At 43.4% G+C, this 72089-nt stretch overlaps 1 non-coding gene across 1 annotated transcript; it reads left to right on the top strand.

Moving 5' to 3' along the window:
- Positions 1 to 43683: 43683 nt before the first annotated feature.
- Positions 43684 to 43818, top strand: LOC142437776 (small nucleolar RNA SNORA21). The gene has a single exon (XR_012782297.1). It is a non-coding gene; the product is annotated as a small nucleolar RNA SNORA21 (small nucleolar RNA).
- Positions 43819 to 72089: the final 28271 nt, after the last annotated feature.

Raw genomic sequence — 72089 nt, 5'->3', positions numbered from 1 at the left:
GCTTGAGATAGTAGCTTTGTCTAGGAAGGTAAACCAAAATCAAACTCACTGCCACTGAGTGGATGCGGACTCGTGACTACTCTATAGGAAAGGGTAGAACTGCTCCTGGGAGTTTCCAAGGCGTAACTCTTTATGGGGATAGAAAAACCCGTCTTTCTTCCAAAGAATGGCTGGTGGCTTCAAACTACCGACCTTGAAGTTAGCAACCACTATGCCATTCCAGGGCTCCAGTGGATTTATGCATTGAAAACAGATGACAGGATGTGGAGTATGAGGAGAAGCAATCCAAAGGATTCCCAAGATTTTGGCCTGAGCAATGGTGTGAGTGTTTCGCGTTGATGGGGAAACAGGGACTTGTGTGACGGTGGTTCTGTTGTCTGGCTTAGGTTGTCTTCTGAAGAATGGGGGTTATGAGACTGGAGTTTATGGTGTAGGTTAGGGCTGGAGATGTCATGCTGAATGTCATTAGATGATTTTTCAAGTTGGCCTGGATGACCCCCAGGGATTGAATGGTGATAGAGAAGATCAGAGACTGATTCTTGTATTTCTCTAATACTTCAAGGTTGGGAATAGGAACAAGGGCCAGCCAAGGGGACAGCCAGAAGGGAGGAAAAAGACTTGAGAATGTGGCATTCTGGCAGTCCAGTGTAGGAATTGTTGCATAATTCCCTCCATTCATTTTCTTGTCTGCATGTTATTCCATTGTTCAGACATGACATGGCTTACTGAAGTAAGCCACTAGCTACTCTTTGGCCTTTGGTCTATTACTGGTCTTTTGCATTACTTAGAGTGCCACTGCCAATGTTGTTGTCTCTAGCCGTGGGTCTGAATGAGGCAATCATGGGGAGCTGTTTAGAGAACTATTTTCCCTTGAAGCAGAAAGAGTTGATGATGCTTGTAATTTAGATGCTGCATAGCTAACAGCCCCGGTTTGCCAAGAGCACCGTTTTGCAGATGTAAAGGCGTACTAAAGAAACCATGGTGGTGCGGTGAAGCACTCAACTGCTAACTGAAAGGTGGGCGGTTTGAGCCCACCAGTCATTCCATAGGAGAAGGAGATGGCTGTGTGCTTCCTAAAAGAGCTATGGGTTTGGAAACCTGTGGGCAGTTCTACCCTGTCCAGCAGAGTTGTGATGAATCAGAATTGATTCCATCACAACGGATTTGGTTTCTTTCTTTCAATGAATATTGAGGACGTCAGACATTTAGACTGAGAAAGTCCTTTTGAAGTCACCCACTGCCAGCCACTGTTTCGATGCAATGAACATGTCCACAGACATCTGGTGCTGGGGACACGTGCTCAGAACGTGAGGCTCTTGACTCTCAGTCTACTCTTGGCAGCACTCCACCTTGTCTGCAGAGACCTAACCATTGATTGGCTCTCTCCAGTTTGCTGAGCTGTGGGATATGGATATATCTTGACCAAAGACAGTAGGGCATAGTTGAAGGAGCAAAGATTTGGGACCAAAGACATTCAGCATGATTCTTGCCGAACATCAGGCTTGACTCTGAGCCGTGCTTTTTGTGTGGTTGATAATGCCACCTCTCACAGGTGATGTGATGCTTTAAAATCCCTGGCTGAGCTCTCTCCTACCCACACCCAGCCCTTTCTCTGCCTTCCAGTGACCATTAAATTGATAGTCAAATCAGTGTCTTCCTAGGTAGGCTCTCCAGAAGAGAGAAATTGGAAATGACACAGAAAGTGAAACGACAGTGTTGTTTGCATCTGTCCATAATTTAAAGCTTCTCCTGCAAACAGTGTCCTAACAAATGTTTCTAAGCAAACAAGGAGTTCAGGAGGCCTTCAGAAAGTTCATGGGAAGATTCTAGGATCTTTTAATTGCAATTCCCACCCCTCCCCCACGAAATCTATCACCCTAAAAAAATGTGCAGCAATGGGAGCAAGAGAAGTAAAGTTAAAGTCCTCATATGAAAACAAAAGGCCCGCTGTTCTGAGCCCAGCTATTTTGTGCTGTACAGAAGCTTGGACTCTAAGGCCATGGGCTTGGGGGCTTGACTCTCATGGTCTAACTACCTCCTGGAACCCCCAGCCTCTGGCACACGTGTAATTCTGTAACATATGGGTACATACAACCTCATCTTTCAGCCTTCAACTGGTTAGCTGCCCACGCCATGTGTGTATAGAGGAGCTCTAGTGACACAATGGTTAAGCGCTCAGCTGCCAACGGAAAGGAGCTAACTATGAGTCAAAATCCACTCAATGGCACCTCTCAATACTCACGTACACACCCATACATATGAAGGGGCATTAAGAAAAATGGACTTGAAAGAAAAAGGATTATGTACATGTATATTTTCTTTTTTATTAAATGTTTTGTATATATTATTATTTAATTATTTGGATATACTAAAATGTTGAATTGGCACATTCCTACAGTTTAAATAGTATTAATGATTATGGATATATATGCACATAGCTATAAGACCCTCAAGGAGTAGCTGCAAGAATGGGTTGAACCATAGCAACAATTGGGAGGATAGCCCAGGACTAGGTGGTGTTTTGTTCTGTCGAAAGTTGGGTTGTTATGAGTCGGAACTGACTAGACGGCGTCTAATAACAACAAAAACGTTTGAGAGTGTCTCTGATGACATAATCGGCTGTATTTCCAGAGTGGAATTAGTGGGTCCACGTGCCTGAATATTTTTGCATTTGTTGGTAGGTAGTTCTCAATTGCTCTAGAAAGGTTATATCAGTGTACACTTGGGTCTGTGGGTTCTGTTCCCCACACTATCACCTGCAGGTGTGCTGCCATTACAGTTTAATTGATAATTAAGAAGACTTTCTCTCTCTCTTCTTCTTCCTCTTTTGTGTGGCATGTCTTTGATTGCTACTAGCATTGAACCTTAAAAAAATATTTATTAGCTAATTGTACTTAGCTTTCGACATAGTGTCTGCTTTTTAAGGGGAATTTAAAATATATTTGTTGACAGTTATAGATAGTGAGAACACAGTTATTTCTGAGGCAATTTGTTCCTCAGATTTCTATTTGCTTTTCATTTGGTTTATGATGTCTCTGAACATAGACAAGTTCAAAAATTTTTGTGTCCATGGATCGATTGCATCCCTTTTGGAAAAAAATGGGGCACAGTTTCCTTGTAGTGCTTTTAAACTGAGAAAATTGTTTTTTACTCTGAGCTCAAACCTTCAGCCACATCTTTTGTGAATGCCCTAGATCCCTGGAACTCAACCGCATCAGTACCCAACATAATCGGATTTCAACGTGAAATGTCGAGAAAATTTTGCATTGGAGCTTGAACAAAATATCGGAATCCGATCCAACACACCTGATTTTTGTAAACAAAAGCAATTCATGTTTATGTCACTTGGTGTTACTTGGCATTATAAGTACATGTTTAAACCGTTTGCGTCTGTGTTCCAAGTGTTTTGCTATAAATTCTGAGGTTTTGTGGTTTACTGTATTGTTTTTAGATAAGAAAAACATGGGTCCTAAGAAAGAGTTTTTTTGAAAAGAATCATATGATAAGGAATTGGTTAACTGTGTTATTGATATTTTTTGGAGGGGGGGCTAGTTTAAAAATCATTTTATAGGGGCTCATAAAACTCTTATCACAATCCAAGCACCCTTATACATTTGTTGCCCTCGTCATTCTCAAAATTCGCCTTCTGCTTGGGTTCCTGGAATCAGCTCATTTTCCTTTTTCCCCTCCCCCCTCCCCGCTGCCTCCCTCCCTCCCTCCCTCATTATTGATATTCTTGATGATAATTTAGTAAACAGCAGACCACATTAGACAGATTTTTTAAAAAGAGAAAGCCAGCCAGATCGTAGTGAAAAAAGGCAAAGAGGGGGAAAAAGACTCCTGAAAAGCAGCTACCAATTGATTTTTATGGAAGGGGATTCCCCTTCCAAACCATGACTCTCTCTCCTACCTCCTCTCCACATCCGTGTCCACAGATCCAGCTCCTCATCATTCTCAAGGTATGGGCATACTGTCATTGTTACAAATTTTTAAAATGTTGTGTTTCTTATTTAAATTATATTCTTTAACGCTGAACTTATTTACTTTGAAATTTATGTGTCACATTTTATATAAAAAGGTAAGGTCAGGATAAACACTTGGTGGTTGAGAACGGAGTGATCTGTTTTCAGTTATTTTTTATGGGAAAAATTGATTGGGAGCGCGACTGCATCACATCTCGACGCTCCTTCTAGAACTGATCAGCGTCCAGCTCCAGGCGTCTACTGTAGTTTCATTTCTAGGTTGTACTCTTATAACCATCTGAGACCTAATTTGTTTTATGGTGTCAAGTGAAAGATCCAAATGCAATTATTTCCAGATTGTTTTCTGGGCACCATTTATTGCTTGACCAAAGGTGCATTATTTAATCTTTAATTTCTACTTCTGGATGAAGAGGATAATGTCAATGCTACCTTACATTGAAGGGGAACAAAATGAACAGATGATAGAATATAGCAGAATGTTTGTTTTCATAAATGTTATCATCAACATGGCCTATGTAAGAAAACAACGGGTGGATGAAGGCTTGCTTGATCCTAGTTTGCTCAAGGAAATAACCCCAGACAAGACTTGCTGCCTAGATCCTAGGAAACCCCAAGCTCGTTTGGACTGACAGAGACATTCTCTGACTCAGTGGACGAGTGAAATGTAGGACATTTGTAGGAAGAACAGTTTGAGAGCACAGCACATTCAGGAGTAAGGCACCAAGGAGCATGAGGAACTTGTGTTGGAACTGGGAAAGTGACCCAAATCCTCTCATGAGGAGGCAGTATTGGTGAAGGGAAACTCTTTTAATCTGAATTCAAAAGGGACTCAAGGACAGGGTGAGATTTGGGAATTATTTAAATGAGAGGGGGCATGTGGCTTGGCATACTGGCATATTGACTTGTTTGGGAGATGATTCAGCATCTAGACAAGACAAGCTGATAAAGGTTATATAGTTATCAAGGGTTCATGGGGGAGGGGCCAGCGGAGAGGGAGGAGAAAAATGAGAAGCTGATACCAAGGGCTCAAGTAGAAAGCAAATGTTTTGAGAATGCTGATGGCAATAAATGTACAAATGTGTTTGACACATAGATGTATATATGGATTGTGATAAGAGTTCTATGAGCCCCCAATAAAATGATTAGTATTAAGGTAGCAGATGGACATTGGGCCTCCACTCAAGTACTCCCTCAATGCAAGAACACTTTGTTCTATTAAATTGGCATTCCATGATGCTCACCTTCCCAACACGATCGCTGAGGACAAATGGGTGCATAAGTAAATGTAGTGAAGAAAGCTGATGGTGCCCGGCTAGCAAAAGATAATAGCATCTGGGATCTTAAAGGCTTGAAGATAAACAGGTGGCCACCTAGCTCAGAAGCAACAAAGCCCACATGGCAGAAGCACACAAGTCTGTGTGATCATGAGGTGTCGAAAGGATCAGGTACCAGGCATCAAAGACCAAAAAATCATATCAATGAGAATGAGGGGCAGTACAGAGTGGGGACCCCAAACCCATCTGTAGACAAATGTACATCCCCTTACAGAAGGGTTATGGGGAGGAGACAAACCATTCAGGGTGCAGTGTAGCAACGATGAAACATACCGCTTTCCTTTAGTTCTTTAGTGCATCACACTCCCCCGCCACCCCCAGGCTGTTATGATCCCAATTCTACCTTACAAATCTGGCTATACCAGAGGATGTACACTGGTACAGATAGGAACTGGAAACACAGGGAATACAGAGCGGATGATCCCTTCAGGACCAGTGCCAAGAGTGGCGATACCAGCAGGATGGAGGGAGGGTGGGGGGACAGATTACAAGGATCTACATATAACCTCCTCCCTGGGGGACGAACAACAGAACAGTGGGTGAAGGGAGACATTACACAATGTAAGATATAACAAAATAATAATAATTTATAAATTATTGAGGGTTCATAAGGAAGTGGTAGGGCTTAATTGGAGAGCAAATATTTTGAGAATGATGATAGCAACAAATGTACAAATGTGCCTGACACAATGGATGCATGTATGGATTGTGATAAGAGTTGTATGAGTCCCCCAATAAAATGATTTTAAAAAGAAAGAGTACTGTCCTCTAGAAATAGAACTGCATAGAAGTGTGGAAGAATAAAAATAGGAGGGGAAAAATACCTTGAAGTTAAGGTTTTGTTTTGGAAGTACAGAGATGAGTACCAAGTGAGTACTTAATTCATCCAGACTGGCTTAAATCAAACCAATGGGTAGACCAGAGCAGCTGCCTTTGTGCACCTATAGAGCCATTGTTGGTGGCTGGTAATTCACCCCATTAAAGCATGCATGTTAGGTGCAGAACATGGATTTGGCGGAACCTATTAAAAGCAGGTGACTTGGTTAATTATTTTTATGAGGGGAAAATGAGAATAATTTTGTTTGGCTTCGGAACCAAGTTTCTTATTATTCTTCATCAGAGCACATCTGCCCTAGTCAGACAAGTCTCCTCCTTGTTCCCTGAATATAAATAAACTGTGCTGATCCCACTTTTCTGCCTTTGTTGATGTTGCTCCCCTGGAGGGCCACAGTCCTTCCCCGTTCCTCTCCTTTCTACTGAGTTCCTGCTCTCCTCTAAGGCTTCCTTTGCATAGCTGCCGGGACAACACCGCTGATTTCCATTCCTTTGCAGCCATAGCTCCCAGTCTGAATTCCTTCTCTCGCTATCATTGTGAATGCCATTTATTTGGCAATTAGTATAAGTGGTGCAATGTTTATGCACACACTCACACATATCACCAAATTAAATATATACATTTGAATCTCCAATGCTTAACCATTAGATAGTATATGTCTTATGGCCTGAGACCGTGTTTTATAGTTCCTAATACCTGATATCCCCATATGAGAGGACTTCAACAAGTTCTTGGAAACATTCCAAAAATGAAAAAAATTAAAAACAAAACAAAGACACTGCCAAAGTCAATTTGGACACATCTCCAAACCAAACTCACAGCCATTGAGTCGATTCTGACTCATACAGGGCAGTTCTAGAACTGCCCGGGTGGGTTTCAGAGACAGACTATTTACAGATTTACAGGAGTAGAAAGCCTGGTCTTTCCCCTGAGAAAGACAAGGTAGTTTTTAACTGATTACCTTGTGGGTAGTAGTCCAACGAGTAAGCAAGACACTGCAAAGGCTCATATTCAGACTTGCAGCAACCAGGCATAGGGCTTCTCAGTTCATAAATCATTACAGGAATAGATTGCCTCAACTTAATTCTGAGGAGTGCTGGTGGGTTTGAACCACCAACCTTGTGGTTAGCTGTCCAACATTTACCCAACAGTGCCACCAGGACTCCTCTACTGTCTTTTAATGCCATCTTTCCAAAAACATTTAATTCCATTTCCCACAAGCCCCCTTATAGCACTCAGTAGGAGCCCTGGTGGTGTGGTTATACACGCGTCTGCAATCCACATGGTCAACTGTTCAAAACCACCAGCAGCTCCTGGGAGGAAGACTGGGCTTTGTATTCCCGTAAACCATCACAGTCTCAGAAAACCATGAGGGAGTTGCTTTGAGCTGGCATTGACTTGATGGCAGTGAGTTATAGCACTCAGTATAAATTTGGTCCTATACCAAGTACTGAAAGATTATTTGATAGATTATATGAAGATTCTACAAGATTTAAAACACCAGTAACAACCCCCCACCACCAAACAACCTCCCCTCCCCCGCTAAAAACAAACCAGCCACCATGGAGTCAATTTGACACATAGCAAGTATACTTGTGTCTGAGTACAACTGTGTTCTATATTGTTTTCAAGGGCTGATTTTCTGGAAGTACTTTGCCAGGTTGTTTTTTTGGTCTTTTTTCTGAGGCATGTCTTAGTTGTCTTGAACCTCCAACCTTTGTAGGAGCAGCTGAGCAGTGAACCCATTTTCATCATCCAGGTTCTCCATGAAGCTCCTTTCCATTTAATCAAGGCATCTTGTTCTCTTTGTAATGCTAATGAGGCACAAACAAAGGCAATACTGGATCTAGGTGTAGTACATTGAGAGCCCTCTTGAGTCTCTTCAAGAGTCAAAGATTTTGCTGTGAAGGTGGCTAAGGCACTGTCAGTCTCTCCACTCTGGTATCCCACTGGCAACACCGGCTCCGTGGACGCAAAGTTGACAGAGGCACGCCCCATCTTCTGCAAGGAGTCTACTTACGGGACACAATACGGACACTGATGATTACAAGACAGAATGGGACATATTCTGGTAGGCAGATATACAGGGGGGCCACAGAAGCCTAGAGAAAGCACATCAAATGTGACTGGGAGAGGCAGTCAGGGAAGACTTTCTGGAGGAGAGAGTGAGTTGAGTTAGCCATAGAAGGAGGGAGAGGAAAGGATGATGGGTCATTACAGCCGGAATCAAGAAATGGTACTTGGCAAAATTTCGAAAGGTAACTTTTCTTAGATGAAGTTATCTTACAAAGAAAAAATTGGGGGAAATCAAGGGGATTTAATTACAATTGCCGCACGAGCAGAATTTGAAAAGGAGTGGGAGGCTCATGCACACCTTAATTGCTGAGAAGAGTTAAAAGGAGAACTGTGACAGAACTAATGGGTCTGTATGGATGTCATGTCTGTGACTTGTCATTTTTCTAGACAGGTACTCTGTCTCTCCTGACTGCTGCTTCTAGGGGAGAGGGGGTGGGGAGGGAGGGAGGGAGGGAGGGAGAGAGAGAGAGAGAGAGAGAGAGAGAGAGAGAGAGAGAGAGAGAGAGAGAGAGAGAGAGAGAGAGAGAATCTTTCAGTTGCTAATGTGAAGATACCACTTAGGACCACAGAATGGGACCTGGAAATATACCTTTTTCCTTTCATGGAAGAAAAGGTCCAACCTGGGTCAGACTCACAGATAAGAATAATAATAAGTAGTAGTTCTTCAGTGCTGGTAATGTGTGAAGTGCCTAAACGAGCCCCGGGTGATGTGAAATGATTCCCCCCCTTTTTTCCATAGAAAATAAAAAACAGCTGGCCTGGTTTCTCTTCCAATTTGTTCTGTGGATTTCCTTTCTTTGGAAGTCTAGGAGGATGCGTATTTTATGAGCTTTTGTGAGACTAGCCCTCCTCTGTTCAGACAGAGTGTATTTGTATGCATTAAGTGGATCTTTAAGATGAATGTAATATGCAGCAACGTGTGATAAATGATGCAGCATTAGTAGCTTTTAGCTTGTCAAAGTGGCTGTTTGCTGAAGGCATCTGGAAACATTGTAAATCATGGCACGCTACCAGCACAGCCAACAGATGCTGAGACACAGAAATGGCCAAGTGAGGAGGATGGAACAAGACCCCTAGCATGTTATCCACATAGGATTGTTAGAGAAAAGGCAGGATTTGAGGATGAAGCCTTATAGGTGTTAGAGGGAACAAGTCCCTTGGTAGAGACAAAAACAACAACAACAACAAAAAAGATTTAGGATGGGCTGAGAAAAGACTTCACACCCAGGTGACAAACAGACCAGGCCATCTCCGAGGTTCTATCTACCTCAGACTTGCATTGATTCCACGATTCTCTGACTCAAGATTAATAATCTTTTTATAGACTCTCATACCTTATTAGGAGCCTGGTGGCACTCTCAGGTAAGCGCTGGACTGCTACCCACAGGTTGGGTGTTCAGCCTCTCCAGGGAGTCTGCTCTCATGAAGATCCACAGTATTAGAAATCCTCTGGAGCAGCTCTTCTTGGTCCCGTAGGGTGTCTGTGAGTCAGACCAGATTTGATGGCAATGTAACCTTCCCCACGGAATTCTGTGCTCTTTAAACGGGCAGTTGGGACACCAATGGAGGACTTAACTTACGTTCTTTTAAAGGACTCTAAACTGAGCCTTTGGCCTTGGCTTAGAATTGTCAGTCCGAAGGAGGAAGGTGAGGGCAGTAGGATGCATGTGATCAAGTTGTGCAATGAAGTGCCCCGAGGACTGCCCTGGCTACATTTGAGCCAAGAGAAGGTGCGCTGACTTACTCTACTTATGTGTGATTGTGTATGTGTGTGCATGTGCATACTAGGATGCTTCAAAAAGTTCATGGAAAAATGAAATGAAAAAAGTTGGAACTTTTCCATCTTTTGAAGCCTCTGTGTGTGTGTGTGTGTGCATACATTATACCTATACCTTTACTTATACCTATTCCATGTTCTTTAATAGATTATCTTTGTACAGCATGGTGTTAGTCTGGGTTGACTAAAGAACCAAATCCAGAGACACTCGTATGTGTATAAGACAGAGCTTTATATCAAAGAGTAATTATATATTAAGATAACATCCAAGCCCAGTCCAGCTCAAGTCCAGAAGTCTGAATTAGCCCATATCTCTGATCCTGGCCTATAAATTCCTCTTCAGACTCATGCAACACATGCAATGGTGCCAAATGCACCATTGCCACAGGCCCGTGGTTAGAACAGGTCTTGTGGATCCAATGGCAGTAGTGGCATCTCTAGGCTGCCATCAGTGTGGCTCCATGTTGCTTGTCAATAGGAAGGTGCAGCAGAGAGAGAGTGAGTCCCGCCACCAGGGAGGAAGAAGTTCCCAGAATCCTCAGATGGCTACGTCCACAAAGAGGGATCAGATCAGGCTGTGACTGGATTGACAGGCTGGACTCTACCCCTTCATTCTTTTATCAAGTTGGCATAACTTGTAACTACCACAAGCACTTTGTAATTTGGGGGAGTCTGATCTTACAGACTCGATCAGTTGTCTGTGGCCACAATAATTCTGTGGCCATAAAACCTTGCTGTCATGCAACCCTAGGAATGTATTGCTAATGCTTCGGCAAGTTGGCTGGGAAGTTCAGCTGATTTTGGCATGGCTTGCTCACATGTTTGGAGCTGATCAGCAATGGTCTTGGCTGAGCTGACTGAGGTGACTCAGCTCATCTTCATGTGTCTCTCATTGTGCATTAAGCCAGCCCAAGTGGGTCTTCATGGTGATGGAAGAGGTGAAAGAAGAGGCACAAGGAGGCCTGCCATATCCTACAAGGCCCCATTTTTAGTGAAAGCAAGCTGCATGGCTGACCCCGTGTCAAGATGTAGGAGGATGTGCTCTACCCTTTTTGAAGAAATCGAGAAACCACCTGGCAAAAGATCTGGATACTTGGAAAAGAGTAGAATAGGTGGCCTGACAGCAATGTATCACACAGGTACTGCCTCAGGGAACCCCCATGCGTACTCCTTTACCCTTTAGGGTTGGCATGAGGAAGAGTCCCCGGTGGTTTAACAAATGTTTAAAGTCTCAACTACTAACCAAAGGTCAGTGGTTCAAACCCACCTGCAGGTAAAAGATGAAGCTGTCCCAGCAGAGGTTTATAGTCTCAGAAACCTTAGGATGTAGTTCTACAGTGTCATACAGGGTCACCATGAGTTGGAATTGACTTGATGGCAGTGGGTTTGGTTTTACTTAAGATATAGCTCAGAGACGCCAGATAGGGCAAGATATGACAAAATAATAATTTATAAATTATCGAGGGCTCATGGGGGAGGGGGGAGCGGGGAGGAAGGGGAAAAAAGAGGACCTGATGCAAAGGGCTTAAGTGGAGAGCAAATGCTTTGAAAACGATGAGGCCAAAGAATGTACAGATGTGCTTTATGCAATTGATGTATGTATGGATTGTGATAAGAGTTGTATGAGCCCCGAATAAAATGTTTGAAAAAAAAAAGATATAGCTCAGAATTATTCCCAGTCTTAGGTAAGAGCAGCACCCAGTGAGATCTATGAGGAACCCTGTGGCGTAGTGATTTCCACATCGGGCTGCGAATCACAGGGTCAGCAATTCAAAACCAGCAGCGGTTCTGAGGGGGAAAGGTGAGGCTGCCTACTCTCCTGAAGAGTTAAGTCCCAGAAACCCATACGGGCAGTTCTACCCTGTCTTGTAGGACTGCTCTGACTTGGAATCCACTCGGTGCCGTGAATTTGGTTTTGGTTTTGGTACTGCCTTCTGTGGAGACCAGCCTGGGAAAAGCCCCGATGGGGCTTCTATATGCTCTTACCAGCTTACTGAGCCTTTGGCTTTGGTTAGAATTGTCAGTTGCGTTATTCTCATGAGTCCTGGAGCTGCTGCCTCAGGGGCAGAAATGCTCACACCTGCCTCTTGTTGGAGTTCCTTTGTGTTTCCTGAGAGCGGATTCCTAGGTCTGCAGCCTCGGTTCTCGCATGGTTATCAGAAAGAAAAGTTGTGAACTTGTGTTTCGTCCAACTTTTTGTTTTGTTTTTCGATGTGTTATCTCTTTCTGCATCCAAAGTAGAAGCTAGCACATAGATTTGAAAAGACTGTTGATCTGCTTTCCCAGTTTTTCAAGTGCTCGGCACAGAGTCTTTTGTGGTGGGGTTTCCGGACCATCCGCACCAGAGTCATTTGGCGGGCATACTCCACAGGCTGATTCTGAAGCCCCATGCTAGACTTACAGATCTGAAACTCTAAGGGATGCTTATTTCATAAATTGCTACAGGTGATTCTTGGGCAATTAAAGTTTGAGAATAGCTGGGAGCTAACAGCAAACATTCATTAGCATTTAGGATGTACCCACATGTTTACAGAAAAGCTCATATGTAGATTTTGCCATTCTTAGCCTCTCTGCCAATGGGGCAAGTGAACCTAAGGGAGGTTAACTGACATGCTTAAGGTTGTCTGACTACAATGTGGCAGGGCCAGGATTTGAACGCAGGCGGCTGATTCTTTTCTTTTAAAATCTGAGATGGAATTTGCATCACACCCTAAGAGCCACCTTTTAGAGTATACAATTCAGTGGATTTTAACATAGTCACAGACTGCAACTATCATCCCTATTGGATTCTAGAACATTTTCATCACCCACCCCCCTCCAAAGAATCCTGTACTCATTAGCATTCACTCTCCCATCTCCTGTTCCCCCAATTCCTGGCAGCAGTTTACTACTTAGTCAAGCCAGGGACCTTGACTACTGTGCTAGTGAATTGAAAATGGGGTTGTAGCTGCCTAGACAAAGGACCAACAGCTGCCAGCTTGCTGTGAAGGAGGAGACAGAATAACCATAATAAGAAAATACAGCAATTTTGTTCCATTTAATGAAGACATGCTGATTGTCTCTTTGGAACGAGGCTCGGTGCTGGCTGCTCTGCTCGCTTGGGTGCAAATCAGCATCACCTACAGAGTGTGATGAAGCTGGATGTCTGGGTTTCACTCCCCGGAGAATCTGATTCCCAGACCTGAACAGTGCCCCACATTCTGTGTTGCTAAGGGTGCGCTGACGTCATTGGTCAGAGTGTTGGCAAAGCCTGTCACAGGGTAGCACTTTTACTGTGTATATGAATCACCTGAGGATCTCCTTCATATGCAGAGTCGGCCTTATTCAGGAGGTCTGGGCTGGGGCCCCAGTCCCTGTTTCAAAGTTCCCAGATGGTGCTGATATACTTTTCTGGGGACACCCCCCGCCCTTTGGGTGGCCAGGCGGCAAGGGATTCAAGGACAGAGATCAAGACTCCTCAGCTCCCACTTAAGGAGCTTACTGTCAAGTGCAGACAGATCTGCACACAGCTGACTCTAAATCAAGGGGAAGTGAGCTAACTGGCCTGATACAGAGCCAAATATGTTAAGGAAGCAACGCAAAGTGAAGAGAGAGGCTTCAGATAGGAGCTTTCTGAGAGGGGACATTTCAAGTCTGGCGTGGATGGCACTTCAACACGCAGAGGTGGAGGAAAAGAACCTGCTAGGCCGAAGGAAAATGTAAATAAAATCGGAGGCCGTAAACAACTGTGACTTCCCAGTTGATGCCGACACATACAGAGGTAGCTAGGCTGCGGGACAGAGCAGAACTCTCCTGCGGGGTGTTGGAGGCTGTCACCGCCACAGGAGCAGACTGCCCGATCTTCCTCCAGCAGAGCAGTGGGTGGTTTCAAACCACCAACCTTTTGATTAAGCAGTGGCGGTCTGAAATGGCACCGCCTCCCTTTCCGCCCTACCACCCCTGACCCTGTGTTTCATTACAAGACAATATTGAGACCATGGTTCATAAGGAGGGTGCTAGGGGAGGGAAGTAGAATCTGTAGTCGGCAAACTGTTTAGCAAGGCAGGGAAAGCATGTTGTATATATTTGACACGCGTTTCCATCCCAAATAGTTACTATCTTCAGAAAAAAAAAGAATTGAAGCTAAAGAAGTAAGCCCTAATTTTCCAGAAGATTCACTGATGTGGAAAGCTCCATTTCCTGATAACGTTGGGCAAATCTGTGTTTTGCAGGGTGCTCCATATGTTGTCGGCGTTCATGAATTGTTCGGTTTTATTAGCCTCATTCCCAGGGATAGTGGTGGCTTTTTAACAGCCATGATCACCATCTGGTGCCGGGAAAATCATAGCAAGGGCTCAGGTAGAGAGGAAGCCACCCTGACTGAGTCCCAGCCCAGTTCTCTCCCCCCTGCCCGGCTCGGGGTCGCCCAAGTACCTGGCTGCAGGCACCCAAGAACCACAGGGAGAGATGTGATGCTAGTTCTCGTTGGAGAGAGGAGAGAAAGGGCCTAACAGGAAAATGGAGAGCTCGGGGCACACTGGCTCCAGCTTCATTCTTTTCTCTCTCATTCCTCATAACAGATGTTCCTAACGTGCTTTGCCAGTGTGCTCCCCTCATGGCCCTGGCGAACCCCAACGTGGCGTTGGCATCGTGGTAAGCAGGCAGGCCAATGCGACTGACTGTCACTGCTGTCTGGCTGCTGGAGGTGAGCTGGGTTTGAGCACCTCAGTGTGTTTTCTCCTGTGGTTTGTTTGTTGGAAGAAAGTGACGACACAGCCAAGCTCCTGGTACCATAGTAACCGTGCACACGCGTCTGTGTGGGCTCTTCACGGCTCCCCTCTGGACCTTTCCAGACCTACTTTTTCCAAGCACTCTCAGTCTGCGAGAAAGCAGCAGGCACGCTGAGACCAAGTCAACCTTCATGGGCGGGGGCAGTTAACAAGCGCTGGCCTGGCCCCCTTTTCCTGGTACCTAAGCAATTAACAGGAGGCCCCCGGTGGCAGCTACTAACTAACCGGAGGTTGGTGATCCAAACCTTTTAGCAGCTGCTCAGAAACATCACGTGGCAGCCTCCCGCCATGGTACTAGAGCCTTGGAAATGCTCTGGGGGCAGTTCTGATCTGTCCCTATAGGGTGCCAAGCAGTGGATTCAAGCAATTAACACGCCCAAAGAGTGTCAATGGTGGGGGGCATGATGAGGATAAGGGAATAAAATGTCCACCTGAGGCTCTTTCGCTCACCTGCTAACAATAGGAAGGGTTAAAATTCACATCCCAGAGTGAAGTCATCTCATCCTTTCAGGGACTGCGCCTTAAAATGTGGGGGAGGGGCAGTGGGTCGGAGATGTTTCCCAGGGAAGTTGCTTGCCTGGCAGGATTTGGGGTCTGGAAAGGGACAACGCTTGATGGAGAAGCCCTGGGGCTGCTAGTGCCTGGCCCCGTGCACGGGAAACGTGCTTCACGGCAGAACGGATGCAAGAAGGTATTGGAGGCCATCTGATTGAGGTTTGCAACTCCAAGCCTTCATCACAAACTCAGCCCATCGCAGAGTGTGGGGACAGTGAAACTGTAGAATCCAGTTCCCCTAGATTCTGTTCTCTCAGAATTTTCTAGCTTTTCTTACCCTCTCACCACCCCCCTCTGCCTCACCCCGGCTCCGCCTGTCCTGGCATACTACTACTACATTTCCCCTCCTGCTCCCACCCAATGGCAATGCGCGGGAAAGCCAATGTTGACATTGCATTGATGCTGAAGACGCTGTTGAGGGTCAGCCAAACCAACTGTTTGTGGCTTCTTGACCACTTCTCTGATGGTGCATAAACAGTGAATGTTTACGTGGGGGATGTGGGAGGATGGGTCTTTGCGCTGACCTTCACTTCACCTCTTTCACCCCCAATCAGCAAGGGGAACACAGCATTGGTGGGCCCTAAGCATAAGGAACATTTCGCCAGAGAAGGTGTGAATGCTGCTCCTTACCACCTCCAATTTTTTTTAACAACTGAAATAGGTGTCATTGTACATTAAGAAAATTATTCTAGTGAAACAGGGTTTTAATCATCAGTGCTTTGTATGTCTCATCATGGATCTTTGAATAAATTGGCGTAGTACACAGGTCCCCAAACTCATTTGAGCTAATGCCCCCTTCTCAAAACAGTTACCCCGTACCCCCTGGCAATGAAAAACTTTTGTACTATAATCCATAATCCAGGATAAAGTGTAGGTATCTGCTTTTCAGCCTCCCCCACCCCCAACCCCAGGTGATTTCAGTGCCTCTAGGGTGCGGTATTGGGAAACACTGGCCTAACACGTAAAGAACGTGGGCTGTTAACCACAAGGTCAGCAGTTCGAATCCACCAGCACTTAGAGGGTGAACGATGAGGATTTTTGCTCCTGTAAAGATTCCAAACTCACTGCCATCAAGTCAAGGCTGACTCATAACGATCCTATACAGCCTTGGAAGTACCCAGGAACAGTTCTGCTCTGTTCTACAGTGTCACTATGAGTTGGAATTGATTTGATGGCAGTAAGTTTGGAGGGCCAGGCTAAGAGTTAGTCCTGTAACTAAAAACATTGAGAAATTATGGTTCTAATGATTTTGTTCTTATAGAATTTTAAAACCAGCTTTCTTCTTAAAAAAATCAAACTGTTATATAGACAGACATATAGTTAACATACTATACAATTCAGTGGTTTAAAGATATTAAAAAGAGTTATGCAATCAATTTTAAAACACTTTCTTCATTTTTGTACCCATTATTATTAGCTCTCCATTATCCCCCAATCCTTACCATAACCCTAAGGAACTACTAATATAGTTACTATCATTATAGAGTTACCTATCCTGTATTTCATGTAAAGAATTGCCCTGTGGGCTTCTAAGACTGTAATTCTTTATGGGAGTAGAAAGCCTCATCTTTCTCCCCCAGAGCACCTGGTGGTTTTGAACTGCTGACCTAGTGATTAGCAGCTCAGGGTGTAACCATTAAGCCACCAAGGTTTCTAAGACTCAGTAAGATATTAAAGAAAAAGAACTCAGAATAGGCGATAGGGTTGCAATCTAATCTGAGTAGATGCCCACCATTAAAGTCTCTACTGCGGGGCAGTGTTGGGCTGCTAACTGCAATTTTGATGGCAAAATTAAACCAGTTGCTCCATGGGAGAATTAAAAGGATGTTTGTTTCAAAACAGATTTACAATCTTGGAACCTCCTTGTAGGGTTGATATGAAGCAGTGGGTTTGGTTAGGTTTCGCCTGTGCACTTAGAGGGCCTTCTGCTTCCCATAGTGTGGCAACAGTTCCTGCTGGTTTTCTGCCACCCATACATTTAAAGTATAAAGATCACCACTCTCATCAATCTCCATTTACATACTGGGGCCGGAGTCTGTGCGGGCTTCTGTTTGTCTTACTGGCATAGCTTTTTATAAAGATCATTTTACTGGGGGCTCTTACAGCTCTTACAATCCACACATCCATTGTATCAAGCATATTTGTACATAGGTTGCCGTCATTATTTTTTAACATTTACATTTTATTTGAGCCCTTTTATATCAGCTCCTCTTTTTACCCTCCCGCCCATTTCCCCCCTCATAACCCCCTCATAAATGATAAATTATAATGAATTTTATATCTTATATGGACCGCTCTCTCCCTCTGTAGTTTCTTCCCCCTCCTCTCCCCAACCCCCTCTACCTTCCTGGTATTTCTACTCCCTTTTCTATTCCTGAGGGGTTTATCTGACCTGGATTCCATTTGTCCTGAGCTCTTATCTGTACCTGTGTACATGCTGCAGCCTAGCCTGCAGTGAAAGACAGGACTGGGGTCATGATTGTGGGGGATGAGGAGGCCTCAAGGAACCAAAGGATATTGTGTGTTTCATCGGGCTATACTTATTTCTGGTTTACTCATCCCTTCTTGCGACTCCTCTGTGAGGGGATGTCCCATTGTCTGCAGATGGGCTTTGGGTGTCTGCTCTGACCCCCCCCCTTTGTTTTCAACAACATTTTGTTTGTTTGTTTGCTTTGGGTCTTCTGATGCGTGTTACTCCATTCTGTTGACACCTCATGATCGCACAGGCTGGTGTGATTCTTCAGTGTAGGCTTGTTGCTTCTTTCCTAGATGGCTGCTTGTGCAACTTCAAGCCTTTAAGACCCCAAATGCTATATATTTTGATAGCCGGGCACCATCAGATTTCTTCTCCACATTTGCTTGCTCATCCATTTTGTCTTCAGCGATCATGTCAGAAGGGTGAGCATCACAAATGCCAGGTTGTTAGAATAAAGTATTCTTGGGTTGAGGGAGGGCTTGAGCAGAGTTTCCAAGTCCATCCACTTCCTCAATGTATTGCCATATAAATATATGTATATAGGCCAATACCTCTATTTTTATGAATTAATGTATTTACATATGTGTACACCTGTACCTCTATCCATAGCTTTGCTTCCTACATCTTTCCTCTGTTTCCTTTTACCTTCCTCCTTTCTCACCATCACACTCACCTTTCTTCTGCCTCTTAATAATTCATCTCAACTAGATTATTGTTGCTCCAACACTCCCAGGATCTCTACGTCCTCCTCATTGTTGATTTTAATTCCCTAGTTGTTCCCTGACTGTGGTATTGTTAGTGGCATAGCTTTTTTGACAGGTATAAAAACCACATTGCAAAACCATTGTGTGTGTGTGTGTGTGTGTGTGTGTCCCAAACTGATTGATTTCCCCTCAAATTTCCTAGTCTTGGTAGCTCTAAGATAGAATGGGTAGAAACCTGCCGTCTGATTTGTCTGAGGAGGGCACACATCATGGTAACCTTACCTCATGCTGACATTAGGTCCCAGTTGGGTTAGTGCATGCCCCTCTCTTGTCCTTTACTGATGACCATTCATTTTCAATCTCACTGCCATTGAGTTGATTCCAACTCATAGGGACCTTATATAGAGTTTCTGAGACTATAACTCTTTATGGGCATTGATAGTTTAATTTTTCTCCTTAAGGTTTGAACCACTGACCTTGTGGTTAGCAGTCCTTCTCTTAGAGTCTACATATAAGTCTCAGGGTTGCTATGAGTTTGAATTGACTCAGTGGCAGTGAGCTTTGAGATAGCATATTGGGTGACCTTGGACACTTCATTTAACTTCTCTGAACTCTATTTCCGCACCTCTAAGATGGGGGAGGTGCAGGGTGGAGGGAATTAGGCTAGATAATATTTTCCAGTTTTAATCTTCAATGACTCTTCCAGATACAGGGCAAGGCTGACGTTTTAGCTCTAAATTGCCCGTGAGTCCCTTTTCTCACAGTTGTAGCTTGATCCTCCATGGTTCTGTCTGACAAGTGATGAACCTGTGGTATGGACCATGGGCTTATGTCCACTTTCCTACCTGGTGAAGTGTCACAGAGCACCCCGGACACAGCTTAAGAAGCAAGAATCAGGAATTGCCTGGAGAAGACAAGCTTCAATATGTTGTTGGGTACCTTGGAGTCTTTTCAGACTCATAATGATCCCATAGGGTTTCCTAAGCTGTAATCTTCATGGGAAGGAACTCTGCTGGCACCATAGGTTAAGTGATTAACTGCTGATGGAAAGACTGGTGGTTCAAACCCACCAGCCACAACTTGGGAGAAAGACGAGGCTGACTGCTCTCATAAAGATTTATAATAGTTTTGGAAATCCTGTATATGGTAACTATGAGTCAAAGTTCACCTGATGGCAGTGGGTTAAACTCTTTAATTTAGATGCAAAACGATTCAGCCATTTACTCATTATTCACTCATCTAACATATTTATTAATTTCCCCTTATTTTTAAATATTTATTAAAAATATTATTAATTGGGAGTCAGTGCTTATATCATATCATTTCATAATTCAGTCACATCAAGCGGTATTATCCAACTGCTACCACAATCAGTTTCCAAATATTCACCCTGAGAAAGGGAACAGAAGATATGAGTGCTACAGCAAAATGTGGTGGAGAAGTTCGATGGAGCCCAGATAACAGATAGAATAGCATCTGGGGTCTTAAAATCTTGTTTCCAAACCAGCAGCCATCTAAGTGAGATGTCAACTAAGTCCACATGGAAGAAACACACCCTCATCAGTCACTAAAGGGCTGTAAATCATGGAATCTGACGTCGACGGAGGGAATAGTATCAGAGCCTAAATTGTGAGAATCGGTTTGCAGAAGGCTGTGGACGACAGTGGGATTTGTGGGAACTATATCGGAAATAAGCCTCTGGTGATCTCCCTCTATCCATACACTCTTAATAGGAGCAGATTGTGTGGCACTGCTGGGATTGCTCAGGGTTTTACACTGGCTCATTCCAGTTCAACCTCATAATGAGAAGCCACCTCCCCTCGCCAGGTCAATTGAGGTGGAAAGGCAAATTCCTAGCAGGGGGGTGAACCAGAATGAACTGGTTTGAAGCGCTGGCAGGTTTGAATCACCAAGCTTTCAGCTAGCGGCCATGAGCTTAACCATTGCAATAGCTCATGGAAAACCCAAGACAATTGTTTTAAAAAGTGCTTCTCTACATGGTTCTCAGGACAGCGGCAGCGGCAGCACCTGGGAGCTTGTTAGAAATACAAATGCTGAGGCCTTGCTCTAGCCATCAAGTGAGTCTGATGTGTCCTAACATTTGAGATCCATCAGACTAAATACACACAGGATATTTTGCCCTGGACGAGGTCTGAAGGGAGGTCATCCTGGGTTGACAATGTCACCAGACTTGACTCTAAATGTTTTTTATCTTTCCCCAAATAAATTCCACCCTCAGAGCAAAAACTCCTAATAACCATTGGAGGTGTTTAATAGAATTTGCTTTACCCAGTGAAAATAATTCTTAAACATGAATTATAAAAATATGTTGAGTAATGACAGCATTGTTGGGCCAAATGTTCCCTGGAGGTTTCCCTCACACGCATCTATCATCTTTGGCGTGCGTGTTTAAAAATGAGCCTCATTAATTTATGGTCCTGTGTTTTAGCAAGGCAACGTCATTGTGTCTGGTCCTTTGGAGAGTGCTGAGTCCTAGCCACTAGATCACTAGGGATGGCATCTGGTACCTCTGTCCCTCAGTACATTATGCTCACTGGACTCATTTCAGTAAATTATGATTGAACTAAACTGACTTCAGAGAGATTTTGGGAGTCACAGCCAGAGCAAGATGAAATCAAGAATCAAACACTCATCCGGTTAACTCAGTCAACATAGGCAGTGACACAAAATGGTTGGAATCTCAAACATTTTGTTCTTAATGGAAGATAAATTTAAATATACATATAGTTTGGGATGTGTTCATTTCAGTTGTGGACTGGGAGCTGAAATACAAATTTTAGTCTACCCCATTTTGCAGCTCATTTTTCTTAATGGTAAAATAAGGGAATTGGAAGAGAGTTATTTCGGGAACCAATCTTTCTGCTCCCAAGAGCTTGACTTGGTAGCATGGTGAGGGCACATCAGGGACCTGCCCTCTACCTCACACTCCTCCACATAACATGACTTTTCCTGGGTCTGTGTGAATCTGTGGGGAGGAGAATCGTGGGGTGAGTCGGAGGACAGACTCACTTGAGCATTCATTTCCAATTGGAGAAGTCTTGGTGGTATAGAAAATTGAAGTAACGTCTTTTCAGATTCATGTAATTTTCAATCTTCAAAGAGAAAATATACAATTTTGGACCAATTCCTATTACACACAAACAAAAGAATCCTTTCTTTTGGCCTAGCACCTGTACTGAGGGCCCGATAAGAAGATGTCTGCTTATGCAGACAGGAAGCAAAGCTACCTCTAGATTAGATTGTTGGCCTGTTGGCAATCGTGGAAAATAAACAGGGGGCAGAGCAAGGTCTTCCAGGATATACAATGCCATTGCCTTCCAAAAGTTCATGGAAAATGGAATTTCCCAACTAACTTTTTAAAGTCTCTTTGTACATGAGCTGTTATGGCTGAAACTGTAGTCCAGCAAACTGGTGTTCCTTCGTGTTTCATTCTTGACCAACTGATTATATTATTCGAGGCAACAATATGCCCAGTTCCCAGTAAAACTGCATTTCCCAGGTTCCCTTTCCCCTATGAGTAGCCTTGTGAAATCCGAATGTAGCCACATGCTGCAGATCTCCAGGCAGGTGTTTAAGAGGAGCAAGGTAAGTAGTTAAAAGGGAGCCCTGGTGGTGTAGAGGTTATTCAATGGGCTTTGATTGGCAAGGTCAGCAGTTTGAAGTGACCAGCTGCTGAGAGAGTAAATTGTTCCTGTTTTCACCCCCTGTCCTTTTTCTTTCCTGCAGCTTGGAACTTGGCTGTGGCATATGGAGCTTAGGTGGTCATCTTGGGCTATAAGGTGATATTAAGATGGAAGCTAAGCACTGAGTATAGGGGAGCAGAAAGTTTAAATGGCCCTTTGACTTCATTTCAATCATAAACTGCCTCCCACATGCATTGTTGCATGGTAGAAAGTGTTTTCTTATGTTTAAGACTCCGTTGGTTTGATCCCTGGCCCTCCTCCCCTCATCCACCCCCACTCCCCATATATATACTGCTAAACCCAGCCCAGCCATGCAATTGGCCCCTGCACGCAGGGAGCTTCAGGCCTCGAGGTCCTGTGGAGCTTCACACATTCCAGGTCCATGTGTGCAGGGGTTTCAAAAAGTTCATGGAAAAATGAGATGGAAAGAAGGGGATTTTCCCCCCCAAGAACTTTTGGAAGCTGCTTGAAAGTTGTCCCTATCACAGAGTCTCTTCTTACACAGAGTCGGGAAGGATGACAATAAAGCCTGGGACTGAATGGGCTCAGGGATATTTTCATGATCAGGCCTCTAGGCTTCCTCAACACCTGAGAGGGGATCACTAGAGCTAATGCTAGAAGACATGCTAGTTGTCATCCAGAGCCCCTGTGGCACAATGGTTAGGTCTTTTTCTGGTAACTGAAAGATCAGTGGTTCTAGCCCACTAGCCACTTGCTCCCCAGGGATGACCTGGCAATCTACTTCTGTAGAGATAACAGCTAGGAACCCTACAGGCAGGTCTCTCTCCTACAGGGTCTCCGGAATCAGAAATGACTCAAATGCACTCAAGGCCATAGGCCCATCTTAGAGATAAGAAACCAAGATGTAGAGATTCTAAGTAAAGTTCCAGATAGACTCGAATTTTGAAAATTTTAGCTTTGAAATGTCAGGTCGGCTTATGCTCAAGTCCATATGTATCCAAGATCACACAATAAGTCACAGGAGGCTCATATAGGCATTATCATTACCTTCTATTTGGGAAAAGACAGTGATGTGACCTCTTAATCAGTACTGAATCATAACGTAAGAGCTCGTGTGTTGAAAGGGTGATTTTAAGCTATCTCTGTAAGCAGTTCAGATGAAAGGCCCCAACAAGTTCTAATTGCCAAGACCGGCTGATGTTTATTCAGCCGCATTTCCCTCCATTCTTAAGAAGGCAGAAAATAATGCAGTAAGAGGAAATTTTGACTGACACATCTAGAGTCACGTAAAAATTTCACAGGATTAATATTAAAATCAACTTCTGGGAATCTAATTTTTTCAAATTAGTCTCCAAAGTGAATGCAGATGTGGGACAGATTCAGATATACTTATTCCTCCTGGGAGAAAGGGTGTCTATCAAATGAGCCAAAATAGGTCGACAGGAAATACACCTCAGAGGTCAAGTGAATGGGGAGTTCGGAGCTCTGGGGCTAGTGGCTATGGTAGATTAATGATGGTTCTAAGGTAGGTAGATCCAGGAAAATAGAGAACTGAGCATCCTGTCTGGGGCAAGAGTGACCTTTGTTGAGGAGCTTCTCTGAAAGATCGTGAACTCAAGAGAAAGCACTGTTCCTAGCTTGGCAGTCCAGGTTTTATTTTTTGACATTTTTAACTCTAAATCCTATTCAGTACAGTACAACTTGCTGAATAGTGAGCCCATCCCACTGGGGCCACGCTTTTTGCATGCATTCTGAGTAACCATGATTTAGAAACACTTTAATTACAAACGACCTCAACACGCATAACTTCTGTGTGTACATGGCAATTGGTGACACTAAAATTCTCTGGCCGCCTGTGCTTGAACCCAAGAAGCTTCTTCTTTCTCTGGCTTCTTGTCTTGGTGATCTAGTGCAGAAATACCACAAGTGGGTGGCTTTAACAAACAGAAATTTATATCCTCACAGTTTCAGAGTCTAGAAGTCCAAATTCAACGTGCTAGCTTTAGGGGAAGACTTTCTGTGCCGACTCTGGAGGAAGTCCTGGCCTCTTCAGAGCTTCAATGTCACTAACGCTGCCTTATTAAATACCAAAGACAAGTCATTCCCAAATAGATTATAAGCAAGCACAAGCATGGAGGGCAAGGCGTACAATATATATTTGGGGTCTGGGGGTGTGCAGTAGTTACATAATTGCATGCCAACTTGATATATTGAAATGCAGAAGTAGAGTCCAGACCAGCGGTCTCAACCTGTGGGTCGCGACCCCTTTGGGGGTCCAATGACCGTTTCACAAGGATCACCCAATTCATAACAGTAGCAAAATGTCAGTTATGAAGTAGCAATGAAAATAATTTTATGGTTGGGGGGGGTCACCACAACCTGATCCGCTGTATTAAAGGGCGTGGCATTAGGAAAGTTGAGAACCACTGGTCTTGATCGTCAATCAGGTCACATCCTGATGGTACCTCCTTGTGGGTGTGGCTTCTCATAAGGAGGGTCCAGGGAACTTCTCCCTCTCTCTCTGCTTTACCTTCCTGTTGGCAAACCATGCGGAGACCTGTCATAGCCTTGTGATGCTTCCACCGTTATTGGAGCCACAAGACTTTTCTCCCACTAACCTGTGATTTTCTTGCATTTTTGCATCATTGTATGTGGCTGTGTGAGTATGAATAGGATTTATGGACTAGACTCTGATTTAAGGACTTGAGTTGGACTGGGCTGGGATTTTTCCTGCCATATAAAGCTTCTTGATATAAAGCTCTTTCTTATACATATGTGAGTATCACTGGATTTGTTTCTCTGGTCAACCCAGCCTAATACAGAGGGGACACAATTCAACTCAGAACACGTCTCTTTCAGGACCTCTTCTAGTGTAGGCAAGGCTCAGCCTTTGTGACAGCCGGTGTCTCTGGCCCCTGATGCTTTTCCTCTGGGGCCGTATGCACAGGGCATTTTCCTCATGTTCTTTTTGTCCTCCATTTCTGAACTTGCTTCTCGCAAAACCTTCCTGGTTCCTGAAGCTTCTGAAGCCAAATATGGCGCATCTGATGACATATCGCATCGGCAAGCTGTGGAGAGTCTTTTGAAGGTGTGGAGTGTGAGGACCACATAAGCTTGCTTCATCTTTGCTAATTTCTCCTGTGGATGTAGGTTCATGGTCAATATCTGGAGTATGTGAAATGGAAAATTCAGAATAATCACTAAGGGTCCCTGGGACTTTATTTAACAGCTCCACTAATTGGAGACAGGCTTATGTAGATGATGGAAAAAGGGGAAAAAAGTAAAAATGGTAGTTTGAGAATTAAGGTAAAATTTATAAGTACAATTTATAGGCCAAAGCCACATTATCGTGTTCCCAGTATGTGCCAGATACTGGAGGCTTAAAAATAATTAAACAGGTAAGGTGTCTTTGAAATGTTTTCTATATTGAGAGCAGCTAGGCTAAGCTAGCAAGAGGGTGCCAGGGACTATGGGATCCCAGAGGAGGGGTGCTTCTCACGACTCCAGGGATCAGCTTCCTGGAGATGGAGGGAAAAGTAAAGACTTTCCATCAGATATGTACCATTGGAAGTTTGAGTTGTGATTTGACCATGTTGGATTATTTAGGAAGCATCTTCTGGAATGCCCCATCTCACCCCACCCCACCCCATAGCTGTCTTAAAAAGTTTTTAATGTAACTTTTATGATCAGATTGAATTTCTTTCATTTTCAAATCCAAAACTGGTTGGCATATATATTTTCCTAAGGAAATTACATCATAGCTAAGACCTTTGAAAAATATTACTAGTTCTTGATTATTTGCAATTATTAAAGTGGGTCATGGAATCTAGATGGCAACGATCTCCAAAGTGTTTACATCCAATTTTGGTAGGAGTATATCTCTATCCCTTGCCTCTCTCTATCTTTCTGTCAACTCCTAGATAATCCTGTGTCCAGTGTCTTCAGAACTAGTAGATCCAACTAAAGCACGGTGCCCTAGGAAATAAAGATCCTAGTCTCTAGCATGATGCACTGGCCTACGTCAGTGTTTCTCAGCCTTCCTAATGTCGTGACCCTTTAATACAGTTCCTCATGTTGTGGTTACCTCCAACCATACAATTATTTTTGTTCCTACTTCGTAGCTGTAATGAATCAGGTGACTCCTGTGAAAGGGTCGTTTGACCCCCCAAAGAGGATGCCCCCCAAAGGGGTCATGACCCACAGGTTGAGAACCCCTGATCTAAGTGAAACACACTTTAAAAATAATACTTCTGGTTTAAACCTAACCTGTGATGAGATAGAATTGTTTTGGGTTTAGGTTTTCTCTCTCCTAACTTCTGTTGGAAATTAGGATATTAGAAAAATACTCTTGGGACCTTTTAATTCATTTTAGGGGGACCCAAACCCCTTTGAGATCATCTATGTTGCCTCTTTTCTTAGTTCCAGATTTATTTTTGCATATTCAGAGAAGGAGAGTTAATGACTTGGCTCAGGTAACTGGGGTGTAGCCTCTGTGACATTTAACACCAAACAGCTCATATAAGTTAATACTTCATGGCCTGAGCAACAGCCTCAACACCATCCTGCTTATACACAAACATACAGTAGACCAGCTTTGAGATGGCTTGTTTTTTTGTTGCCCACCACTGGAGAAAAGAGTATCATGCTGAGTAAATAATATTACCAAGTGGTCAAAAATAATGAGTGGACTCCTATAAGCATAATAAAACCTGAAATTAATTTAGGCTGTTTGTGGGGGATTAACAACAAGTTATTGTTCAAAATAAAAAAGTTTTATAAAATAAAGATCATTGGATATCTGATTTGAATGAAAGATTAAAGTTACTTGTAATCAGCCTGTCAATTATGTATTTGTTAACTATTGATTCATAACAAATCACCCCAACATGTGACCGTCAAACACCAGCAACCAGTCCTTATTGCCCCAGAGTTTTAGAAGATGGGGATTAGCTCAGTGCGCAGCCCTGGCTCGGGGTCTTTCACGTCACTGGACTCAGGATGGTAGCTGAGGCGCCAGTTGTCTGCAGGTTTGACTGAAACTGAACGATCTGCTCCCAGACTGGACACTTATCCTGAATGGAAGGTGGGTGTCTCAATTCCTCTCCAGGGTAACTCTCCAGAGACTGTTGGCATGTGCTCATAACAGAGTGACCTAAGAGAGGAGGGTGCAATCACTAATGTCCTTTATGACCTAGCATTGAAAGTCACACAGGATCACTTAGACTGTGTTTTGTTGGTCACACACACCAACCCTAATAGAACATGGGAAAGATCTACATAACACCAGGAACAGCAGATGCTGGGAATTATTGGGAGTCATCTTGGAGGTTGGCTGCAGCAAGTTACTAGCACATAAATTGCAAAAGAGTCATTTAAAAAGAGAGAATTGGTTGAAACACTTTTTCAGTCTGGCCACACATGTCTGATTAGTCATTGTTTTATTTAAAAATTCCAAATGTGTGAAGAATAGATTATGAATTAGAGCTCCTTTAAAAAGAAACATTTATGATTAACATCATGCTTAATCATGAATCCAGGCTTATGGGGTGGGGGTGGGGGATGGACATTTATAATTAGCTTGATTCTACTATATTCTGAAGTACAGTACAGTCTGTGATAGGATTATATATATCTGACTTCAAGGAAATCCAATTGATACAATGATTAAACACCAACCAAAAAAGCTAATGATGAAGAAACTTCAGAATTATATCAATGTCTTGGGTCTGAAAATGATCAAACATGTAATCGAAATACAATGATAATTATTGACAATTGGAATGCAAAAGTTTGAAACAAAAAGGAAGAAGCTTTAGTGGGACATATTGTCTGGGTAATAGAAATGAATGAAGCAGGAGATTGAATGATACAATTTTGCAAGACCAACGACTTGTTCATAGTAAATACCTTTTTCAGGAACACAAAAGTTGAATAAACACATGGACTTCTCCAGATGGAATACATATAAATCAAATTGACTACATCTTTGGGAAGAGACACTGGAGAAGCTCAATATCAGTAGCTAAAACCAGGCAAGAGTCCGTCTGTGGAACAGACCATCAATCACTCATACGTAAGTTCAGGCTGAAGCAGACGAGAATGAAACAAGTCAATGAGAGCAAAATTGTGCCCTTGAGTCCGTCCCACCTGAATATCTCAAGGACAGATTCGATGCATTGATCTCTAATGAGCTGTGAGAGGACATCAAGAATATCATTCATGAAGAAAGCAAAGGACATTAAAAAGACAGGAAAGAGCAAAAGAGCAAAGCGGATGTCAGAGGAGACTCAGAAACTTGCGCTGGATTATAGAGTAGCTAAAGCAAATGGACGAAATGGTGAAGTCAAAGAGCTGAATAGAAAATTTCAAAGGGCAGCAGCTCGAGAAGACAAAGCTAAATATTATGATGAACTGTGCGAAGACCTGGAGCTAGAAAACCACACAGGAAGTGCTTTCTTAGCATATCTTAAACTGAATTGACTAAAGAAACAAATTCAAGCCTTCAGTTGCAAAATTGAAATATTCTAAGGGCGAAATATCGAACGATATAGGAAGCATCAAGAGATGACAGAAAGAGTATACATAGTCAGTGTACCAGAAAGAACTAGTCTCCATTCCACCATGTCAGGAGGTAGCACATAAGTAAGCACCAATGGTCCTGAAGGACAAACCTGAAGGTCCACCGAAAACCTCCGTAAGAAACAAGCTTCAGGAATTGATAGAATACCAATTGAAATGTTTCAATAGCCTGATGAAGCACTGGAAACACGCACTTGGCTAGGTCAGGAAACTTGGAAGACAGCTACTTGGCTAACCGACTGGAGGACTTCCTTATTTGTATGTAAAGAATGATGACCCAAGAAAATGCTCAAATTATAGAACAATGTCACTGATGTCCCATGCAAGTGATTTTTTCCCTGAAGATCATCCCACCAACCATGGCAGTAGTACAATAACAGGGCGCTGCCAGAGGTTTAGGCTGGATTCAGAAGAGGATGTGGAACAAAGCCCAGCATTGTCCAGTCACATGAGTCTTTGCTCAAAGAAGAGAACCCCTGAATGATATTTGCTTGTGTTTTATTGACTATGCCAAAGTCATGAACTGTGTGGATCATAACAAACATGGATAGCCTTGAGAAGAATTGGAATTCCAGAACAGTTCATTGTGCTCATGCTGAACTTGTACATGGATCATGAGGCAGTTGTGCCAACGCAACAAGAGAATACTGTATTGTTTAAAATAAAGAAGGATGTGCGTCAGGGTTGTATCTTCTCACCACACTTATTCAATCTGTGTGCTGAGCAAATTATCAGAGAGGCTGGTTCATATGAGGAAGGCTTATTAACAACCTGTGGTGTACTGATGACATAACCTTACTTGTTGAAAGTGACGAGAACTTGAAGCGCTTGTAGCTTTCAGGATGAAGATCAAGGACTGTAGCTTTCAGTATGGATTACAACTGAATGTAAAGAAGACCCAAATCTTCACATCTGGACCGATGCATGCCGTTATGATAAATGGAGTAAAGTTTGAAGTTGTCGAGGCTTTTTCTTGCTTGGATGCATAATCAATGCTCATGGAAGCAGCAGTCAAGAGATCAAAGATGATTTGCCTTGGGTAAATCAGCTGCAGAAGACTTCTTTAGAGTATTGAACAGCAAGGATGTTACTTTGAAGACTGAGGCACATCTGACTCAAGCCATGTTATTTTGAAATGCCTCATATGCATGTGAAAGTTGGACATTGAACAGAGACGATGGAACAGACATCAATGTTTTTGAATCGTGGTGTTGTAGAGGAATATCGAAAGTACCATGGACTGCTGAAAGGACAAACTGATGTGTCTTGGAAGAAATAGGGCCATAGTGCTCCTTAGGGCAAGGATGGCAAGACATCATCTTACATGCTTTGTCATGTAGTGAGGAGAGACCAGTCCCTGGAGAAGGACATCATGTTTGGTAAAGTGGAGGGGTGGCAGAAAGAAGTCCCTCAACGAGACGGATTGACACAGTAGCTGCAACAATGGGCTCAGGCTTAGTAACTGTTTTAAGGCTGGTGCAGCACCGGCAGTGTTTTGTTTTAGTCTGTTGTGCATATGTCACTGTGAGTCAGAACTGGCTAGACGGCACCTCACAATGACAACGTACATTTGCGTGGACAGAAGAGATGAATTGACCCAGTGGCTACAAAAATGGGCTCAAGCGTAAGAAAAAGTGTTAGGGTGGCGAAGAAGTGGGTGGGAAGGGGTTCGGGAGTGTTTTCTTTGGTTGTACGTTTGATCGCTATGAGTTGTAACCAATATAATGGTAACTAACAACAACTGTTCTATCATGCTTACTCCTGCACAGTGTGGGTTCCTGCCACCGTCAGGCCCAAAGCAAGTTGGGGAGAAGCGCGACCATCTTCTATACCAGTGAGGGGGCCAGGGGACGGGGCATTCTGTGTTAGCTCCCCTCCCCCTCGCCCCTGCAGAGCCCCAGAGTGCTGTGGGAGGCTGAGCTCCGCAGGCTTCCTTTGGGAGGCACTCAAGAAGACTTTTGGGGGGTGAGCTGGGGGTTCTTGCATTGCTTCCTCCCTCTGAATTTCCAGGCTGCATCTGCCACTGGTTTCTGTTCTCCTGGAGCGATTTAGAACTCAGGCTTTTGAATCCTCCCTGCTTGCTTTGCAGTTTTGTTTGGAGAGGAGGCTACAGGGCTTCTGGATATGCAGTCATGTGGGAAGATCTAAAATCATAAAGTATTTATTTCAAGCTGTGGAGAGGGTATCTTCCTTGACAGTGAGCCCTTATACAGACTATATCTTGTAGACTATTAAACATAAAGTGTGCTTTGGTTGTTACCCTAATGGAACTCTTTATTATAACTGCATTTACAAGAAATGTGTGAAAAACACTTCGTTTGGTTGTTGTATTCACCATGGGCCTGTTGTGCAGAACAGTGCTGAGCACATCATACAATCTCCAGTTCCAAGGAGAGAAATATCTTTTGGATCTCGGCGGTGGGCGAGTCTAAGCAATTGTGAATCTCACAGCCTATTGAGCGCTTTTCTTTGAGCGTGTCCTATGGCTTTCATGTCTGTGTCCCACCTCTTTTGGGCCACAGATAGTCTGTCAGTTTGCTGCATCGCCTTGGCATCTCTGCGGGGCGGGAAGCTATATCACAGGATGTCAAATTCCAGCAGGGTCACCCTTTGTGAGAAGGTTGCAGCAGAATTTCTAGATCATGAACAGACTATGAGGAAGGAATAAGCTGTCTACTTCTGAGAAACTAACCTCTGCATATTTTATGCATGGCACGAGAGTACTATCAGATACAGTGCTTGGAGGTGAGCTCTTAAAGGTTGGTGTGTACTCCTAATGCAACTGGGGAAGACCTGTCTTGTCAAGGTACAGTTGGTCTTAACGATATGGATGAAGTATTCGGGACCTTTATTTATGGATGGGACAAGACAAAAATAAAAGCAATGGTCAACCCCCATTAATAATTAGAACATAGAATGTATGAAGTAGGTTGTTGTTTGAGGCACCATAGAGTCAGTCCCAACCCATAGCGACCTTACATGCAACAGAATGAAACACTGCCTGGTCCGTGTCATCCTCACAATTGTTCCTATGCCTGAGGCCAGTATCGCAGCATCGTGTCAGTCCATCTCCTTGAAAGCCTTCCTCTTTGTTGCTGCCCTCCGCTTTACCAAGCATGAGGTCCTTCTCCAGGGACCGGTCTCTCCTAACAACATGTCTGAAGTATGTAGGACAAAGTCTCATCATTCTTCCCTCTCAGGAGTACTCTGATCACTACAATTATTACTTTGAATATTCTTCTCCAGCACCACCATTCAAATGCATTAATTTTTCTTGGGCAGAAGAGTTTCTAAGAAATTAGAAATCTCACAGCATATTGAGCATTCTTCTTTGAGTTTGTCTGATGGTTTCATTTCTGTGTTCCACCTTTCCTTTTTCCACTGCTCATCTCTCAGTTTGCTGTACCATCGTGGCTTGTGTGCTGCTGAGAAACGGAAAGCTATGTCACCAGTATTTCAAATACCAGCAGACTCACCCATGGTGAACAGGTATTAGCAGAGCTTCCAGACTAAGAACAGACAACGATAAAAGGACTCAGTAATGTACTGCCGAGCAAGTAGGCACTGACGAGCTATGTGTAGCTTTGAAACATTGTGAGATACTGAAGGCCTCATGAGTGGAACCAAGCCATTCAGAGATTGTGCTGGAGAAGGGGTCTCTTGAGTCCTAGACCACTCAAAATGTGGCTGAGGAGGGCCTGGTTTCTCAGAGGGGAGTCCACCAGGAGGATGTGAGTGGGCACAGCTGGTGGGAGTAGGGCCTTTGAGATCTTCATTGTCTGATGGGGCAGGACTCAAGCAAAGGAGAAATAGTTGAGAAAATATGCCAATGATCGGGACTTGAAATGTACAAAGTATGAATCTAGGAAAATTGGAAGTGGTGAAAAATGAAATGGAATGCAGAGAGATTGCTATCCTAGGAATCGGTGATCTGAAATGGAATTAGTCCTTTTGAATCAGAAAATCACACAATTTACTATGCTGGGAATGGGATGACCCAATCAAGAGTAATGGCATTGCAGTTATTATTAAAAAGGATATTGCAAAATGTTGATGCCATGTGTATAGGATTCTATCTGTCGTCAAAGAAATCTAATCACTACAGCTGTTAATCAAATTTATGTACGAAGTATGAATCTAGAAAAATTGGAATGCATAAAAATTTGCAATGGATAATATAAAAATTCAATATCTGAGGCATGATTATGCTGAAATGGACTGGTGTTGGTGATTGTGAGTCAATCATATGGTGTGTGATGCTGGGAATGACAAATCCAAGAGGAATAGGGTCACGTCCATTCTCAAAAAGAACACATCAAGATCTATCTTGAAGTATTGTGTTGTATGAATAGTATAATATCTATACACCTTTTTTATTTAAAAAAAACATTTTATTAGGGGCTCATACAACTCTTATCACAATCCATACATATCCATACATCAATTGTATAAAGCACCTCTGTACATTATAAGTTTATTCTTTCGATGTCCTTTATCGGTGTAAGTTGGTCTTTTTTTTATAATTTTAACAATTTATTAGGGGCTCATACAATTCTTATCACAGTTCATACATATACATACATAAATTGTATAAAGCACATCTGTACAGTCTTTGCCCTAATCATTTTTTCTCCTCTTTTCTTTTTTTACATTTTATTAGGGACCCATACAACTCTTATCACCATCCATACATATACATACATCAATTGTATAAAGCACATCCATACATTCCCTGCCCCAATCATTCTCAAGGCATTTGCTCTCCACTTAAGCCCCTCGCATCAGGTCCTCTTTTTTTTTTTTCCCTCCTTCCCCTTTCCCCCCTCCCTCATGTGCCCTTGGTAATTTATACCTCGTTATTTTGTCATATCTTGCCCTATCCGGAGTCTCCCTTCCCCAATATCTATACACCTTTAAGGAAGTTCAGTTAATACAACTATTATTCAAATTTACATACCAACCACTAAAGGCAATGATGAAGAAACTGAAGAATCCTACCAACCTATTCAGTCCACAATTGATCAAACATACAATTAAGATGCATTAAAAACTAGCTCAGAAGCAACAAAGCCCACATGGAAGAAGCACATCAGCCTGTGTGATCAATATAAGGCATCATCAGAAATAAAAGATCTTATCATAGTGAATGAAGGGGGAAGTGCAGAGTGGAGACCCAAAGCCCATTTGTCGGCCACTGGAGATCTCCTCACAGAGGGGTCTAGGGGAGGAGATGAGTCAGTCAGGGTGCGATGTAGCACCGATGAAGAATACAGCTTTCCTCTAGTTCCTAAATGCTTCCTCCCCACCAACTACCATGATCCGAATTCTACCTTGCAAATCTGGATAGAGCAGAGGTTGTACACTTGTGCATATAGGAGCTGGAGGCACAGGGAATCCAGGGTGGATGATACCTTCAGGACCAGGGGTGTGAGGGGCAATACTGGGAGAGTAGAGGGTGAGTGGGTTGGAAAGGGGGAACCGGTTACAAGTATCTACATGTGACCTCCTCCCTGGGGGACAGACAACAGAAAAGGGGGTGAAGGGAGACGCCAGATAGGGCAAGACATGACAAAATAATAATCTATAAATTATCAAGGGCTCATGAGGGAGGGGGGAGCGGGAAGGGAGGGGCAAAAAAAAAGAAGACCTGATGGAAAGGGCTTAAGTGGAGAGCAAATGCTTTGAAAATGATGAGGGCAAGAATGTACAGGTGTGCTTTATAGAATTGATGTATGTATATGTATGGATTGTGATAAGAGTTGTATGAGCCCCTAATAAAATGTTAAAAAATTATTAATGCTTGGAATGCAAAAGTTAGAAACAAAGAATAATGATCAATAGTTGAAAATATGTTTATGGTAGTAGAAATGAAGCTGGAGATCACAATTTTGCTAGACCAATGATGTCTTCATTGTAAATGCCATTTTCCCAACCATGTAATATTCCCTATAAATGTGTACCTCACCAGATAGAATGCACAGTAATTAAATTGATGTCATCTGTCAGGAGAGATGATGAAGAAACTCAATGTCCTCAATCAAAGGAAGGCCAGAGATGACTGGGGAACAGACCATCCATTGCTCATGTGCAAGTTCTGGTTGAAGGGGAAGAAAATTTCAGAAAATCCTTAAAAGTCACAGTACAACCTTGAGTCTATCCCACCTGAATGAAGAGATCATCTCAAGAACAGATTCGAATACGAATGACCCTTGAAAACCTGATGAGCTGTGGGATGACCTGGAGAACACAATACACGAAGAAAGAAATAGGTCACGAAAAAGACAGGGAGGAAAGAACAAAGTGGTGTCAGAAAAGACTGTGACACTTGCCCTTGCTCACAGAGTAGCTAAAGCAAATGGAAGAATTAGGAAAGGGCTGAGAAAAAATTTCTCAGCAGAGTATTACAATGAAATGTGCAAAGACCTGGAGTTAGAAAACCAAAGGAGATCATTCTGAGTATGTCCTAAGTTTAAAGAACTGGAGAACAAATCGGAGCCTAGAATTTCAATATGGAAGAATTCTCTGGGCAAGATATTGAATGATGCAGGAAACATCATAAGAAGATGGAACAAATACAGACACTGTGCCAAGAAGAACTGGTTAGCCCTTGAACACTGCAAGAGGTAGCATGTGTCCAAGAACCAATGGCATTGAAGGAAGAAGTCCAAACTTCACTGAAGGCCTTAGTGGAAAACAAGGCTCCAGGTACTGATGGAATCACAATGGAAATACTTCAGCAATCTGAAACGGTGCTGGAGAGGCTCACTTCTATATGCCACTGAATTTGGAAGACAGTTACCTATCTAACCAACTGGAAGAGACTCGTATTTATTCCCATTCCAAAGAAAGAGGATCCTAATTGTGGGGTTTTATCAAACAATATTATTAATATCAAGTTCAAGTAAAAGTTGGCTAAAGAAAATCCAAAGGCAGTCGCAGCAGTACAAGGACAGAGAGCTACCAGGAATGTAAGCCAGACTCGGAAGAGGACACGCCGCGTGAGATCACATTGTTAATGCCAGGTGGCTCTCAGCTGAAAGCAAAGAATACTAGAAATAAGTTTACTTGTGCCTTATTTACTATGCAAAGACATTTGGTTCATAACAAACTATGGAGAAGAATGGAAATTCCAGAACACAATTAAATGTCCAATTAAGTACTCATGCAGAACTTGCACACGGACGAGGTGGGTATTTGAACAATATGGGAATAATGTATGTTTTTACCACACTAATTCTGCATGCTGAACAAACACACTGAGAAGCTATGCTATATGAACAGAAACAGGCTTTTGAAGGAAGACTTATTAGCAATCTTTGAAATATAAATGACACAATTTTACTTGCTGAAAGCAAGGAGGACTTGAAGCATTTGCTGATGATGAAATCAATGAACTGCAGTCTTCAATATGGATCGCAACTAAATGGAAGGAAACCAAAAATCCCCAGTAGACCAAGGAGGAGAGATACGAGCTGTAGAACATTTCATTTTGCTTGGATCTACAGTCAACGTCCATGGAAGCAACAATCAATCAAATAACATATTGCACAGGGCATGTCTGCTGCACAAGATCTTTTTAAAGTGTTTAAAGAGCAAAGATGTAATTTTGAAGACTGACAAACCTGTTTGCACCTGACAAACCAGGGTGATTCTAATTGCCTCATATCCATGTAAAAGGTGGCCAACTAATAAGCCTGTGGTAGTTGGATGGTTTTCTGTCTACTAGACACTTCTGGCTAGGGGTGGAGTCAAATCTGTCAATCAAATGGTAGCTTGATGGCACCTCCTTGGTGATGTGGTGTTGCGTTTTGTGTGAGTGAGAGAATCTGGGAATTGCCTCTCTCTCTCTGTCTCTGCTACTTTACTTTCCCCTCATGGGGACTTCATTGAGACTCCGGGTCTACCTCGATACAGGCTCATGTGGGCCACCCAGTCCTGACAGCTGTCAGTGCCTTGCTATCCTTCCATGACCTTGGATACACGTGATTCTGAACTTACCAGCTTGTGAGCTCTGTGCTTCAGCTTTACCTTTTAGTGCCATTGACCGGCAGCTCTGTGAGTCTGAAGAGGACCCCTGCTGGAATTGGACATACGGACTTGAGTTGCATTGTGCTAAGAAGCTTTCTTGATGTAATGCTGCTTCTTGCTATAAAGTTCTTTCTTATACATAGAGAAGTGTCACTACTTTGTTTCTCTACACAACCCAACCCAACACAAAGATAGACCAAAGAAGAATTGATGACTTTGAATTATAGTGTTGGTTATAAATATTGAAAGTGCCATGAACTTGCAGTGGAACAAAGAAATCTGTCTTAGAAGAAGGATAGCCAGAATATTCTTTGGAATTGAGCAGGGCAAGACTGTCTCATGTACTTTGGATATGATGTCAGGAGAGACCAATCCCTGGAGGACAGCATGCTTGGCAACGTAGAGGGGCAGTAACAAAGAGAAAGTCCACCAAGGGGATGGACTGGCACCATGGCTGCAACCGCAGACTCAGCATAACAGTAACTGCGAAGGATGTAGGATCAGCGGTGCTTCGTTCTCTTATACACAGGAGCAGGGTGAATCTGAACGGACTTGATAGCTCCCAATAACAGCAACAACACTTTCAATTGAGCTTCCTCTTACAGATTCCCTCATCTGTTACTTTATCTTTGCTCGGATTTTCCTCCCTTATATCTACTTATTTTATTGTGTCATACTTGCATTTCTGGAGTGACCCAAGACTTTTTCTCGGATGGAATAGCAATTAAATCAAAAGACAAATAGATACATATTCAGTACCTACGCTGGTGTCTTGCTCATGGGAAAATGATCTGGCAAAATGACGTATTCTACGTCAATGATTGCAAGATAAATGAATGGATGAGCTTATAAATTAAGGTAGGGAAAGATAATAATTTTACAAATATCAACATGCAGATGAGATGTCTCTTCTTTTGTTTTGGTAACACCCCTTTCTTTAGGGAGTGTGTTACCAACAAGGAGCGTAAATAGAAAAAGAAGAGTATCTGAAAGTCCATAATTTCTCATTAATGTTTTCCTTTATGTGTAAGAATCCCTGAGAGTGCAGTGGGTTAAGCATTGGCTGCTAACCAAGAAGTCAGCTGTGGGGACCCAGCGCCTACTCCATGAGGGAAACATGAGGCAATCGGGTTCAGCAACCATTTCCCTCCTCAGAAACCCCGTGCAGCCACCTACTCTGCCCTATACAGTCCGTATGAGTCATCTTGATGGTAGTGGGTGGCGGGAATTTAATTTTCCACAGTCAGTGGTCTGGAGAGGCTTCTCTGGAAAGACTATGGGTCTGTTCCTCGATGCCCACAGTCTTATCACAGGTTGTGTGCGAAATTGTAACTGAAAGCCTGGCCTGTTGGTTGACTGAGTTCACGTTGCTGGAATTTTGTTGTGTCAAATTTCTCAGTATAACTAATGGCTTTATTATGCTGTTTTTCTAAATCGGAAGATTTGGTGGGGAACCTCCATCCTGGGTTTTCTCCAAAGGCAAGAGTGTAGATTGGTAGTTTTCAAAGTTCTCATCAACATCATCTTGGAATGTCCTAGAAATGCAAACCTCCAGGCCCTAGTCACTTGCAGAATCAGACATTGGTGGTGTGGCCCAAAAGCCTGCCTGTTGCCGAGCCTACCATTTGATTCTGCAGGCAAGTTTGAAAGCCCCCACCCAAGAGGGTAAGCGCATAAGCTCTGGAATCAGACTTTTACTATAATTCTGACTCTACTGCACAGAGCTGTGTGACTATGCCAATTTCTTTCCATCTCTGTGCTTTCGTTTCCCTTCCATACTGTGGATCTACTTACAGCATCTCGGAAAGGTGTTACAAGGATTAAACCAATGAATACATTTAAAACAGTATCTGGCACACTGAAAACCAGTTGCCCTTGAGTTGTTTTTGACTCATGGCTACTCTATGTCTGCCAGAGCAGAACTGATTCACAAGGTTTTCTTTATTTTGGTGGGGAGGGGGGGTTTAAAATATCATTTTATTGGGGGCTCGTACAACTCTTTTTTTAAAAACATTTTATTAGGGATTCATACAACTTATCACAATCCATACATATACATACATCAATTGTATAAAGCACATCTGTACATTCTTTGCCCTAATCATTTTCAAAGCATTTGCTCTTCACTTCACAAGGTTTTCAATGACTGATTTTTTTAAAATTAAAAGATCATTTTACTGGGGACTGTTAGAGCTCTTAGAACTATCCATACATCAATTGTGTCAAGCTTACCTGTACGTATGTTGTTGTGTTAGTCTGGGTAGACTAGAGAAACAAATTCAGACACTCATGTGTATAAGAAAGAGCTTTAACTGGAAACACAGGGAATATAGGACAGATGATCCCTTTAGGACCAGTTGTGAGAGTGGCATACCAGGAAGGTGGGGTGGAAAGGGGAATCCTACTATAAGGATTTACATATAACTTCCTCCCTGGGGACAGACAACAGAAAAGTAGATGAAGGGAGATTTTGGATAGTGTAATATATGACACAATAATAATTTATAAATTATCAAGGGTTCATGAAGGAGTGGGAAGCAGGGAGGGAGGGGGGGAAATGAGGGGCTGATGCCAGGGGCTTAAGTGGAGAGCAAATGTTTTGAGAATTATGAGGGCAATGAATGTACAAATATGCTTTACACAGTTGATGTATGTATGAATTGTGATGAGTTGTATAAACCCCCAATAAAAAGATTAAAAAAGAAAGAAAGAGCTTTATATACAAGAGCAATTAGATATTGAGAAAACATCCCAGCCCAGTCAAGATCAAGTCCATAAGTCCAATATTAGCCCATATGTCTGATACAAATCTATAAATTCCTCTTCAGACTCATGAAACATATGAATTTACACTGAATGCAGGAAGATCAAAGGCCAGTGGGTGGAAAGTCTTGTGGATTCAGTGGTGGTAGAAGTATTATAGCGCTGGCAGGGGTCTCCACGTGGCTTCTTCAGCTCCAGGGCTCCGGCTGCATCAGTGTAGCTCCATCAGGCTCGGCATTAATAATGTCTTGCAAGGAGTGAGTGTGTGTCCCGCCTCCAGCAAATTATTTATCTCCTTAGCGCCTCTAAATGAGGTCCTCAAGCTGTGACCTGATTGACAGGCTAAACCCTACTTGCTCACTCTTCTGTTTCATATTGACAGCAGATTATATAACTACCCGAGTTGCTCTCGTTTTTTTCTGAACATTTAATTTCTATTTGAGCTCTTGTAACATCTTCTTTTTTATCCCTCTCTCCATTCCCCCCTCTCACCCTTGTGATCCCTTGATAAATTATAAATTATTGTTATTTTCATATCTTACACCCACCACTGTCTTCCTTCTTCCATTTTTGTGTTGTTTGTTCCCCTGGGGGAGGTGTGGTTATGTGTCAATCATTACCATTGATTCCCTCTTCCTCCCCACCTTCCACCTACCGTCTTAGAATTATTACTTCCATTCCAGTTCCTGGACTCCATGTGTCGTGAGCTCTTATCTCTTATCTGTACCTGTGCACATGCTCTGGTTTAGCCTACTGGGAAAGGCAGGACTAGGGTCATGATAGTGGGGGTGAGGAAGCCTCGAGGAACAAGACAATATTATTTCATCGGTGCTGTACTGTGTCCTGGTTGACCCATCCCTTCCTTGTGACCGTTCTGTGAGGACATGTCTCATTGCCTATAGATGGGTTTTGGGTCACTGCTTCAACACCCCCCTTGTTCTCAACAGTATGTTTTTTGTTTGTTTGTTTGGGGTCTTCTGATGCTTGTTACCCAATCCCATCAACACCTCTTGATGGTACAGGTTGGTGTGCTTCTTCCATGTGGGCTTGTTGCTTCTCTGCTAGATGGCTGCTTGTGTAACTTCAAGCCTTTAAGACCCCAGATGTTATATCTTTTGATAGCCAGACACCATCAACTTTCTTCACCACACTTACTTGTGCACCCACTTTGTCTTCAGCGAATGTGCTGGAAGGGTGAGCATCACAGAATGCCAGGTTGTTGGAACAAAGTGTTCTTGAGTTGAGGCGGGGCTTGAGCAGAGGCCCGAAGTCCATCCACTACCTCAATGTGTTACCATATAAATATACGTACATAGGCCAATACTTCTATTTTTATGAATTAATGTATTTACATATGTACACATCTATGTTTGTACCTCTGTCTATAACTTTGCTTCCTAGATCTTTCCTTTGCTTCCTTTTACCTGTCTCCTTTCCCACCATCACACTTGCCCTTCTTCTGCCTCTTAGTAATTCCTCTCAGCTAGATTGTTGTTGCTCCAATATCCCCAGGATCTCTATGTCCTCCTCATTATTGATCTTAATTCCCTAGTTGTTCACCTGTCTGTGGTGTTGTTTGCTCACTGCTCCCTTCCCCCACCTCCTCCTCCCAACAAATCCCTCCAGAACCTTTTGGTCCCATTGCTTTCTCCTCGAGCTTGCTTCCCATGCCTATCTTTTTTTTTTTTGTAATCATTTTACTGGAGGCTTATACAACTCTTATCAAAATCCATCCTCCATCCATTGTGTCAAGCACATTTGTACATTTGTTGCCATCATCATTCTCAAAACATTTTCTTTCTACTTGACCCCTTGGTATCAGCTCCTAATTTCCCCCCTCCCTCCCCAATCCTCCTTCCCTCACAAACCTTGATTATTTATAAATTATTATCTTTTCATGTCTTACACTGACTAATGTTTCCCTTCACCCACTTTTATGTTTTCCATCCCCCTGGGAGGGGGTTATATTTGATCATTGTGATCAGTTCCCCTTTTCGGCCTCCACCTTCTTTTTACCTTCCTGGTATCACTATTCTCAATATTGGTCCTGAGGGGGTTATCTGTCCGGGATTCCCTGTGTGCCCAGCTCTTACCTGTACCCGTGTACATCCTCTGGTCTAGCCAAATGTGTAAGGTAAAGTTGGGGTCACGATAGTGGTGGTCAAAGAAGCATTAAAGAATTAGAGGAAAATTGTATGTTTAAATGATGCTATACTGTACCTGACTGGCTCGTCTCCTCCTCACGACCTTTCTGAAAGGGTATGTCCAATTGCCTACAGATGAGTATTGGGTCTCCACTCCACACTTTCCCTCATTCACCATGATATCATATTTTGTTCTTGGTTTTAGATGCCTGATAACTGATCCTATTGATACCTCATGATCACACAGGCTGGTGTGTTTCTTCCATGTGGGTTTAGTTGCTTCTCAGCTAGATGTACACTTGGTTATCTTCAAACATTTAAGACCCCAGATCTATATCTTTTGATAGCTGGCCACCATCAGCTTTCTTTACCCCATTTGCTCATGCACCCACTTTGTCTTCAGCGATCAAGTCAGGAAGGTGAGCATCATGGAATTCTAGGTTATAAGACCAAAATGTTCTTGCATTGAGGGAGTACTTGAGTAGAGGCCCTGTGTCCATCTGCTACCTTAATACTAAACCTAAAAATATATATACATAGATCCATTTCCCTATCATCATATATTTACATATGTACATGCCTATATTTAGACCTCTATAATTGTCCTTTGCCTCCTAGCTATTTCTTCTATTTCTTTTTACCTTCCTCTTGTCCCACTATCATGTTCAGTCTTTATTTGGGTTTCAGTAATTCCTCTCACTTACATTGCCCTTGATTAAACCCTACTGGGCTTCCTACACCCTCCTTACCATCAATTTTAGATCACTTGTTATTCCCTTGTCCTTGGGTTTGTTTCCTCCCTCCAATCCCCCTCCCTCCTGGAACCATCAGAACGGTTGGTCCCATTGTTTTCTCCTCTGGGTTGTTAATCCTGCCTATCATATCTAGATAGACATGCAGAGACAATAAACCCCCAAACAAGACAGAGCAAAACAAAGCAACAAAAGAAAACAAAACTACAAAAACAACAACAACAAAGAGAGAAAAGCCTATAAACAGTTCAATGTCTTTTTGTTGACCTTTAAGAGTGTTTTCTATAAACAATTCATCTGTTTGTATTTTCTAGTGGATTCTGATGGGGTGCCATGTGGTGACCCCAAAGTCTATTATTGGTATTTCCCCAGGACTTCATTACTCTGCTCCCCTTGCTGTTCTGTTGCACGCCCTTAATGTTTTACCTAAGTGTGGTGGGGTCAGATTGGGCACAACTCCTATATTGTGCATCCAGTGTGGTCCCCGGTATTGCTATAGGTCAATGAGGGATGTCGTGGCTCGTGGTGGGCCCAACCCTATGGTCCTCTCTGTGCATTGGCTGCTCTGAGCAAGGATATTGTCCTTGAGGCTTGGTGGGCCAGGACGTGCTCCTTTCCACAACACCCCCTTAATTTGCTCCCGTGTGCTCTGATCAGACATGTCCCTCTCCCTGAGTTGTAGTTTCTGCGCTGTCCTCTGAAGTAATTTCTTCTGGGGGGAGGGGATCTCTCCATGTAGTTGGGATTGGCGTAGACCTCACTATTGGTTCCCTGCTTCATGCCATTATGTTGCATTTACATCTTGGAGCACCGGTTGAAGTCTGGTCCTTCTTTCCTTGTGGAGATATAAACAACACTCTCCTCTTGGGTGGGCTCATGCCCTGTTCCACTGCTACCCATGTGTTTATTTTCCCTCCCTCCTTTTTAGTTGGCTACCATATGTATCCCTGTATTGTGGTCTGGCTCCTGCTATACTACCTGGACCTCACCCTATAAATGTATGTATACAGTAGCTTCTTCCCTATTCCCCTTTTGCATTTTTAAGATTACCTCAGTGGACTCATGTTGTTCTTGTCCTTTTGTGCTTGGCTTACTTCTCTTAGCATAATTTCCTCCAGTTCTTCCTATGCGGCAGAGTGCTTCATAGGTTCATCACTGCTTTTGAGGAATGTGTAGTACTCCATTGTATTTTTGTACACAGTTTTATAATCCATTCATCTGTTGATGGAAAATTGGATTGTTACCCCTTTTAAAAGCACTCAGTGGGCCTTTTGCCAGTGACCCACTGAGCCGTCAAAAAGGGCAAATTAAAAACACCACTTATGGGTGAAGCAGCAACATCTTGTGTTGTTCAGCTTCAATCAGTGATATGACAAAAGAAAAAAAATGAAAGAAAAGAAAAAGAAAATTGGGTTGTTTCCAAATCTTTGCAATTGTGAATCGTGCTATGATGAATATTGGAGCACAGATGTCTGGCCGTGGTTTGTTGCTTGTCTTTTCTGGGTGTATAGCCAGTCTCCAACAATAATGGAGACAAAACAAAAAGAAAACAAAAGATTGAATAAAAAGAGAATAAAGGGAAAAAAGACAATAATAACTAAGATACCCACCTTTCCGACATGATCGCTGAAGACAGACGTGTGCATAAGCAAATGTGGTGAAGAAAGCTGATGGTGTTCCGCTATCAAAAAGATATAGCATCTGGGGGCTTAAAGGCTTGAAGGCAAATAAGCGGCCATCTAGCTCAGAAGCAACAAAGCCCACAGAGAAGAAGCACACAAGCCTAAGTGAACACGAGGTATTGAAGAGATCAGGTAGCAGAACCAAAGAACAAAAACCATCAATGTGTGATCAACTTCCCCACATAAACGCTGAAGACGAATGTGTGCATAAGTAAGTGTGATGAAGAAGGCTGATGGTGCTTTGCTATTGAGAGATATAGTGTCTGGGGACTTAAAGGCTTGAAAGTAAACAAGCGGCCATCTATCCCAGAAGCAACAAAGCCCACATGGAAGCAGCACACCAACATGTGTGATCATGAAGGGCAGGTTTCAAACAACAAAGGCGGGGGAAAAAATCATATTATCATGAATGAGGGGAGTGCATGATGGGGACCCAATGCCCATCTGTAGACAACTGGACATCCCTTGCAGAGGGGTAGTGGGGAAGAGATGAGTCACTCAGGGTTCAGTGTAGCAATAATGAAACTCACAACCTTCCTCTAGTTCTTAAACGCTTCCTCCGCCCACCCCCCTCCCAACTATCATAATCCCAATTCTACCTTGCAAACCTGGTTATACCAGAGGATGCACAGTGGTACAGATGGGATCTAGAAACACAGGGAATTTAGGACAGATGAACCCCTCAGAACCAACGGTGAGAGTGGCGATACCGTGAGGGAAGGGAATGTAGAAAGGGGGAACCGATCTCGGGGAACTACATATAATTTCCTCTCTTGGGGATGGGCAATAGAAAAGTGGGTGAAGGGAGATGCTGGGCAGTGTAAGATAAGATAAAATAATAATTTATAAACTATGAGGGAGGGGGTAATGGGGAGGGGGAATGGAAAAAAGGAAAATGAGCTGATTCCAGGAACCCAAGTGGAAGGCGAATTTTGAGAATGATGAGGGCAACGAATGTATTAGGGTGCTTTACCCAATTGATGTATGTATGGATTGTGATAAGAGTTGTCTGAGCCCCAATAAAATGATTTAAAAAAAAAACAACCAACAAAAGCATACATAATTCCAGGTCTGTCTGCTACCTTTATAACTATCTCCCCACTGGTCCTGCGGGAATTCTGGGAACTGCCTCTCCTAGCCTGAAGTCTATTTTGGTGGCTCTTCAGGGGTGTTGTGGCTTGGCTTTGCTTCCATTACTGATTGGCTATGTCCCCTTCTTAGTTTGCTCTACTGTGAGGGGTTCAGACTGGACTAACTCCCTGCTGCGTGTCCCCAGCATTGTCCCCCGTCTCGATATGCTCCAGTGAGGGAACATTATGTCTCGAGCTGTTGTCAGCCCTACAGTCCTCTCTGTGAATGGCTGATTTTTAAAAAAATAAATGGCCAGGCCTTTCTTCCAAAGCACCTTGAGGTAGAATCAAGCCTCCAACCTATAGGAGAGCAACTGGCTGTGCTAATCAGTTGCACCACCCAGAACTTCCTGGCCTAGAGGTCATGATCACGGGAAGGTATGATGTCCTGGTAGAATGAGGGATTTCTCTCTTTAGCCTTCCCTTCCCATAAAAACTTTACAAGCCTCTAATCTAGCCTTCTTTCAGGAACAACTGCAGGCTAGAGTTGTTGGGATACAGACAGGACAGAGGCTGTTGAGCCCATCCTATATATGTGCCCAGAGGCAGCCTTGAATTATGAAAAACAAACAAACAAACATAACCTTCCTTTTGAGCACTGTTTAAGTTGAATCCCTGATCTAGGGAGCAGAAAGTTGATTCCTTGCCTGGGTTTGGGGGAGTAGCCTTATTGAAACATTCTCACAACACTCAAAATAAAATGAAATAGTTAAAATTCAATATTGTTAGCAGAAATTACAGCATTGTGGGACATTTTAAAATTATGTTTGGGAGAAAGACATCGTCTGAACCATATGACTCTTTGTTATCATAATATCTCTCCTACCCCCAAAGTTCAGGGTTCATAGTTACAACACTAAAACTTATAATTTACCCCCAAATTGTCTCAGCCATACTAATGAGCCCAGTCTCAGAACGCTGTTCTCATCTGAGATTAACGACATGGTCATTGCTCTTCCAACATTTGAAACCTTCCCAAGATGGAATGCAGCCTAGATGAATTAAACTGATGTCAATAAGATGAAAAATACCAGATCAATTGGCTTTTCTCTTGGCAGCCCCAACAGCCAGGCTGGCTCATCTGTATGGCTGATCCACTCAATTATTTAAAGTAGTTGCTGACATGACCAGAAAAAGCGATCTGTTGGGAAAATGTTTGGACTTGAAAAGAGCTGGAATCTCAGAAGGTCCAGGCGTGTTATGTGGTCATAGCCGAAGGGTTCAGACGATTGCTCTTCTCTTTTTATTGGAGTTGCTACATAGAAAAAGTGGACACAGGAAGACCAAATCTTTCGGTCACTTTGTCTCTTTAGATGGATCCTGGATATGTGAGCTTTACAGCAAATCAGTGACTCGGAGGCTAACGTTGCTGAGAAAGCCTGACTCACGGTGAGCTAGGTGGTTTTCTTCTTGGTTTATTGGCTGAGTTTCAGAAGTAGAGTGTGAGGCTTTTTGACATGCCTTTATTCCTACTCCATTTTAGTCTAAAGCTCGGTTGTTCATGAGATGGACTAGCCAGCAGTTAGGCCATTCACATTAAAGCAAAGCATATCCGAGCATAGTGATCCTACGTGATAGAGTAGAATTGCTCCCTAGGGTTTCAAAGAATTTAAATCTTTATAGGAGGAGATAGCCTTATTTTTCTCTCAAGGAACTGCTGGTGGGTTTGAACTGCTGACCTCGAAGCAGCCCAATGCTCAATGTACTGCACCACCAGGGAGAATTCTACCACTGAACCATCACTGCTTTGGGTGTCTTGCATACCTCCCTGAGACTCTTCTGTTCTCTCTTTCTCATGGTCCAGGTCCGAGAACCCTTTGAGGCTGAGGCAAATGAGTCCGTCAGCTTGAGTTAAAGCAAACGCAGTGGAGATATTCAGCCCAGCCTTTTCATCATTTGCTCTGTGAGGATCAATGGCTTTCTTCATCTCAGTACATGTTTTTCTCCCATCCCATCCCTCCCACCTTGCCAGCTCCCCTCAATGAACCTCGAAGTGAATAAGGCTGTTGCTTTGACAACAGCTGGAAAGAGGCTGGGCTGGGCTGTTTGTGTGTATGCACACAGTGGAGGACTGGAAAATCCCACATCACTCTGGTAGTATCGCTGATGAGCTCCAGAGAGGATCACAGTCAGAATGAGATGTTAGCTTAGACCTGGAGACAGCTGCGCAGGGTGAGTCACAGCATTGGAGGGGCTCTTCTTCCTCGTTCACCTGCCCCCTGCAAGCCCCTCGATCTCTGAAAGGAATGGATTCATCTCAGGAGACAGAGCTTATGTCTCGCCAAGAAAAAAGCATGTTCATGGCAGCAGGTTGAGGCCGCCCGTCATGGCGTAATGTATGGTGGGAGCTTCTCAGACTGAAAGAGGGGGAGTGAGGCAGGCCTGGGTGAGGTCTCTCCCCACAGGAATGCTCTGCTCGATCCTTCTGGTACATGAAAAATGAAGTGTGGGAGGCCTTGGGGGGAGGTTTGCAGTGCCTGGGCGATCACACAGACCTGGATCGGGTGCTGGTGTGGGAGGATCAGAAATACCTAGGCAGCACCATTTTTAAGACTGTGGAGCTAAGTAATAGGCCGTTCCCCGAGAAAGACTGAAAATCTGACCTTTGGGTAACATGTCTTCCTGACAGAAACTGCTTCGAGTTGAACGAGGGTCAGATGTGCATTCGCCTATCTTTGTTTAGCTCAGCGCATAACTCTCCGTGTTTTCTCCCCGGGGTGTATTAAAAACAGAGCTCCTGCACAGGAATGGATGGTTCCCATTCGGAACCTTGCCACAACTTTGTCTTTTCTCTGTCATCTTGAAGGGAAAAAATATCTTCTATAGTTTCAAGGTCAATGGTGAGCTATTCGGATTTGGAAGTGAAATGAAACTCTTGGAAAGCTTGCCCTTCTCTCCCCTCATAATTTTCTGATGTTTAATAAGACCCAGTCTTTCTCCAGCCTGGGGTCAGAGGTCAGGCGGTCATAAAGCTGTGCGGGGAATTTTATCATTGCACAAGGGGTCTTCTTATCTCCCCCTCTTTCTGCAGAAGGAAAGCTCTGTTTGTAAGCTTCTTTGGTTTTGCTCGGTGTTTAATTTCTGTGACTCTTCAGATTGGTCTTGGGGGCTGGCCGAGATCCTTGAATGTGCAAACAGCAGTGGACTCTCTACCTGAATTCCGCCATGTTCTTTTCGTTTTGAAACTCAGTAGCTATAGCCACAAGCTCCCCAGAAGTAGGTCCATCCTTTCCCTGGCCACTGGAGTTGATTTGCTTCCCGACAGGAGGCCTGTAAAGGAGGCTAAGGTCAGCAGTGGGACAACTAGGACGGTGCTCACCCTTGCTGCTGTCTGGCCATGTCCTGACCTGCTGCTTGCAGTCCCAAACTGGGCCCTGGGCCCAGTGATCAGTTTTCAGCTCTCTTCCTGTTTGTCTTCTCCGCTGCAATGTCCCTATTGATGCCACCTGCTTCTTCTTTCGTTTCTAGGCAACCCCTTGTTTTCCATTTCTCCTTCCACCTCTCAAGTGGTCCCAGGCTCCTTGGAAGGCTCTTCTCTGTCGCCGCGGACCGGTTGACATTTCCCAGGGCTCTATGATCTGCCATCTTTGAGTATGTCATCATATTACTAACTCCTGTGACCTTAATCTCCATGTCAAGGCTACTGACCCCCAACTGCTGCTATTTAACTCCAGGTGTGAGTTCCCAGGACTCCCGGCCACATCTATATATAAGTTCCTTCGTGGCTCCTAGTGAACATATCCCAATACCAACTCTTCTCTTTTCCTTCTCAAAGTAATCTTCTGTTTGAAACTTTTTATTGTGATTTGGGTGAAACTTTACAGAGCAAATTGGTTTTCCATTCAGTAATTCATACACATTTTAAATTTGTGACACTGATTATAATCCTCATAGTGAAGTAGCATGCTTCCCACTTCCTCTCTGTGTTTCCTGCGTCCGTTCTCCCTTCTTTTGGATCCTTCTCTGCCTTCGGAGCTGTAGTCCTGCACAGTCGTTGCCCATCGGGTCTCCTGTGGTTGATTGTTCAAAGGAGCACATACTGCCCCAATGTGAATGTTCACCATAGAGGCCTAGCCATCACTTGACTGAAAGTTGAGCCAAGGAGGTAAATTTAGTTCCAAGCTTGAAGGCATCTAAGGGCTGTAGTTTCAAGGGTTCTGCTAGTCTCGATCCAACCAGTAAACCTAGTCATTTTTATAAGTCTGAGGTTTGTTTCCTAGTTTTCTCCCCCTCTAGCCAGGACCTCCTATCTCCATCCTTTTCAGAGCAGTCAGTGGTGGAAGCCGGGCACAAGCTACTTTCTTCTGGTGTCAGGGTCCTGGAGGCCTGGACTTAGTTTGCTCGTGTCTTTGATTTTCTTTGCTCTGCTCTGAATGGGAAGAGACCAGCTGCTTCTTGAGGTTCTTTGCTCCACTGACCCAGAACTCAGCACCAGTCTTCAGAGCTCACCATGTCTTTGCCTTACACAATCTTTCCTTGGCCCCAAAATTCTAACTCCTTCCACACCCGTATGGAAGGTGATCTCCTCTAGGAAGCCTCCTTTGGCTCCCCTCTGGGTTCCAGTAATATTTTGTTCATATTAGAAGGACTTTGCATGTCTTTTCTTCCCTAGAGTCTTTGAGGGTCTTGAGGGACAGGCCTCCAGGCAGATTCCTTTTTGAAGCCACGGTGCCCAGTGTCAACTTGCTGTTGAGTCCAGTCCAATCACTGAGATCCTACAAGACGGCGTATCACTCCCCATGGCATTTCCAAGACCGTAATCTCTATGCCATGGCTTTTACCATGGAGTGGCTGGTGGCTTGAACTGCTGACCTTTTGGTTAGCAGGTGAGAGTGTCACCACTGCTCCCAGGTTCTCGGGCTGGGTTTAGAGCTGGTATAAAGCCTGAAGGATATAGCAACTGAGCAGCCACCACGGCAACCAGAGTGAACTTTGATTAGGAGCATTTTAGCATCTGCTGAGTGCGCTGGTAAATGCCTTGACGAAACCTCATCTCTTTTCATCCTCACCCCAACCCCTTAAGGAAAATGATACTCTTATCTCCATTTTACAACGAAGATCGGTGCTAATATGGCCAGGGAGTTCATCCCTGCTCTGTCTCAGGCAGGCAGAGTTTACTGGGCTCAGACACGTTATCAACAGAATGTTTTCTGAAAACTTCAAAATGCTTGTGTTTAACCTCTGTCAACCCATGCTAACCTGTTGGAGACTCTTGTACTGAGAACTGAAGTACTGATCACAAATCCAATCCAAGTGCAAAAGCAGTCGCCACAAAAACTTCCGAGATTTGACCCATCCTTATCCCCATGTTAGATTCCGTTTGCATCCGCAAGTTATACAACTGTCCCTCTAATAAAACATCCTCCGCTAGGATGCCTAATGACCCACCTGGCCTCACCCTCCTTAATATGAGTCAGATGTACGTGGCTTTCAAGGCTGGGTCTCCCTACTTGTTTACAAGGTAATATCTGCATTAGCCTTAGCTGATGCCAATGCTTTGTGCCATTTCCTCTGGCTTTGGGTTACAATTTAGAGCACTGTGAACATTTAGTGTGAAATTAAACCAAGCCAAAGAAATATGGCTCTAAGAAATGTTCCATGAAGGGGACAAATCAGAGTCCAGTTACATCATGCAAGGTAACTATATAGGACAATACAAATATCATCTCTTCAGAACCTTCTGTGCTTCGGCATTCACATTGCTTTGATATCCGCAGCAGTCCCACGGGGGAAGGTAATTTTCCCCTCATTTGCAGAAGAGAAAACCGAGGCTCAGAAAGTTACCTAAGGTGCCCAAGGTCTAGAGGATTGAGAAACCAAACAAGATCAGTTTCATATTGAATCCTATGCTTTTCCCCAGTCTCATGGCTCTGACAGCACAGTGTCTGCAGGTGGTCACCATTTTCATCTTGTTTGTAAAACTCAATGGACCGTCTTCTCAAAAGGGGACCCACGACGCCTCATGGCTTCAGTCTTGTCAGTGATTTTGCCACATCCCGTGTGGGTCTACACACCAGGGTGAGTCTGTCTTGAAGGAACCCGGATACTTGCACACCTTTCTGTTGGGTACAGTTTCTGAGGATTGTTCTGCTGGGGATGGAGGGAGAAGAGGCCAGGATCAAGATGCCGTGCATAACAGCTGACATAGTAGCCGGGCGGACCTACTTAGGGGAGCATGTTTAAATTGTTCTCTGACCTTTCCAAGTTCCTCTGTTTCCATCTTATCTTGTTGGGTCCTCTAGACCAATTACATAATTGATCCCATGACATGGGATGAGGACCAACTAAAACGTCAGGTCTAAATCATGGCTATAGGAGCCTTGGGGGCATAGTGGTACCTGTTGGACTGCACTTCAAAGTCAGCAGTTTGAAATCACCAGCCGCTCTGCAGGAGAAAGATGAGGCTCTCTAGTCCTGCAAAGAGTTACAGTGTAAGATGGGAACAGTTCTATCTTATCCATGAGGGTTGCTATGAGTTCGAATTAGCTCTATGGCTGTGAGTTTGGTGTTTTGAATTAATAGAAACAATGACAAAACTTGAGAAATGCCCTTATCACTTATTTGGTTTTTTCTCTAATAAACATGGAATACAGTGATATTGGTAAGCAGAATTTTCAGGTGAATTCCTTGTAAAGCCCAGTGTGACCTTCTTAACTCCTTTGCACATTAAAGAGCAACTTGAGTGGCAGCTAGCTGAGCTGCCGCTAAGGTCTCAGGTGCTGGATTAAGGGGCAGCTTGAAAGTCATACTCTAGGCAGTGAACGTTACCTCACCCAAACCAATCTTATCCTTTGAGTCAAGGATTACTCTCTTTCTTGGCCAGATGTAGTTTTATATTGCAATTTCAACAGCCAGGTGGGAAAGCAATTGTTTATATATTGTAATAGCCACCAGGAAGCCCAGGTTGAAGCAATTAACTGGACAATTTGGTCAATGAATCTGGGGATCCTGGCCAAAGTGTCTAGACCTAAGTACTTTTATCCTACTTTGGGTTTTGTATTGTCTACAAGTGTGGCTTGGTTCAGCAGTTTTATTTAACAACTTGCATCTTTAAAATTGGCCTGGAATGAGCAATTGTTCAGCTCTCCCCCGACTCCCATACCCCCAGGCCCCTTTATTCTCCTTCTTCCTTTGGGTTTCTAGCTACAGCAGGATAAAGAACTGGATGGTGGTGAGATGAGAAGCTGGAGCCATATATCTGGGTGTCTCCAGGATGACTCTCTAGCTGTGAGAACACGGTGAGCCCATGGATCCAAGATACACTTGGTTTTCTTGATGGGAGATGGCTGGAGAAGTTCCAGGCCTGGGATTTTATCTTGATACCATATGCTCTTGGTTGAGCTAATGCTTGGGGGATTGGAATTGGGCTGGTTAACCTGGCCACCCATTTCAATCAAAATAGGGGCCAGCCTGTTGTGGATTAAATTGTGTCCCCTACCAAAAAGATATGCTGGATGTTTTTATCTCTAGTATCTGTGAACCTGATCTTGTTAGGAAATAGAAACTTTGAAAATGTCATCAGTTAATGTGAGTCCATAATTGTGAGTAGGGCATGATACAATAGAAGAAGAGACAGAGAGAAGCTGACAGACCAAGGATGACATGTGATACTCCAATTGCAAGCCAAGGAGACAGACGTAGAACAGATTCTCCCTTAAAGTCTCAAAAAGGAATCAACATGGCTGACACTCTGATCTTGGACCCCCAGACTCCAGCACAGTGAGACAATAAATGTCTCTTCTTTCATAAGCCACCCGGTTCGTGGTACCTTATGTACCTATTACTACCCTAGGAAACTAATACATAAATTAGGAAAGATTGGAGTAGAATCAAGAAAAATTTGAGGTATGCACTGAAAATACTACTCCTGCATCCTGGTAGGTTTGTTTTGTTTTTTAATGCAGAGATTGGACTTTCAGAAGGTTACGGAACACTTTCCAAGGGCAGTAAAAAAAATCATTGTGTTCATTTTAAAAGCCTCTTTGTGAGGTAAAAGAATTTACTTTGAGCAGGTTCTTTGAACGTACCCATCATTGATTACTCATGTGCTTTGAGTAGCCCAGAGAGCTGCCTAAGCTAAGCTTCTAGACCCACGAGAGGGCTCTCACTGAGAGAGAGAGCACTGCAGTTGTGGTGCGCAGCCTTGGCCCTGCACTGGAACCCCTTGGGGTGTATTAGAGCCCACTGATGCTGAGGACCCTTCCGAAGGAGTCCCAGGTTGGGTGAACAGTTAAGCTCTGTGCTGCTAAACCACAGGCTGGCAGGTTGAACCTCAGAAGAAAGTCCTGACAATCTCTTAAAAGATCCCTGCCATTGCTGCCCTTTCAGAGCACGGCTCCCCTCTGATGCCCATGAGGTCACCAAGGCCAGAGTCAACAGGATGGCTACTAATTTTTAAAAAACATTTTATTAGGGACTCATACAACTGTTATCACAATCCATACATATACATACACCAGTTGTATAAAGCACATCTGTACATGCTTTGCCCTCATCATTTTCAAAGCATTTTCTCTACACTTAAGCCCTTTGCATCAAGTCCTCTTTTTTCCCCTCCCTCGACGCTTCCCCCTCCCTCATGAGCCCTTGATAATTTATAAATTATTATTTTGTCATATCTTGCCCTATCTGGTGTCTCCCTTCACCCCCTTTTCTGTTGTCCATCCCCCAGGGAGGAGGTCACATGTAGATCCTTGTAATCTGATCCCTCTTTCCAAACCACTTACCCTCTCCCCTCCCAGTATGGCCCCTCACACCCCTGGTCCTGAAGGTATCATCCACCCTGGATTCCCTGTGCCTCCAGCTCTTATCTGCACCAGTGTAAAACCTCTGCTCTATCCATATTTTCAAGGTAGAATTCGGATCATGGTAGTGGGCAGGGAGGAAGCATTTAGGAACTGGAGGAAAGCTGTATTCTTCATTGGTGCTACGTTGCACCCTGACTGACTCATCTCCTCTAGACCCCTCTGCAAGGGGATCTCCAGTGGCCGACAAATGGGCTTTGGGTCTCCACTCTGCACTTCCCCCTTCATTCACTATGGTAAGATTTTTTTTATGATGATGCCTTATACCTGATCCCTTCAACACCTTGTGATTCCACAGGCTGGTGTGCTTCTTCCATGTGGGCTTTTAATTTTTTTTCTGAAAGGGGTGGGGCAGTTGGGCTTCCCTATCACTGGAATCAGAAAAACTGGGGGAGATCTGGACTTTGCTGATATAATTTTTATAACTATAAATTTAAATATATAAATTATATAAAAATATATAAGTTAAACCATGGATCAAGTTAAACCATGGTCAGTTTTGCACGTGAGGAAATGAAATTGCATGCTGACCGAGCCATGAGGTTAGTTCCCATGAAAACCACTAAATTTTTGTTAAGTGCCATTATGTCCCCTTACGTTGCCTCTTTTTATTGTGGTTTAAACCCTAACATCGAAAGAACAAGTCTGCTTGTATGCTTAGGCGGTTCCCTTTGGAAGTGGAGTTCATGTTCAGGCAAACCTTGATTGAATCCCAAGGCCACTAGAGCACTTTTACCTGACTGTCTGCAGATGTGACTGCTGGCTGTCGGGATTCCAGCTCGTGGCTACCTCTCCATCACCGGGCTAGTGCCCTTCTGTGTGGTTTCTCCTCTCAAAACCTTGCCTGCTGCTTTGTTCATGGGAAACACTCTCTAACCCTCTTACTGGCGATGCTTTTCTCCCAAAGAGACATTTCTCACCTGAAACCACTGCATGCGGGACTACTTATGCAGAAGAGCTGTCACTTTAGGTAAAGGACACATCCAGACACAAGTCAACATCACCCTACAAGACCCTGGGTTGCCAACTAAATGCCTGAGATGTCCATCAGCAACCACCGTCTGGAACTTTACTTGCATTAAGAAATGGAACAATCTAGGACCTGCATTTCAGGACATTGAGAAAAATGGCCTCATATCGACTAAGGGTCCTCCAAGCCTAGTCACATCAGAATCATCTACCAGCAGAGGGTCAGACCTAATTGGTCAGGGAGGGACCAGAGCATCAATAGTTTCTCAAGCTCCTTCGCTGCGTCACATGGGAAGTCACTGGCCCGACTAGACACAGGACTCGGAGTTTAGAACTTTTCTCTCGTCTCAGTGCTGTAGCAATTCCATGTCTGCTCATTTAGCCATCAATTGATGCTGCGGAGGGAAAACATTTCTGAAACATTTTCAGCAGTATCCTTTCTCTCAATAATCCCTACATTTTCCACCTCCCAACTTTGTAACCTCCTTATGACTGAGCCAGAGATTTATCACTCCTGGGAAGAAGGTGGATACCGCCGAAAACTGTGATTTGTAGTTCTAGACACCCTTCAGAATTATCTGGGGAGCCTTAAAACCTTCCTTGTGCCTGGGATCCCCTCTAAACTAATGAAGGTAGACTCTGAGAATAGGCCCAGGGATCACTATACAGGCCTCTTGGCATAAGACATTTTTATGCACTCAAATTTAAGGACTGTAGATCTAGTAAGAAAGTGGAAGACTTGTCAACTTAAAATTCTTCTTTTCAAAATCTTGTGTGTTTTAACCCAAACTTTTGAAATTCAGGGGATTTTAACTGTAGTTGGAAAGGCCAACGTTATTTTATTAATGATAACATGATTTTATTTAATAATCATTTATTGAGCATACATATGAGTCTTCCCCCCCCCCCAAAAAAAACAAACAACAAATAAAACAAACCAAACCAACACCAAAAATGAAAATGGAAAAAATTCTGCTGGGTGGAGCTTTCACACCGTAGTATGCGTTATGTGACCATCACATCAAGCATCGAGCAACTCGCTCTGAGCGAGTGCACCCAGTGGCGTTGCCTGGGAAGGTTCTCTCTGGTCACAGTGAATTTTTTCATGAAAGCAGTTTCACTTGAACCTCATTTTTTGGTGATGGTCAATTCAAAAGAACAGTGTGCTGCTATGAAATTTTGTTTCCTGTTATGGAAAAATGCCACGGAAACTGTTGTGATGTTGAGCATGGCTTACAAGGACAGCGCTATGGGAAAAACTCTAGTGAATGAGTGTTTTTCTCATTTCAAAAAAGGCAAAATGTTGATTGCATACAGACCCCATTCTGGATGTCCATCAATTTCCCGAATGGATGAAAATGTTGACTGGTAGTGCACTTGGAGTTAATACCACCTTGTCAGACTGTTAATCAAGCTTTCTATTTAGAAGTTCTGAAAAGATTGCATAACAGTGTTTGACAAAAAAAGGCCAGATTTGCGGTAAATGGGGGACTAGTTTTGCCACCACGATAATGCACCTGCTCACGCAGCCGTCGCAGTACGCCAGTTTTTGGCAAAAAACAGCATCCCTCTCTTGCCCCACTCATCTCACTCATCTGACCTGTCTCTGTGCATCTTCCTGTTGCTTTTGCGAATGCAGAGACATGAAAGGACCGAGATTTGATGATGTAGACGAGGTGAAGGAAAAAACCGAGGGAGGTGCTAACAGCCATCCAAACAGATGAGTTTGAAAAATATTTCCAAGAATGGAATTGCAGATTTGACAAATATATTAAGTATAATGGAGAATGTTTTGAAGGTGATAAGGTCATTTGGTTAAAAACAAAACCAAAAACCATAGCTTTGAAAAAAATTCCAGTTTTTTTTGGGGGGGGGTAATCCCTCCTCTTAATATGTAAGGATCTGCGGACCTAGCCGGTTAACTCCTCTGTGAGAGGAGAATGCGGCTTTCTGTCCTGAGATTACAAAACCCCTTCTGAGGAACGTTCTGCTGAGAGACTATTAAGGGAAACTCTTGAGGTGTAGTGAGTTTCACAATGAGCTGCTCACCTCAAAGTCATCAGCTTGACGCCACCAGCTGCTCCTTGGGAGGAAGAGGAGTCTGTTTGCACCTATAAAGATTTCCGGTCTAACAAATTCAAGGGAGCAGCCTACACTGTCCTATTGGATCATTGTGAGTCAGTGTCAACTCCATGTCAGTGGTTTGGGGCGCATTGCCTTGACAATGAAGCGATTGAACTTAAAAAGGATCCAACCCGAAGGCTCCTTAGAAGCAAGAATGTAGACACTTTGACTCACTTACTTTGAGCACACATCGTGAGCAGAGTGAAATCACTGGGGGCGGGAGGAGGATCATGCTTGCTAAAGTAGAGGATCACGAAAAGGGATGGGGCTGTCAATGTGATTGGTTGATAGGATATTCACACCAGTGGACACAAACATAGCAGTGATCATGAGGAAGGCAGAGGATCAGGCAATGTTTTGTTCTGCTGTACATCAGGTCACCGCGAGTTGGAGCCAATTTGACAGCAACTATCAACAACAACAACAACAACATCTGACCCAAATGATGTGGCTTCAGGCACAGGGCTAGGTGTTGGGGATCCTGCCTCCAGAAGGCTGTAGTCTCGTGGCAACTCAAGGGATGGTCATCAGTGAGTGTGTATAGGTCAATGGTGACATTATTTAACTGGATGGTCACCATTTTGGAATCTCTTGATTGTGCCTATTTTTTACAGAGACTTGGAGGGCTGGCAAACCTTGACCTGAATTTCTGTGATGTCGGTGCTTTCGTTCCTCATGTAGAGACTGCTCTAGTGAAATGGGATGGGAGCGAAGTGAGAGAGCCAGTAGCTTTGGGCTTAAAGTTTCCCTGGGGAAGCATAAGCAGCAACCTAACATAGTGCATGTTGGGAGGGAATGAAAGTAAATGGAGTCTAAGGGAACTGCTGCTTTCTGGCCCAAACTGAGTGGCATCGGCAGGACGTGGGACTTTGGAGGAGTCCTGGTGTCCAGTGACATGAATTAAATGAATTATACACATGGAATATTCCATTCATCATCTCTGTTAATAATGTGTTTTTATCAAGTAACCTTCACCTGAGGTGTGAGGTCTATGACTCTTACCTTTGACAGATGTGGAGGTTCATTCAGAATAGAGCTCCACTTACTGGCTCAAGTGGAAGGTGAGCTGGATAATTGTACTTTTTGTGAAGGAGGAGCAGAACATGAGAGGCAGATGTCTCAGTCATAGTTACATTAAAAAAAACATTTTATTAGGGACTCATGCAACTCTTATCACAATCCATACATACATCAATTGTGTAAAGCACATCTGTACATTCTTTGCCCTCATCATTTTTAAAGCATTTGCTCTTCACTTAAGTCCTTTGCATCAAGTCCTATTTTTCCCCCTCCCTCCCTGCTCCCCCTCCCTCATGAGCCCTTGATAATTTATAAATTATTATTTTGTCATATCTTTCCCTATTCGACATCTCCCTTCACCCCCTTTTCTGTTGTCTGTCCCCCAGGGAGGAGGTCGCATGTAGATCCTTGTAATTGCTTCCCTCCTTCCAACCCACTCACCCTCTACCCTCCCAGTATCGTCCCTCACACCCCTGGTCCTGAAGGTATCATACACCCTGGATTTCCTGAGCCTCCAGCTCCCATATGCACCAGTGTACATCCTCTGCTCTATCCACATTTGCACGATAGAATTTGGATCATGATAGTTGGGGAGGAGGAAGCATTTAGGAACTGGAGGAAAGCTGTATTCTTCATCGGTGCTACATCGTACCCTGACTGACTCATCTCCTTCCCTAGACCCCTCTGTGAGGGGATCTCCAGTGGCCGACAAATAAGCTTTGGGTCTCCACTCTGCACTTCCCCCTTCATTCACTATGGTGATATTTTTTGTTCTGATGTTGCCTTATACCTGATCCCTTCGACACTTTGTGATCACACAGGCTGGTGTGCTTCTTCCATGTGGGCTTTGTTGCTTCTGAGCTAGATGGCCGCTTGTTTATCTTCAAGCCTTTAAAACCCCAGATGCTATATCTTTTGATAGCTTGGGCACCATCAGCTTTCTTCACCACATATGCTTGTTCAACCGCTTTGGCTTCAGCTGTTGTGTCAGGAGGGTGAGCATCATAGAATGCCAATTTAATAGAAGAAAGTATTCATGCATTGTGGGAGTGCTTGTGTAGAGGCCCAAGGTCCTTCTTTCACCTTAATACTAAACCTATAAATATAGACACATAGATCTATTTCCCCATCCTCATATACATATTTGCATGTACATGTCTTTGTGTAGACCTCCATAAATGCCCTTTGCCTCCCAGCTCCCTCCTCTACTTCTCTTGCATACTTTTGTCTTTGTTCAACCTCAGTGAAACCAGGGAATGATGAGGGGCCTTAAAGGAGGAGAGGGACTGAGGAAGGCTGGAGTGAGGGGCAGATGCAGCTGGCGACCTTACTTAAGGATGCTGCTGGGTTGTCTTTTCCTGGGATACTTAGAAAATGAATTTTTAACGAGCAATTTTAGGTTTACAGGAAAACTGTGCAGAAAGTAGAGTATTCCCGCCTCTCTGCCCACTATGTTACTTTCCCTCTTATTAGCATCTTGCATTCTTGTGTATGTTTGTTACAATTGTCTAATATTGACACATTATCATTATTAACTAAAGTCTGTAGTTCACCCAGCATTGTACCCTCCTGTGAGCTTCAACAAACACATGAATTAGTGCTGATCATTACAACATCATGCAGGATGGTTTCATTGCCATAGGCATGACCTGTGTTTCTCTTATTCAACCTCTCCTCCCTTCACTCTGGCAACCTATGAGGTTTTAACTGCATCTGCAGTTTTACCTGTTCCAGAACGTCATAGAGTTTGAGACAAGCAGTATTCAGCTTTTTCAGACTGGGCTTCTTTCATTTTTCAATATGCATTTAAGGTTCTTAAAGGGACATTTGGAATGCTCAGAGTTCTCTTTATAACCTGGGGGTATTGGTGTTCTCTTATTTCCTATGGGAACAGTAGTGGCTAAGGGGTGGAGGTTGCACCTTCTAAGCAGGAGATCCACGTCCAATACCCGTCCAGTGCACTTCAAGTGCAGTCACCACCTGTCTGTTAGTGGAGCCATACATGTTCCTATACCGCTAAATGGGGATCAGCAGAGCTTCCGGAGCATACCTACTCCTCACCGACCAAGTCTCTCTTTAGCGGACATTTTGCACTTAGAATCATGGTAAAGCATCATCTATTGGACCACTTTGCACATTAACGACGTGGATGTGGAAGTAACAGACCGTGCGACAAGATTGACAGTGATTGTAAGGTTACTATCAACCTGACTGGGCCATGGGTTTCAGTGGTTCAAAAGTTATGTAACAACATAGTTTAACAGTTATGTAAAATATAAGTATCTTCCATTTTGTAATATGATGTAGTCATCCTTCATTTTCATGTAATGCATTTCTTTTCCCCATAAAAATCTGGCCTAAGGCATCATGCAAAAAAAGAGAAAGATATATGTGTGTGTGTATGTATGTGTATATGTATATATATATATATATATATATATATATATATATATATATATATATATATATATATATATATATATACCATATTAAATGAAGGGGGAAGTGCAGAGTGGAGACCCAAGGCCCAAGTGTCGGCCAATGGAGATCCCCTCACAGAGGGGTTTAGGAGAGGAGATGGGTTGATTAGGGTGCGAGGTAGTGCTGATGAGGAACACAGCTTTCCCCCAGATCCTGGATGCTTCCTCCCCCCAACTACCATGATCTGAATTCTACCTTGCAGGGCTGGATAGGGCAGAGGCTGTACACTGGTGCATATGAGGGCTGGAGACACAGGGAATCTAAGGTGGATGATGCCTTCAAGACCAAGGGTGTGAGGGGCGATGCTGGGAGAGTGGAGGGTGAGTGGGATGGAAAGGGGGAACTGATTGCAAGGATCCACATGTGACCTCTTCCCTGGGAGAGGGACAGCAGAGAAGGGGGGGAGGGGAGACTCCGGATAGGGCAAGATATGACAAAATAACGATGTATAAATTACCAAGGGCACATGAGGGAGGGGGGAGAGGGGAGGGAGGGGAAAAAAAAGAGAGGACCTGATGCAAAGGGCTTAAGTGGAGAGCAAATGCTTTGAGAATGATTGGGGCAGGGAATGTATGGATGTGCTTTATACAATTTATGTATGTATATGTATGGATTGTGATAAGAGTTGTATGAGTCCCTAATAAAATGTAAAAAAGGAAAAAAAATCTGGCCTTTGGAACCTAACCATGTTAATAAGTGAGCAGTGGGTGTGCTTAAAACACAATCAGCCTATGGAACCTTTTTGGAACACCATGGTCCAATCCCATTGTCCTCAAGGCTGCCATAAGCAGGAGGCCAAGTCGACAGTAGCTAACAGCAATGGTGAGTATTCACATTTATGGATCAACTCATGCAGACAACGATGAAGACATTTTACTAACTTCTGTAGTCTGAAATGGATGAAACATACAATCAGATGCATTGATAATTATTAGTGACTGGAATGTGAAAGTTGAAACAAAAACTAAGGCTGGGTAGTTGGAAAATAAGTTCATGATGCTGTAGCTGTATGACAGAGTAAGTATCTTTCTTCCCAACAACCTAAATGTGACTACACATGGATTTCAACAGATAAAAGCACAGGATCAAGTCAACTGTATCTGTGGAAAGGAATGACAGAAACAAGTCAATCTTGTCCGTCAAAGCAATGCCACGGCCAGACTGTGCAACAGACCATCAGTGCTCATATTCAAGCTTACGTTTGACTGGAAGAAAATTAAAACAAGTCCACAAGAACCAAAATATGACCTTAGACATATTTTTACCTGAATTTGAAGACCATTTCAAGAACAAGACTGAGCCATCGAACACTAATGACCGAGGACTTGATGAATTGTGGGGCAACACCAGGAACATCATGCATGAAGAAAGCAAACGGTCATTTAAAAGACAAGAAATACAGGAAAGACAAAAACAGACGTCACAAAGGACTCGGGAGCTGGCTCTTGAACATGGAGGGGACAAATCAAATGACAGAAATGACAAGGTGAAAGAGTTGAACAGAAAATTTCAAAGGGCGGTTTGAGAAGACAAAATAAAGAATCACAATGAAATGTGGGAAGGCCTGCAGCAACAGAAGGAAAATTTCAAGTCTCCAGTTTGAAGGATTCTATCACAGCAACACACCAGCCACCATTTGTCTGCCAGCTTGTCGTTCTGTAGTGGGTTGTGTGTGGCTGTGATGCTGGAAGTGATGTCACTGGTATTTCAAATGCCCACAGGGTCACCCAAAATGAACAAGTTTCAGCAGAGCTTCCAGACTAAGAACAGACAACAGAGGACTTCGCTGCCCATGAGAGAGGAAATAGCCATTGAAAACCTCATACATAGCTTTGAAATATTGTCATATACTGAATGCCTAATGAATGGAAGCAGAGCATTGCTGGAGAGAGTGATAGAGAATGGGCTCCTATGGTCGGAGGGCAATTGAAATGTGACTGAGAAGTGTCCTTCTCAGGGTGGAGGTTACCATGGTGACATGAGTGGGGTAAGGAGTTTACCATGGTGACGTCAGTGGGGTGAGGCGTGTGGGAGGAGAGCCTTCAGGATCCTCATTTGCTGGTGGGGAACAACTCAAGAAGAACCAGCAAAATTATCCTAAAGATTGGAACTTGGAATGTGCAAAGTATGAATGTAGGAAAATTGGAAGGGGTTAGAAATGAAACGGAATGCACAAAGATTGAGATCCTAGGCATTCGGGAGTAGCAAGGTGCAGGTATTGGCCATTTTGAATTAGAAGATCATACAATGTACTGTGCCAGGAGCGACACAATCAAGAGGAACCACATTGTGCTCACTGTCACAAAGGTTCACTCTGAAGCACAATGCTCTGATCGGATTAAGTCTGTCTGCATCAAGAATACCAATCATTATGGAAGCAATTGTACAACTCTGCTTCATGTGATTGAACTATGGAATTGTATGGTATGTTTATTAACTCCCAATTAATAATAAAAACAAAACAAAAACAATAGATCCAGGAATGGCTTTGGGGGTCACACTGAAGCCTAGCTCCAAATTAAGAGCATTACGTTCTTATATCATGGTCCTGCTCAATACTCACCCTCAGGCAGGGAACATAGAAGATATGGGTGCTATAGCAAAATGTGGCAAAGTAATTAGATGGTGCCTGGCTATCAGATAAAAGAGCATCTGGGGTCCTGTAAACAAGCAGCCATCTAAGCGAGATGTCAACTCTGTCCACATGAAAGAAATGCACCCATTATCAGTCACTGAAGGATTATAAACCATGTAATCTGAAGTCAAAGGAGGGATAGTATCAGAGCCTAAATTGTGAGAATCTGATTTTCAGAAGGTATGGATGACAGTGGGAGCCGAAGATTCATTTGTGGGAACTCCATAGGAAATAAGCCTCCAGTGAACTCCCTCTGTCCATAATTGAGGGATGGGAGGAGAGTGTTTACTAATCAGAGTGCATTGGAGAGACGAGTGTAGCAGATCAAAGGCATACATCTGACTTGACAGTGAAGACGCTGTCAGCTGATTCCCTCTCTGACACAGGCTGGACCTGATCTGGTTTTTAACATTTTTTGGTTTGTATTTTTGGTTTGTTCTGTTTGGTTTGCTCATATTAGGGGGTATCTCAGAAGTGTACGTCATTGGAGGTCACCCTCATGATGTTGTGTTACATGATTTTCTGTGTTTTGGCACATGAAACCCAGGTTTGATGAGCCTATAGGGACATCTGGTCGAATCAGGGTTTCAGAGTGGTGGTACAGTGGTGGGGGTGGGAGGTAAAAGGGAGACGATGTTGAGGATTCTAGGAAGAAAAAGAATGTTTGGAAACTGATTGTGGTAGCAATTGTACAATTCTGCTTGATGAGATTTAACTATGGAATGATATATGTATTAACTACCAATTAATAATAAAAAATTAAAAGTCAATCAATACAATTATTATTAAATTTATTTACCAACCATCAAAGCTAGTGATGAAGAAATTGAAGGATTTTACCAATGACTTCAGTCAGAAATTGATTAAATATGCAATCAAGATGCATTGATAATTGTTGGCAATTGGAATGTAAAATATGGAACCAGAGAGTAAGGAACAGAAGTTGGGAAATATGGTCTGAGCGATAGAAATGAAGCAGGAGATTGCATGACAGAATTTTGCAAGACCAAAGGCGTCTTCATAACAAATGCCATTTTTTCAACAACACAAAATGTGACTATACACCTGGGCTTCTCTTGTTGAAATAAACAGAAATCAAACTGACCTCATCTGAGGGAAGAGACGCTGGAGAAGCTCAATGTCAGCAGCTAAAAGCAGGTCGGGGTCGACTGTGGAACAGATATCATAGCTCATATGTAAGCTCAGATTAAAGCTGAAGAAAATTCAAACAAGCCCATGAGCCAAAATACAACATTGATTTTATCCCACCCGAATTTAAAAAACTTCTCAAATACAGATTGGACACAGTGAACAGTAAAGACAGAAGACCTGATTAGCCTTGAGAGGACATCAGGAATATCAGTCACAAAGAAAGCCAAGAGTCATTGTTGGTCTGCTGGTTGCTGTTGTTGCTGTAGTTGGTTGTATGGGGTTTTGATTTTGTCCTATTCCAGCTGCTAAAGTGAATCTGAGCAAATCCAATGGACATGCTGATGGATTCTGGGCTCCTTCTTAACTCTAACTCCAATTCATGGACAGTTATTTCTGATAACATGGCCCTGCTCAATACTCACCCTCATGAAGTGATCATGAAGCTAAGGGTGCTACAGCAAAGTATGGTGAAGAAACAAGATGGTGCCTGGCTATCAATGGGAATGGTGACTGGGGTCTTAAAGGCTTGCATTCAAGCAAGTGAGGCATCAACTAAATCCACGTGGAAGAAGAACACCAGTTTGTGTGATCCAAAATGACAATAACTGAATTTAAATATGACAAAGGGAAAAGAATCAGAGCTAAAATGATGAACATCCAATTGGTAAAAGGCCACAGAGGGCAGTGGAAGCTCAAAGCTCATCTGTTGAATGACTAGTTAGATGAAGCTTCTGGCAGACCCTCATCAGTCACCCGCAAGGCTCTCAAATAGCCTTTCTATCAGTCAGAGATCATTGTGACCCTGATTATGCTGGATCAAACTTGATACTTGGTCAGCTGACCTCCCTATTGCCCAAACTTGAATTTGTGCTAGGTACAAGTGTCTCTTGCATCTTCCGTGCCAAAAATTGTGATTACACAACTCATAAAGGCGATTTAATCATGGGGGGGGGGTGTTCTAAAATTGATTTTGGTAATGATAGTACAATTTTTCTTGGTATGATTGCAATATTGAATTTTATGAGTAGGTGCCAATAAAGATGAAGAAGAAGAAATTAGAAACTTAAAAAAAAACATGATGAGAAAGAAAGAAAAGGTCAGTGTGGCTATAGAAGAGACGCTGAAGCTTGTTCTTAACAGTAGAGCAGCTAAAGCAAATGGAGGAAAGGATGAAGTCAGAGAGCCGAATAGAAAATTTCCAAGGGCAGCTCCAGAAGACAAAGCCAAATGTTGTAATGAAATGGGTAAACCACTAGAGTTAGAAAATGAAATGAAGAAAAGTTAAGCCTCAAGCTGCAACATTAAAAGATTCTATGAAGAAAACATTGGACAACACAGGAAGCATCAGAAGAGGATGCAAAGAATGCACAGAGTCACTGCATGAGCAAGAGCCCGTCTACAGTTCACCGTCACAGGAGTCGCGTATGGGCAAGAACCAGTGGCGCTGAAGGAGCAAGTTCAAGCTGACTTGAAGGCATTAACCAAAACCAAGAGCCCAGGAATTTGTGGAATGCCAATTGATATGTTTCAAAAGGGCTTATGAAGCCTTGGTACAACTTACAGGACCACGCCAGGAAATTAGAAGACAGCTGCTTGGCCGATTGACAGGAAGAGATCCATATTTGTACCCAAGCCAAAGAAAGGCGACCCCAGAGAATGCTCAGATTATAGAACAATATCACTGCTATCATATACAAGTAAAATTGGGTCGAATATCATCCAACAATGATTGCAGCAGTACAGTGACATGGAACTACTGGAGGGTCAGGCTGAATTCACACAAGGACATGGAACAAGGGAAATCATTGCTGATGTCAGATGGATCTCAGCTCAAAGAAGAGAATACCAGAAAGATGTTTACTTGTGCTTTATTGACTATGCCAAGGCATTCCCCTATGTGCAGCATAACTAACTGTGGCTATCCTTGAGAAGAATGGGAGTTCCAGAACACGACATTGTGCTCATGTGGAACTTTACATGGATTAAGAGACAGTTTTGCAAATAGATCAAGGACCCCTCTGATGCACATTGTGCCTGGTCTGGTTTGAAACATTTTCTGTTTTTCTTCTTCTTCTTCATATTGTGGTTTTTCTCATTTTGCCATTGGGCATAACCCTCTTGAATTTTTGTTATATGTTTTTCAGTGTTTGCAACCCAGGATTGATGAATCTATAGAGACAGAAAGTAAAATAAGGGTTTCTAGGGGGTGCAGTCGGGGAGGGGGTTAATGGAGAGCTGACGTCAGGAGGTCAAGAAGGAAGAGAATGTTTTGAAACTGATTGTGATAGCAATTGTACCACACTGTTTGATTGGATTGAACTATGGAACGATATATCTCTATTAGCTCCCAATGCAATCGTTTTATAAAATTAGGAAAGGCGTGTGTCAGGATTGTATCCTGACGCTGTACTTATTCAATTTGTGTTCTGAGCAAGTAATTTGAGAAACTGGATTATGCGGGTATGATCAAGAACCGATGGTATTGAAGGAAGAGGTGCAAGCTGCACTGAAGGGATTAGGAATTCTGTCCATTCCTACAGCCTTGTTGACAGATGGAGATACTGCAAGAATCGGGTGCAGTGCCGCATGCGCTCACTGTCTATGCCAAGAAAGTTGCAAGGCAATTCCATCGCCCACTGGCTGCAGCAACTCTATCTGTGGCCCTTCCAAAGAAAGGCTACCAACAGAATGCAGAAATCACTGAACACAATTTTTAGCATCACACACAAGTACATGGTTGCTGCAGCTCACTTTCAAAGGGTGACGGCAGTATGTTGGTAAGAGGCTGCCAGAAATTCAAGCCAGATTCAAAAGCAGACTCATGATGCAGGATCCCACTGCTGATGCCAAGTGGATCTTACCTGAAAACAGAGCATACCAGGAAGATGATTACTCGTGTTCCCTTGATTATGCAAGAACCAGCACAGTGTGCGAAGTGCCAAGCAATGGATAATGTTGTGAAGAATGGGGGTTTCAGAACACATCGTTGTGCTTGCATGGAACCTGTGTAAAGACCAAGAGACTGCTGTCTGAATAGAACACAGGGATACAGACTGGTTTAAGCTTCAGAATGATGGGTGTCGGGGTTGTGTCCTTTTACCATACTTACTAAATTTGTATGCCGAGAAAATAGTCTGAGATGCTGGAATAAATCAAGAAGGACTTGGTATCAGTCTATCATAAGGATATGACACAACCTTGCTTGTTGAAAGCGAAGAGGACTTGAAGCACTTACTGATGAAGATCAAAGACTACAGCCTTCATTATGGATTACATCTCGATATAAAGAAAACACAACTCCGTGAAACTGGACCAATAGGCAATATGGCAACAAATGGAGCAAAGACATTGTTAAGGATTTAATTTTACTTGAACATTACATAACTAATGTTCATGGAAGCAGTAGTCAAGACATCATTTCATTGAACTAATATGCTGGAAAAAACCTCTTTAAAGTGTTTAAAAAAACAAAACGAATATTTTTACTTGAGGACTAAGATGTGCCTGACCTACGCCAAGATGTTTCTAATGCCTGGGATAGCTGGACAATGAATAAAGAATAGCAAAAGAAGAATTGATACATTTGAATTAGGGGGTTGGCAAAGCATAGTGAATATACCGTGGACTTCCAGAAAACAAACATTTTCCCCAGGAGAATGTACAAACAGAATGCTCCTTAGAAGCTAGGAGGGTGAGACTCTGTCTCCTGGACTTTGGGCTTGTTATCAAGAGGGCTCAGTCCCTAGGGAAGGGCCCCGGGCCTGGTAACAGAGAGGGTTTGGGATAAAGGGAAGGCCCTTCCATGTGTGAGATGCATTGACGCGGTGGCTCCAACAATAGGGCGGAACGTAACAACTGTGAAGATGGTGCAGGACTGGGCCGGGCTCTGCTCTGTTGTATGTAAGATCTCCAGGAGTCAGAACTGACTCCTAGTTACACAGAGGTGCCTAGTTGTGGTGGCCATTCGACCTCACAGGTTAGGTGAGATGAATGGTGGAGGCCTCTTGTGAGACAACTCAGCATTGTGATCCCTGCCTCTGACTTCATTTTGAGTCTGACTTATCTCTCAAACTGCAGGTGACCTGAATTCAGTAGACTGTGGAAAAAGCATAGGAAATATGTGTCCTTTTGCCCTAAATTCAGGTGTACTCACTCCTGCCACTCTGATCTCCAGGACCTTGCCTGTCTAGATCTAGGATGCCTGTCAACATCCGACCAGCTCTTCTTCTGCACTCGACCTTCCTTGGCCTTGGCCTGTGGTTCCTGCCAGGACTTTAATATCCCAGCATTTCATCTCTTGGAGGGGAGATAAACACCATGTAAAAGACAAAAACAAAATAAAACAAAGCAAGATGAGAGTAATAAATAAAATAAGTACCCTAAATCAAGCCTCTTTCCTCTTAAAAAAAGCCCCAACCCCCTAAAAAAACCTAAGGTTCATATATGTTAGGTTCTGTCAGCTCTGGCCCCTCACAAAGGTTTTTGTTGTCCTTGTAAATATATAGGTAACAAGTTGCTTGCTGTTTTAACCAAATCGCATGTACAATGTAGTGACATTAATTACACTTATCACGTTGTTTGATCATCACAACGATACAGATTTTCCTCCCTTTTCTCAGAAGCTCAGTGACTCCTAAGCAGTCAGTCCCCGCACCCTCCTCCCTCCTGTCTGCCCCTGGTAGACACTATGAAGTCTGGTCTCGATCCACTTGCCTATTGTAGGTATTTCATATAAGTGGAATCATGAAATATTTGCCCCTTTTCTTACAAAGGCTTTTAATATAAAGGTTCTTTTAAATGAAAAAGGCAAGAGAGCAAGAGATGTGTTTTTAGGAGGAAATTTCAACAAATTATAGGATCAAGGATGCAGAAGGAACTTAATAACAGCAGCCTGCTTGGCTGGAGCCTTTTATAAAAGGCATTTGGAATCCAAACTGAATTCTAATAGCACTGGATGGCCGGAGAGATTGCTTGCCCCGGCTCCCGGGCTTGGGGCCGGCGATCCTCTCACGATCAAAGACAGATGCTCCCCTCTCGTTCCCTGGAGAGCCTCTGAGCCTGCTTCCCTGCGATTTGTTCGTTTTGAGATCTCATCACGCTGGCAGCCAAGAAAGTGCTTCCTCATGTCCAGCCCGGATCTTTGCTACTTAATTAAAAATTTTAGTTTCCATCCCTTGTCAATTCTGGTTTTTTGTGTTTTTTTCCCCTCCTGGAGCCTTTCCAGCTGCGCACATGGTTTTCACCATGTGGTGGACCACCTCGGAGACCATGCTCTCCTCAGGGTGTGACTGCTTCTCAATGGATGAGAGCCACTGGACAAGGAGACAGGAAGGCGCAAGCCCTGGTTTCTGGTGTGCCAGGAACCAATTGTTTGACCTTGGACAAGTCATTCCCCGCCGGGGCTTCATTTCCTTAAGCCTTGACTGAGGACACCAGACTCCATGATCTCAAAGATTGCTTCCAGTTTGGACTGTTGTGCCCGATGATTTTGCTCTCCATGCTATAGTTCCAACAATGAGTTCCATGCTTAACCAAGAAAGGGGGAAAAGCAAAGCAAAACAAAGCAAAGCCTGAGATGATTCTGACTTATGGCGACCCTGTGGGTATCGGAGTGGAACTATTCCATAGCGTTTCTGGGCTGTAATCTTTATGAAAACAGATCACCAGGCCTTTTTTCTGTGATACCTCTGGGTCAGTCGAGTACAAACTGCACCACCCACAGACCCTTAGCACATGATATGCAATAGACCTTTGTGATACTGAGTGGGGATTGCCACTGGAAGGTTTTTTCAGCAGTCACTGAACCTTTTAATCACCTTGACGCCCCTCTGTCCATCCGAGGCATGATAAATCTCTTTTGCAGGAAAAGAAGTGCAGAGGGGAAGTGACTTTCTTCCTAAGGTGCAGCCGGGAACCCAGAATGAGAGCAGTCAGGCGGCTCTGTTTCTGGTCACTTCTCCGCTGCCCTGGCCAGTCTATTAAAGTGCCCCTGTGGTCCTGGAAAGGAAGTGCCCCGGGGAGGAGGTTATAAATACACCCAATTATAAATACATCCCATTAGAAATAGATTTTGGCAAGGAGCTCCAGATAGAGCTAAGCCGGGCACACTGAGCTGAGCAGAACCCGATAGGCCATTACTCAGACAGTAATGCTTCCTTGAATTCTCCCTCCGTGGGATCTTCGGGATTGTCTACACCTGTGGACTAGCCACCACAGGTGCAAGATGGTCAGAAAAGGATGTGGTTTAGAAAGTAAGATAGAAGTATGATCGGATAAATACATTTCTTCTCTGTGTTACACACACTTCATACATGAGGCTCAGGGAAGAGTCACGGTTGACTGTGTTTCCGGGAGGCCTGAACTGACTTTCGACTGCTGTGCAGTCTCTCACAACTGTGGTCTTTGGAAGCCCCTAAGGAACATGCTGGAGCATGGCCGAGGGCACCAGGGACTTGGGATCAGAGGGCCTGGGCTTCCTCCCTCCATTCAGCATGTCTTGAGTGGGTAATTTGGGGGCAAACAATTAACTTTGAATCTCAGAGTTGCATTCAGAATTAATTGAGATAATATGAGGCTGTAAACAACCAAACTGATACAAAAATCATAGAAATCTTTACTAAATGAAGATATCAGAAGGTGAGGACTTTTTTTTTTTTAAAACATGTCTTCCATAGGTCATACATTTCCTAAAATTATCTGGCCTTCCCTTTTATAAGAAAAATGTCAGCACTCCCCTGGAAATGAAAAATTATATACTAATCCAGCATAATATGTAGGAATCTGTTTTGCAGTCCCTAACCCCTATTTCTCCAATGCCTCTATGGCACGGTATTAGCCACTTTGGGAAACACTGATCTAGGCCTATTTGCTTCTGAAAGCAGTGTTTCTATCACTCTCATCCTTCCTTGAAGAATTCTACACTCTAATATTTACAACAAGTTCTTGAGGCACTGAGGACAGGGTCCTTCAATGTTTTCTGAGTTTAGGGGACAAAAGACGTCTGCAAGGCAAGATAAGGGCTGTAGGGTAAAGAAGAAAAGGTTTCCCGAGAAAAGTCTTGCAGGCCGGCCTTGACTACTTTTGAAGAAGGAGCAGGGACAATGAGGTGATAGAAAAAGAAAAATTCCTCTGTTTAATTTCCTGGTCCCTTTCTCACCAATTCAGTTTTCCGTTTTCTTAAAACCGTCTCCTAATAAGCCCCCATGAATGTCCTGTGTGCTGAGAGAAAAACTACCAAGATTCCCCCCTTTGGAGTTCTCAAAACAATTGCCATGGTTTTCTGCGCGGATCTAGTTGCCTTGCATGGAAGTGACTCGGTGGATACTCTAGCAGCCCAGTGCTTGGAGTGGGCCTTGCCCTCTGGATTACAGAAGAAAATCCAAGACTCATACACAGTTGGAATCAGTGCTGGGACTTAGCCGGTTTGCACTAGTTCTGTGGAACGAATACCTTTATTTTTATTGAGTTTTGTGAACCTGTTGTTAAAATAGCACTTTTAATCAGGGTTCTCTCTAAGTGGGTGGCTGGGCAGCCGCTGGTGATAATGTTCACTCTCCATAAAAATAACAAAAACTGTCTGCCATCGAGTCAACACTTACTCATAGTCAGAATCCCTTGTGGGTTTCTGAGTCTGTAACTGTTTATGGGAGTAG

Source organism: Tenrec ecaudatus, chromosome 1 (genome assembly GCF_050624435.1).
Source record: "Tenrec ecaudatus isolate mTenEca1 chromosome 1, mTenEca1.hap1, whole genome shotgun sequence".
In the NCBI taxonomy this organism is placed as follows: Eukaryota; Metazoa; Chordata; class Mammalia; order Afrosoricida; family Tenrecidae; genus Tenrec; species Tenrec ecaudatus.
Note: the sequence above shows the minus strand (reverse complement) of the source record. Positions and strands in the feature narration are given on the sequence as shown.